Genomic DNA, 72089 nt, shown 5'->3' with positions numbered 1-72089 from the left:
AGACGTGATTTCAACGGATTCAATGTCTCATATAAAACGTTATACATATGGAACTATAGACTGTGTTGTCAACAAGAAGCTCCCAGGACATCATAATGAGAGCAGAGCACATTATGTCTGCATATGTTCACTAAAATACAACTCAGTGTTTACTGCTGGGATACGCATGCGCACAGACTCTTGCATTTTTCTCAGGTAGAGGCTGGAAACACGACAAGGTTTGAGCTAGCTAGCTCTTACTGAGTGATGAGGAAGTGAACGAGCTGACGGAATTAACGAGGCTTCACGCTAACGACGTACTCTGTAAGTACTTTAACTACTTTATTCCAATATTGCAAACCGAAATATCATTACCATACCATTAATATCATGTTGCTCATCATGCGGGCGAGGCTGCTAGCTTGTTAGCATGTAGCGTTAGCATGTTACGAACAGTAAACAGTAGACGTGTGTTAGTTAATGTGCTGTACGAATACGATCATGGTCAAAACATTGTTGTTTGGGTGATGGCAATATATAAACAATATTGTGTAATATCCAGGTCTGCATCGTTCCGTTGAAGACACGTCTATGGTCGCCGGTGTAGAGACGTTCAAAACTGGTCTAAAAGTCTATATGTTTTTCTAATACTTGTTTTATTTACAGATGTCCAGCTTGAAAATATGGCAGATCTCCTGAAACCGGCTCCTGTGTGGCTTTGAAAACGACATTTAAAGAAGGAAAAGGAGCTGATGGTTTTGTTGGGGTCTGACCAAATGGCTTCAACATGTGCTGTGAACAAAGAGAATCAGGCCTTCCCTTTTGCAAGCAAAGGTTTCATCCTGATTGTGGTTTGATGAGAGCAAACCTCCTCTGAAGGAATTTCACACTAGGGTGTGAATTTCCCCCCCCCCTCAAAAAAGTCCCTCGGGACTGTCAGATGATGTCATTTCTGTGTCATTCACCATCAAACTGTGAAATCAACTGATTTCACAGTTTGATGTCATGTTCATGAATATCTGCAGCTTTCAGCACTTTACTGCCTAGAGATGCATGTTCACTTTTTATGCTCTTAAAAGACGTTTCAGGCAGAGAGGAGGCCAAAAGTTGATTTTGCGAAAGTGCATAAGACCATAAAAAAGAGACAATACCAGAAAGTTCTGAAAGCTGCAGATATTCATGAAATTGACATCAGACTGTGAAAGCAACTGTCCTGAGCCACTTTTCTGAAGAAAATCTTTGAAACTATGTTTACTTTCACAAAATCCACTTTTGGCCTCCTCTCTGCCTGAAACGTTGTTTAAGAGCATAAAAAAGTGAAAATGCCAGTAAAGTGCTGAAAGCTGCAGATATTCATGAAATTGACATCAGACTGTGAAAGCAACTGTCCTGAACCACTTGTCTGAAGAAAATCTTTGAAACTATGTTTACTTTCACAAAATCCACTTTTGGCCTCCTATCTGCCTGAAACTTCGTTTAAGAGCATAAAAAAAGTGAAAATGCCAGTAAAGTGCTGAATGCTGCAGATATTCATGAAAATTACATCAGACTGTGAAATAAATTGTCCTGAGCCACTTTTCTGAAGAAAATCTTTGAAACTATGTTTACTTTCACAAAATCCACTTTTGGCCTCCTCTCTGCCTGAAACGTTGTTTAAGAGCATACAAAAAGTGAAAATGCCAGTAAAGTTCTGAAAGCTGCAGATATTCATGAAATTGACATCAGACTGTGAAAGCAACTGTCCTGAGCCACTTTTCTGAAGAAAATCTTTGAAACTATGTTTACTTTCACAAAATCCACTGTAAGAGCCATTTTGTATTCTTAACAGTTTTTGTATTTTATGTTTCTTGCAAAAGTATGTGTGTTATGCTCTTTAGGATGTTTACCACATAACAGAGTTAAGATAATTGGTCATGTTGTAAAATGTGCTTCAAATATGTGTTTTGCCCTTTGAAGTTAAAAGGCTCCTCTATTCTGTCCTGCTATTGGATATTTATTGGTTGACTCCTTTAAGTGAGTTCAGTGTAAGTTAGGCTTTGATGGAGCAGGATGTGGAGCAACAATTTTTCTGACCGCAGATTCTAGATTTCAGATTATAGAACGCAGATTTTAGACTTTTTAGTTGTAGCCAGTGTTTTAGTATTCCAGTTATTACCGAAGGAAATTGTTTTGTTTACTTTTTACATGGAATAAAGCTACTTTTAACTACGAGCTACGAGCCTCATCTTTGGACAGCTAGCAAGAAAAGTATAGCCTGCAAGAGCACGTAAATTGGACATGGTAGTCTACGCGAGTCAGAACCCTTTACATCCTGCAAGAAGTGGCCAAGAAGGACGGTAAAATAAGCTGCCACTACATTAAGTCAGAAAAATTTCTCCGTGAAAAGATTGGATTTTCAGGAATGATGGGAGCATCGTGAATTCATGCACAAGCTCTGAAATGGCCCACAATCAAGTCAGAGGATGGAGAAGCCCTTGCTAATTTTGCTGTGTTTCTCACAGGTTGTTGCAATACAGTCGATAGTGTGGAATTTATGGAGGAGATGGATAGCCCTACTAGCATGCGGGCTATTATCTCGAAGCTTCCTTTCAAATTAAGAGAGAGGTGGAGAGGAGTTGCATGGGAAATACAGGAAAGAAATGGCGGAAGAGCTAGATTCAAAGATCTGGTCAGTTTTGTGGACAAACAGGCAAAGACTTGGATAACACGGGAATGTTCGGAATGCCGGGAACGTTCTAAATGTTCGGAACATTCGGAACGCCGGGAATGTTCGGAACGCCCGGAATGTTCGGAACGCCATGAATGTTCGGAAGGCCGGGAACGTTCGGAAGGCAGGGAACGTTCGGAATGCCGGGAACGTTGGGAACGCCGGGAACAATTTTAATAAAAAAAAGATTTTTTATTTTTTATTTTTTGGAAAAATAATTAAAAGTTAGACTTGATAATAAAAGTATCCCCATGGTCGAAATTATGAGATAGAAAATTGAAATTATGAGATAGAAAGTTGAAATTATGAGATAGAAAGTTGAAATTATGAGATAGCATGTTGTCTGTGTACCGATTCTAAATGTTCGGAACGTTCGGAAAGCTGGGAATGTTCGGAATGCCTGGAACGTTCTAAATGTTCGGAATGTCCGGACCGCTGGGAATGTTCGGAACACCGGGAACGCCCGGAACATTCGGATTGTTCTGAACGGCATGATTGTTCGGAAGGCCGGGAACGTTCGGAAGGTAGGGAATGTTCGGAACACCGGGAACGTTCGGAACGCCGGGAACGTTCGGAATGCCCGGAAACGTTCGGAAGGCAGGGAACGTTCTAAATGTTCGGAATGTTCGGAAAGCCGGGAACGCCCGGAACGTTCGGAACACCCGGAACGTTCGAAATGCCTGGAACGTTCTAAATGTTCGCAACGTTCGGAACGCCGGGAACGGAATGTTCGGAATGTTCTGAACGGCATGAATGTTCGGAAGGCCGGGAACGTTCGGAAGGCAGGGAACGTTCGGAATGCCGGGAATGTTCGGAACACCGGGAACGTTCGGAGCGCTGGGAATGTTCGTAACACCGGGAACGCTGGGAACGCACGGAACGTTCGGAATGCCCGGAACGTTCGGAATGCCCGGAACGTTCTAAATGTTCGGAACGTTCGGAACGCCCGGGAACGTTCGGAACGCCCGGAACGTTCGGAACACCCGGAACGTTCGGAATGCCGGGATCGTTCTAAATGTTCGGAATGTTCGGAACGCCGGGAATGTTCGGAACGGCGAACGGGAACGTTCGGAACGGCGGGAACGTTCGGAACGCCCGGGAACGTTCGTAACGCCCGGAACGTTCGGAATGCCGGGAACGTTCTAAATGTTCGGAACGCCGGGAATGTTTGGAATGCCCGGAATGTTCGGAATGTTCTGAACGCCATGAATGTTCGGAAGGCCGGGAACGTTCGGAAGGCAGGGAAAGTTCGGACTGCCGGGAATGTTCGGAACACCGGGAACATTCGGAACGCCGGGAACGTTCGAAACGCCGGGAACGTTCGGAACGCCCGTAATTTGTATATAAGTACAGTACTTAAGCAAATATACTTAGTTATTCGGACATTCGGAATGCCCGGAATGTTCGGAACGCCCGGAACGTTCGGAATGCCGGGAACGTTCTAAATGTTCGCAACGTTCGGAACGCCGGGAAAGTTCGGAACGCCGGGAACGTGTGGAACGCCGGGAACGTTCAGAACGACGGGAACGTTCGGAATGCCCGGAACATTCGGAACGCCGGGAACGTTCTAAATGTTCGGAATGTTCGGAACGCCGGGTATGTTCGGAATGCCGAACGGGAACGTTCGGAACGCCGAACGGGAACGTTCGGAACGCCGAACGGGAACGTTCGGAACGCCGAACGGGAACGTTCGGAATGCCGGGAACGTTCGGAACGCCCGGAACGTTTGGAATGCCCCGAATGTTCGGAGCGCTGGGAATGTTCGGAACGTCGGGAACGCCCGTAACGTTCGGAATGCCCGGAACGTTCGGAATGCCCGGAACGTTCTAAATGTTCGGAATGTTCGGAAAGCCGGGAATGTTCGGAACGTTCAGAACGCCGGGAATGTTCGGAACGCCCCGAATGTTCGGAGCGCTGGGAATGTTCGGAATGTTCGGAACGCCATGAATGTTCGGAAGGCCGGGAACGTTCGGAAGGCAGGGAACGTTCGGAATGGCGTGAACGTTCGGAACGCCGGGAACGCTCGGAATGCCGGGAATGTTCGGAACACCAGGAATGTTCGGAATGCCGGGAACGTTCTAAATGTTCGGAACGCCGGGAATGTTCGGAACGCCTGGAATGTTCGGAATGTTCGGAACGCCATGAATGTTCGGAAGGCCGGGAACGTTCGGAAGGCAGGGAACGTTCGGAATGCCGTGAACGTTCGGAACTCCGGGAACGTTCGGAATGCCGGGAACGTTCGGAACGCCGGGAACGTTCGGAATGCCGGGAATGTTCGGAACGTTCGGAACGCTCAGAACGCCGGGAACGTTCGGAATGCCCCGAATGTTCGGAGCGCCGGGAATGTTCGGAACACCAGGAACATTCGGAACGCCGGGAACGTTCGGAACGCCGGCAACATTCGGAATGCCCGTAATTTGTATATAAGTACAGTACTTAAGCAAATATACTTAGTTACATTCCACCACTGATCATAACATTTACTCTAACCACTCGCAGCTTATAAAAACCAGACAACATACTGCTTTCATTAAAGAGGTGGAATGTTCGGAATGTTCGGAATGCCGGGAATGTTCGGAACGCCGGGAATGTTCGGAACGCCCGGAACGTTCGGAATGCCCGGAACGTTAGGAACGCCGGGAACGTTCGGAACGCCCGGAACGTTCGGAGCGCTGGGAATGTTCGGAACATCGGGAACGCCGGGAACGGCCGGAATGTTCGGAATGCCCGGAACGTTCTAAATGTTCGGAACGTTCGGAAAGCCGGGAATGTTCGGAATTCCGGGAATGTTCTAAATGTTCGGAACATTCGGAACGCCGGGAATGTTCGGAACGCCCGGAATGTTCGGAAGGCCGGGAACGTTCGGAAGGCAGGGAACGTTCGGAATGCCGGGAACGTTGGGAACGCCGGGAACAATTTTAATAAAAAAAAGATTTTTTATTTTTTATTTTTTGGAAAAATAATTAAAAGTTAGACTTGATAATAAAAGTATCCCCATGGTCGAAATTATGAGATAGAAAGTTGAAATTATGAGATAGCATGTTGTCTGTGTACCGACATTAAAACTATCATAACAGGTGGACAGGAGAGGCAACAGCCCGTAAAGTGGTTTTCCAACAATTGAAAAAGATCGACAAATAATCCCAAAATGTCCATGAAGAGAAAAATTGATGCAGAGGGAAGAAAAGCCCGTAAAGTGGTTTTCCAACAATTGAAAAAGATCGACAAATAATCCCAAAATGTCCATGAAGAGAAAGATTGATGCAGAGGGAAGAAAATGTAATGAAAGATGGGAAAGCGAATACATGTTTGTGCTTCAAGGAGAAACACTGGTCTGTCTTCTGTGTTATGAGGCGTGTCGGTGATGAAGGATACAATTCACGTCGACATTTTGACACCAAACGCGGAGCTAAATTTAGCCTCCAAGAAAAACATCAAACTGTCCAAGAATTAAAAGGCAGACTGCAATCACAGCAGAATATATTTACACAGCTACAGCCCAGTGCATGCTAAAGGTATGTGAGCAGTGCTCCGACCAGATACAGACTTTTACAAATGTCAGTTTGTGAAGAAACACCACCGCAGACCGAGTTCATGAACTAGCAGCAATCTAACAACACAGCTAGCTAAGAGACGAGCAGGTACTCGTCTTCTTCATTATCTGTTGATGAAAGTACAGACAACACGGATACATCATCTATCCATGTTCATCAGACCTGACTCTCAGTGAGCAGCTCTTGGATGTAGCTGCCATGCAGGACGACGACAGGGAGGAACATTAGTGATGCAGAGAGGTGACACAAACAGCTTTGAACAAAGTTAATGTAATAACTTGTGTTTGATATTTGTCTTTGTTATTTTCTTTTATAGTTTGATCTTTGATAGAGTCATGTGGGTTTATTAACCCTCAATTAAAATGATTTATGTTATAATAACAGAAATGTGTTTAAATATCATTTTTCATTTATATAACTGCATGTACAATATGTTTACACTTGAATAAACAATAATCAAATGCAGAGAGTTATTTAACAATATGTTAGGGAGAAGTTAGTTATACAGTCTTACAGTTACAACCGGCCCTTTGAGGGCGACCGTGATGCTGATGTGGCCCAGAGTGGAAATGAGTTTGATACCCCTGTTTTAGATGAAAGGAAATAAACCTTCACCCTGAACTTGATTCATGATTTCCTTACATTACTAGAACCTTCATGTAAAGCAAATGACACACTGAATTCCAATCAGCATGTAAGCATGTCTCACAGAATGGTCATGACAACGAGCCTGAGACATAGAGTGCATGTATAAAACGGACGTAGCCTCCGTGACGTCAGCCAGAGGTTTCTGTGGAGCCGTTGTGAAGCTCAAAGTGGGCGGTTCCAACTGTCACCTTCTAGGCAGTGACGTTGCAGCTTAACTCTAAAAATGGGCAAAGAGGTGGATTGTGAGTAGGCCCTGGTGATGCAGCAGACCAGACAACGAGCGGTTGTGACGGCACCCACCTGTCAATCAAGCGGCCACACCCTTAATTATACCTAACGTGTGTTGTACCAGCCTGTAAACACATTTATTTCTGCTATAAAGTTGAGCATTTATACAAAGAGGTCTTTGGGGATTTACTCGCTGTTGGAGCTTCAAGTGGCCCGAGACCAGTGTGCGAATTACGGGGTGATCCTCAAGTGTCAATCGAGGGACCCTTCACTGACACCTGAGGACAGGAACGGACGGGGCCCCCCCGATTGCTACCGGGTACTTTGCACATGCCTGAGACCGAGGCTGGACCGTAAAAGGAAACGCTAGGGCTAGTGCCGGAAGAGCCGAGTCATTTTATCTGATAGTTATACTCCAAAGTTGAAACTTGTTTTGCTTCATGAGCCGCTGAGCAACTTTCAATGGAATGAACGGGGCACTGCCTGCGATGCTACAGTTCTATTCCTACATTTAGGGCGGGGTTGTTTTTTAAAGGGGCTCCCCTTCAATTCTACACATCAGCATCAGTTCACTTGCCATAATCAGAACCACTCAGCCTGCCGTAAGTGAAAAACAAGCTCATATGATGTTATATGTGTCAGGACTGCGCCGTAGGACCCCAGGACATCCAGCAGATGGTGGCAGAGTGTGCCTTAATTAGGTTTTGTGGACTGATTGGACTTGGCTCACCTTAAGTGGGTTCACCTGTGTAATTGCCTCAAGTGTATTTAAGGCGTGTCTGTACCTTGCCCTTCATTCGAGCCTCATGTTTTCTTGACACGTCTGTTCCTGTGTTTTCCCTCTGTGGGATATCTTATTAAATTCTATCTCTTTTTGGCTCCTGAACTCGGCGTTTTGTATCTACACTCAGTACCTTCAAGTTGGACGTGACAGTAGGCTCGAATCAACAACATGAGTGTAACAGGCGCTGAAGGAGGAGACGTCAGCCTAGCCCAGGTGCTCGGCGCTGTGGAATCCCAGGGAACCTCGATCCAGCAGATCCAAGCCTGGATAACCCAGCAAATGCACCAGCCGAACCCCCCGGCTGCCAAGACGTTCCTACAGAAACCAGAGCGGTATGACGGCACTCCAGAGACCTGTCAGGGATTTTTGACACAGTGTGACCTGTGTTTTGTCATGCAGCCTGATCAGTTCCCCTCAGAGAAAGCTAAGGTCGCTTTTATGATTTCGCTGCTAACCAGTAGAGCTCTAGTATGGGCTACTGCCCTATGGGAGGCAAATTCCCCACTTTGTGCTAATGCAGTAGAGTTCTCCAAGACACTACGCCAGGTTTTTAACCACCCAGTGAGTGGCAGAGAAGCAGCACGCCGCATCAGCTCGCTCCGCCAAGGAGCTAGACCTGTGTCTGAATATGCCATAGAATTCCGCACCTTGGCAGCTGAGTGCAAATGGAACAATGAAGCACTTTTGACCACTTTTTACAATGGCCTGTCTGAGGCGGTCAAAGATGATTTGGCTAGTCGGGAGTGGGGGGTCACTGTAGATGAGCTCATAACCACCTCTATCTGCCTCGATCAGCGCATACGCGAAAGGAGGCGTGAGCGCAGGCTTCCCAATTCGGCACCTCCCCAAGCGCATTCACCACTGGGCGCGTCGGGCCCCACTGCTCAGCCCGCTCAAGCGGAGGCAATGGAGGTAGGCAGGTACCGCATTACACCTGCAGAACGAGAGCGACGCCGCAGAGAGAGATGCTGCCTTTACTGTGGAGGAGCTGGACATTACCGGGACCAATGTCCCCAGCGGCAGGGAAACGAGGATGCTCATTAGGAGGAGGGGACAGCGTAGTGAGCAATTTTGTCCAATCTCCGTACCCCAACCCAGTTAAGCGCCTCTGCCTGAGGGCTCGACTCACCTGGACCCCAGAGAACCCGGAGAACATCCCTATCACGGTGCTGATCGATTCAGGCTCAGAGGAAAACCTGATGGACTCTGCTCTGGCCACACGCCTCGGTCTACCTACCAAGGCCCTTCCCAATCCTGTGAAAATCCAGGCGCTCGACGGACGACCCCTAGGCTCCGGTAAAATTGACTTCATGACACACCCCTTACTACTGCAGATTGGGTCACATACAGAGACTGTTTCTTTGGCTTTAGTCCAATCCCAACATGATAGAGTAGTACTAGGGTTTCCCTGGCTTCAGAAACACAATCCCCAGTTCAACTGGTCCACTGGCGAATTGTTATCATGGAGCCCAGAGTGTATCTCAGCCAAACATGTTACACCTGTGATGAAGTGTTCTGTTGCCTGTTCATCCTCTGAGCTCCCTTCAGTCCCTGCAGAGTATCATGACCTAGCTGAAGTATTTAGTAAGACTAGAGCTACAGCACTTCCTCCTCACAGACCTTTTGACTGTGCCATTGACCTGTTGCCTAACACTATTCCCCCCCGGGGACGACTATACCCTCTCTCCAGCCCCGAGACTCAGGCCATGGAGGACTACATTAGCGAGTCTCTTAAGAACGGGCTTATTACACCTTCAACTTCACCAGTGTCAGCAGGATTCTTTTTTGTACCCAAGAAAGATGGTGGTCTACGACCATGCATAGATTACCGAGCACTGAACAACATCACAGTAAAGAACAAATATCCGTTGCCACTCATGTCTTCCGCTTTTGATCTTCTTGGAGGAGCTACAGTGTTCACTAAACTAGACCTGCGGAATGCTTACCATCTGGTCCGCATCAGAGAGGATGATGAGTGGAAGACTGCTTTTAGCACCCCCAGTGGACATTATGAATACCGGGTAATGCCATTTGGTCTGACCAATGCTCCTGCTGTGTTCCAAGCCTTTGTAAATGAAGTGCTCAGGGAGTTCCTCAACCGCAGTGTGTTCGTTTACCTCGATGATGTGCTAATTTTTTCCAAGTCCCTCACAGAACATCGCCAGCACGTCCGGCAGGTCCTCCAGCGGTTGCTGGACAACCAGCTCTTCGTCAAACTGGAGAAGTGTGAGTTCCACGTTACCCGCACCTCCTTTTTGGGGTATGTCATCTCCCCCGATGGAGTAATCATGGACGAATCCAGGGTGCAGGCTGTACTGGACTGGCCGGTTCCCGCCACTCTCAAACAGGTACAGCGTTTTGTGGGGTTTGCTAACTTTTATCGCCGTTTCATTCGAGGCTTCAGCTCCATAGTAGCACCTATCACAGCAGTGACCCGGGGAGCCCCAACCAGACTCAGATGGACCCCGGAGGCGCAAGCGGCGTTCGAGCATCTCAAGGCTCAGTTCACGTCAGCCCCACTGCTGAGGCACCCTGACCCTGCCCTTCCGTTTGTGTTGGAGGTGGATGCGTCCAGGTCTGGTGTTGGAGCTGTGCTGTCCCAGAAATCAGGTATGGACAACAAGACGCACCCATGTGCCTTTTTCTCTCGCAAGCTTAGTGACGCTGAGAGGAACTATGACGCCGGTGACAGGGAGCTGTTGGCCATCCTAAGGGCACTTGAAGAATGGAGACACTGGCTGGAAGGTGCCTGGAGTCGAAAGCTGGTGTGGGCTGAGATCGCCCACAACCAACTGAGTGGGTCCTCCACCGGTATGTCGCCTTTTGAGGTTCAGTACGGATATGTCCCGCCATTTTTTCCCTCTCAGCAGTCCGAGTCAGCGGTCCCCTCTGCGGATGCTGCTGTGGCCAGATGCCGCCAGGCCTGGAAGAAGGCCCGCGCTGCGCTTACACGCGCCACCGAAACCCATCGGATCCAGGCCAATCGCAGGAGACGGCGCGCCCCGACGTTCCGCCCTGGACAGAGAGTATGGCTCTCCACCAAGAACCTGCCTCTGCGCACGGACTCCAAATTCACTCCCCGGTTCATCGGTCCGTTTCCTGTGGAGAGGAGGATCAACCCGGTGGCTTACAAACTCCGACTTCCTAGGACTCTCCGGGTGAGACCAGTGTTTCATGTCTCTTTGCTGAAACCTCTCTTCTCCTCGCCCTTGTCCAGGCCTGCCCCACTGCCGCCGCCTCCGCGGGTCGTCGCTGGTGGCCCTGTCTACACCGTCCGGAGGCTGCTGGATTCCCGGCGGAGGGGGCGAGGCCTTCAGTACCTGATTGACTGGGAGGGCTACGGCCCAGAGGAACGCTCTTGGGTGCCCTCACGGCACGTCCTGGATCCTGCCCTCATCCGTGCCTTTCACCGTGCACACCCTCTCCAGCCTGGCCCACCTGGAGGTGGCCGTCGGGTGGGGGGTACTGTCAGGACTGCGCCGTAGGACCCCAGGACATCCAGCAGATGGTGGCAGAGTGTGCCTTAATTAGGTTTTGTGGACTGATTGGACTTGGCTCACCTTAAGTGGGTTCACCTGTGTAATTGCCTCAAGTGTATTTAAGGCGTGTCTGTACCTTGCCCTTCGTTCGAGCCTCATGTTTTCTTGACACGTCTGTTCCTGTGTTTTCCCTCTGTGGGATATCTTATTAAATTCTATCTCTTTTTGGCTCCTGAACTCGGCGTTTTGTATCTACACTCAGTACCTTCAAGTTGGACGTGACAATATGTCAGTTAGATATATATTCAGGATTGTTCTTATTGTGAAAACTTACCCACCATGTCGGTGGTTTCAGCTCCAAGCCCACTGGTTCCAACTGTAGACATTCATCTTAAAAAACATTCAGTTTCAATTTTACTCACTGCAGTTTTTCACAGAAATTCTGTTTGTTGTGTATTTTCAGCGGTGGGTTAAGCTCTGAATGTGGGACTGAGTCAAAATAAATCTGAGGAACAACAGCAGAAAAGCAGAAAGACTTGTGAGACAGTTTAGTGAGAGAAGACTGGATGCATGATTGGCTTTTATAAAATTAATTTGTAAATGAAGTCACAGCAGTTGAAGTTTAAAAGAACAAACTGAACAATGGACAGTGTCTGGCAGGCTGTGCAGAGAGAGCGCGTTAATGTGGGAGGTGGATTTGAAAGCAGGGGGGATGATGGTGATGCAAAATGTGGGGTTCTATGTGATCTGTGAAGAGTTCTGTGACGATGCAGTTTTGTAAACAGCACTGGAAATGCCTCCCGAGCCTTTATATGCCCACAGATGGCGCGATTGGCTGCAGGTCCCCAAATGAACCAGCCAATAGCGTGACGGATGTGTAGCGACTACTGCTGCCATCATGCTAACAGCTGCTGATAAACAACAAAGTACAGCTGAAGCTGCTGGGAATGTCATTGATTTGATAGCACACACATGGTTTTGATAGCACACACTCATTCACCGAGCGGTGCTTCACATCGGCTGGGTTCCAATTCACACACTGAGCAGGATTATGTTTTTGATCAGCATTGTGCCACAGAGAAATGGATTTCTGCAGGCAATAAGCAGCAAAACATGATATATTTACAACACAACATGGAGCCTCCAACAAATTCATAGAGGATGAAATGAATAGAGGGCATATAAAGAAAAAACATCAAATAAGTAGTGAAAACAGTGATGAGACAGAATCATATACCCAGACAAAAGAAGTTTGTCTTCTATGTTCAGAAAGCCTTTCATGAATTGATACTGTTCTGAAGTTGCAGTTTGATTCATGGTTGACGGTGCATGCTGCCTCAATGTAATATCTTAATTATATACAAACTGCAAAAGCTGCATAAAAATGGGAAAGCAAATAGTACATTCTGCATAGTCCTGAAAAGAAATCCACAGTAATACTGTGTCTGTGAAGAGTAAAGTAGTGCTTACTATTTCGTCAAATACTTTGTATTCAATCAAAGATACTAGGAACATGAGCTCTTCCTACTGTCTGCTGTAGAAAACAGATTAGCATGTATGCTTGAAATGAGTGTTAAATTAGTATCCGTCCTCACATGTCATTTATTTCAGATCGTGTTGATCTGTTGCATCGCTCCATGACATCAGTCATCAATCAAGTGGACCCTTTGGTTCGTCTCATTTCATACAACCTCAGGTTTTGTTGCTTTACAAATTCCCCAAATAATTCCTTACATTCTTTTAATGTGTTTGTTGGTTTCCCCAACAAAACAAGGTCCACAGGGGATTGGTTCGATTCTGGCAAATGTTCACTGAATATGAGATGGATTCTTTTGAAAATATTTCTAAATATCATAACATTCCACATAATCAGTTTTATAGATACTCTCAAATAATAAGTTATTTAAAAAGTAAACAGATAAAAGACATAGAGAATATTCATCCTCTTTTGTAATATGTCATGAACAATTACAACGGAAAATACAAAGAACTTTAGATGATGGGAAATTATAACTACATCATCAACATATATCAGGTCAGTTACCAGCTTGTCCTCCCCTTTTCAAGGAGACGGACGACTATGTTACTGAATATTTGACTACTTCCTGTAATTAGCATGTACGCTCGGGCTGTGCATACACACATATAATATACGTCTGTGTGTGAGTGTATAATGTATATCTATATGTTGACAACTACATCACAACTTACCTCTGTTGTTCTCCTGGTTCAGCATCCTCCGTTGCTGTTTGTGCTGGTGCTGCTGGTCAGATGCACCGTCCCCACACAGAGAGGACGAATAAAGCTTAAGTTGCTAACGTGCCATCTTCAACAACAACTAGGCCTCTTCTAGAGATTGACCTGGTGGACACCTGAATAAGCCTGTTATTACAAATTGTGTTTAATGATATTATTACACAAATCTGATGTCTTCTTTTTCCTTTTAAAATATTGAAACAAATATCATTGTGATGTTCTCTATGATAATCATTCACTTTGATGACTAGGCACATTTAGGCTTTTACAGACTGTTGGAAGTGAGCAACTCATCTTTCTAACAACAAAAGCTTTATCAGCCAGTAGTATCGTGATCGTTAGAATGCTGTCTGAGAACCTCTGGACAAGTGACTTAATGAAGACAGGGTCGATGTAGTGTGGTCTGCATCTGGTTGAATAACATGTCCACATTTGTCATGATCTTGTGGAACAATGGCAGGAAAAAACAGAAAGTCTCGTCTGCCAGCATCCTCACAAAGCCCCCTGCCTCTCGGACAGTTAGGGGATCAAAGTTCCCAGAGTCCCTGATGGCCTGGAAACACTTCAGGAGGTCGTCCTTGTGCTCGTACACAGTATTTACAGCGTGACTGTGGAAGTTCCACCGTGTTGTAGAGGCTCTGGGAAGTCGATGGGCAACCACTTGGTCAAGCACAGTGGTTCGCTGGGGTGACCTTGAGAAGAAGGCAGAAAATCCACCAAGGTCAGAAAAGAAGGTGCGGATCCTGGGGATGTGTGATGTTGCCTTCTGCATGATGAGGTTCAGCTGATGCGCGTAGCAGTGGACGTAGTGAGCATTTTCGTAGACATCCAATATCTTACGCTGCACTCCGCCGGTGGCTCCCCTCATTGCAGCAGCCCGTCGTACGCTTGGGTGATAAGTTTGGCCTTTTGTCCGTTTGGGAGGATGGTGCTTAGCCTCTCCATCAGCACTGTAGCGATGGTGTCAGAGGTTGCGTTCTGGATGGTAATGTACTCGAAAAACCGCTCTTGGACGTTATTGTTGGCGTCTATGTAGCGTAGCACAAGCACCAGCTGGCAGTGAGTGGAAATGTCCGTCATCTCGTCTGCTTGAATGGCGATAGAATCAGCGCTCTTTACTTCCTCCAGAATGTACTCCTTCACAACCGACAGCATGCAGTCCAACAGCTCGGTTCGTACCGTCTTTGACGTGCCTTTAAACACGCTAGCTGTCTTAAGGCGCTCCTCCAGCACACCGTCGAGGGAGGCAACAAAATCCACCAGTCCCTTGAACACGCCAGGGTTGTCCGAGGAGTCAGTCTCGTCATGCCCACGCAAAGCCAACTCAAAAGCCCCACAAAACTTCACACAATCAATTATTTTGATAGAATGTTCCTGTTTTTATCCACCTCCTCAAAGTGTTTCCTCACCGCAATCCTGTGTCGTCCAGCTGGGTAGCGATGTTCACATTGCCTAATATGGCTAGCTAGAGGGAGTTATCCATGTGTGCCCTGGTGTTCTCATGTTTTCTTACTTTCTCAGACATGTGCTTCATGTCCCTCCCGTAACTGTCCATGCTGGAGGTCAGGCTGATCTGGGATCAGCTCTTTTACCTGCAGCTTCTCCGCCAAAGTTCTCCTCTCAAACGGATCTTGGAGGAGAGATTTTACAGAGTTCGGGTTGGGTCTTGGAAGAGTAGTGCTAGTGCTCGCACTCGCCATTGTCATGTCGTTAAAATGGCGCCTCTCGAGACTAGCCCTGACGAGGACACGCAGCTCGGGGCAATACCAATTTGGCCCCAAACTGAATGTATTTGAGGATGCTGATTAGCTAAATGATGTCACACATTTATATCTTTAATCAGCAATTGGCTAAACTGTTTCACAGACCCGCCTCCTGTGGGCAGATTTTGCACTGCTGAGATGTGAAGACAGGCGGAGAGGACGAGCAGGAAAAGCATATCTTTTGCGCAGATATCATATTTTACAAATATTACTGGGTACATTCCATATTTCAATATTGACAATTTGTATAATTATTAGAATTTTTTTTTTTGTGGCTCAAGGAGGGGTGCTCAAGGGGGGGGGGGCGCCCTAGCGCCCTCTATTGGCCAGCCGCCACTGGTCACAATGCATACACATTTAAAGTTATAAACTCTGATAACCAAGCATGCATGTCACTTTCGTACAGGGCTACGGCCTGATGTGACCGGTACCATCATGCATGCAACTGCTGCTGACTTGTACATTCCCACACAGCTAGAGGAAGGAAGCTGCTGACCACAATGATGATGACGTGATCTGATCAGGTCTCCGCAAAACTAAACCATCAGCAGGTTCAGTTTTGTGTTTCATTCTACCTCATTTACTTTAATAGCAAGATGTATAAATGTGTGAAAACTGGTGCTTTCACATCATAGAAGACCTGCCATCTGCTCCTCCCGCCGTACAAACCCTCATTTAACCCGTGAGAAATAATGCTGTGGCAGGCAGAATGTCTCTGGTTGGAAACACTTTCTACCAAACTGCTTTCTTCCAAAAGAAATAGTCGCCATAGAAATGTGTTTACAGTGTCTTGTCCAACAAGAGATGATCAAAAGAGATGTCAAAAAATATTTGAGCAAAACAAAAATACAATTCCATTCAACTCCACAGTGTTTTGGGTGGCGGCAGACATCTCAAAACGTGGACATATAAAAGCAAAGGTCTACATGTGGGAGATCACTGGAGGGAAGTGAGAACAGTTGTTTTTGGTGCGTTGGAGAACTGAGCCCTGAAAAAATATATGATGTACTGCTTGTAATACCTTTAGTCAACAATCAGATATTCATTACAGTCTGTTAAATAACTATAACAACTACAAATGTGCTCATAATAAGTTGGAGAAGTTAAACAGTAGCTTAGCATGTTTTTGTTTAATGGGATGTCATTACAGAGTTACAAACTGGGGCATGACATTTTAAAGATACAGTCTAGTATATATATATATATTTATATATTACTCTGACATCTTGCCACAAATGCATATTAGATCTGGTGTGTGCATATTTTGGACCAATGTGTGTGTGTAAAAGAAAATAGAGTGAACAAATATGAAATGAATTACTTCCTCTTATTATTCCTTACTGTACCAGTCAGGGAGGTTCTGATGAAAATATGCTAGAGTTGCATTTTGGGAATGTTAGGTTCGGGTGGAATACTGTTCCCACGCAGCATCTGTACACTGCTCAAAACAAATGAAGAGACTAGAATCCCACAAGATGTTCAAGTTGAAAATGTCGTAAGAACGGTGATTGGAAACCGAAATAATTAACCCATTGAGGGCTGGGTTCAAAATCACTGCTGATCCAACTTGCGTGACTTTCATCAGGGCACACCTCAGTGTTTGGCCCCCACGGGCCTGCATGGACTCCCGACAACGTCTGGTTGTGGTGATATCCCTCGGAATGATTTCGTATGTTATGTGATCACGAACCAGGAAGTATGAAGGATGCTAAAGCAAACACAGGGGTGGCAGCAGGGGAGATGTCGGGTCCAACAACCAGCAACCTTTCAGCCAAGTCGCTGTTCATTCCCCGTGTCTGTCACTTCCATAGCTACTTTAACTCAAACGATGATCTATTCCTAAACCTCACCAAGTAGCTGTGTTGCCTAAAACTAACTGAGTAGTTTCCTGTGATAACAGGAGTTTATTTCTAAGACACCGTATGCATGTAACGAGCGCGCATTGACACGTGTTCCTGACTTTTGTAAGAAAACGCACACAAAGTGAGTGACTTCAGATATATGAACTGTTGTATGAGGACACGTTGGCCCACGTCATAGAAGCGCTCTTAGAAATGAACATGAATCGTCATATCACCCCCCCCCCCCCCCCCCCCCCACCCCAGCATCGTACCCCACGTTGACGCTCACTAACTTGGCTTGACCTTTGTTGGGGACATTGCAGCCTACAGAACAATGTCCAAAGAGCCTTCAGCAAGGTGAGTGTGTACAGCGAGGCCCCTCCAGCTGGTTAATGATGCAGCAAATATCCACTCGTTCTGTCTCTCTCCCTGTCTCTCTCTCTCTCTCTCTCTCTCTCTCTCTCTCTCGCTCTCTCTCTCTCTCTCCTACGCTCTGCAATTTTGAGTCCATCCCCTCTGTTTTTATCGAGCCCACCATTCCTCTCTCTGCTCCATCTTTGCGCACTCCTCTGCAGAGCACGGAAAACAGTTGACGCATCGGCACCGGCCAATCACACGCCGTGTCTTCGAGGCGCAGGGCCGGACTGGCCAATAAGAGAACAGCACGGGGCGGGATGTGTCCGGTCCACTCACACCTCCACACAGAAAAATCACTGGCGCTGGAGAGTGATAGAGAGACAGACGCGGACCGAGAGTGGAGGGTGCACACAAACAAGGGGACAGAGACGCGGAGGCTGCTGAACGAGGACACGCTACGGATAACTTCTGACATGGAGGTGTCCGTTTAACCAGCTCCTGACCCGCTCTCTCCAACAGGTCCACCGCAGCCGCGAGCATGTCGACGGCAGAAGGAACTGGCCAGCGCGAGGAGGGGGAGTGCGGAAGGGCGGCAAAGCGGCTGAAAACGGAGGAGAGGGAGACTGAGGCGGAGGAGAGAGAAGAGGGGGAAGAGGAGCTGGAGGAGGGGGAGGATTCGGACTCCGGCTCGCTGCCCGGTAACGTGGAGTCAGCGGGGGACAACCGGGCCCGGTGGAGCGCGAGCCAATACGATGCAGGACGGAAGGTAAGCAGAGCAACACATATGATCAAACATTAGCCCTGCAGCACAGCATCGCAGACGTCTGCGTGTGTGCGTGCGTGCGTGTGTGCGCGCGCGCCCGCGTGTTTGCTGCTGCTGTCATTGTGTCAGTGAGAGAGCATCCACCTGACACTACAGGTGACTTCAGCAGGATAGGAGTTTAAGAACACGTGGGCTAACGCGCGCACTCACACGTCAAAGACTGAGAGGACTCCAAATAATAACCTCAACAAATCAGAGACAGACACTGTTACCTGTTACCACTCCAGTACAATGAGCCTAAAAGGCCTATCCAAGGCATACCCAAAGTAAACTGAAAGCTGTTCTTGAACCATATGGAGTACCTGCATGGTTTTGGTCTCTTTTGAAAGGTAACACTCTGAAGGTGTTTGCACAACAGTCAGAATCGCTGTAAGTGCTACTGACATTGAGTAATAGAGGTTTGAACACACTGAAGTGGAAGGTTTTTATTTCCGCCTGAATATTTCTTTGCAAACAGCAGATGCCTGCAGATGACTATAACTGGACTTATTAGCTGGAAAACACAATGGTACCACAGCATGAAGCCTTACCTAGTCCAAGTTCAGATCTGATAACAATACCACAGAAAATGAATATTTTACACATGTTTTTCTAAGGGTATGTCTAGGCGCTTTCCAAAAAAGGACATTTGGAGACGCTTGGTAACCATGGTCTCATACCTAGGCTGTGTAAAAATGTGTATTCATAATTAAATCTAAAGCTTATTTATGTCTAAATACAGTAATCTATAAGTTATTTCACCATTATTCACTTTCCTAAAATCTCCAAAACTCTCAAAAACCACACTGTGCACTTAACGCACAGACGCAGGGACCTGACTCGTGGATACACAGGTAACATCTGGGTTCTGGCTCTAAATCCACCCCTGAAGCTGTATATCGTTATTTTTGAAATTTCATTGGCTATACGACGCGTCAGTCATCAGAACGATCGGTTGCAATTGGCTCGAGCTTTACACGATTGAAGAGGGGCAGGCACTTTCCTTCAACGCGGACTCTCGTTGGCTATTCTAGGCTGTGGACAGGACATGGAAGCTTCTATTGGGTCAAGTGAGGTGTCAATCGAAAGGTCAGAGTGCAGCCGCCATTTTGAGATACAGAGAGTGTCAGTGTTTACATAGAAACTGAAGTTACGTTCGAAAATATATAGATAATTAGGCATATCTGTCGGCTAATTTGAAATGATGCAACAGAAGTCCGTGGGTATTTATTGACGTAATAATGTGTTATGGACTAAATATTTTACTGGATTGCATCGTCTGGACCTTTGCCAATGTAACAAGACCATTGTTGTTGGAATGTTATCGATGGGTGGATTTTTATGAGGCTTCATGAGTGCGCTGCCTCGATTTTGTAACTGCTTGTTTGTTGGTTGGTGGTCTGACAGAGGCGTTGATTGTACCTGCTGTTGTGATTGTATCTTGAAACGGTTTCCATAAATCGAATCACAAGAATCTTAGCTTTCCAAAGAGATGTCGCATCAGTACCTACCGATACATAGCAGTTGTGTACATGACACAGATGTACTGTTAACAGGTTAATGGAGGTATAATGTACAAATGCTCATCTGAGACATTGTATGAGATTTGAATATCAATTGGTTTATGAAATTCAAGCCCAGAGGAAAGTTGAATGGCCCAGACCACAGACTGTTTAAGAAGTAGATGTCGTCATGGTGACCTCATCATTGGTTTGTGGACTGATGTTTTGAAGCCTTGAGTTTGGCGATTTCGCCGTCGCTGTCAGAAGTTACTACATCTTGAATGACGTAACGATGCCAGACCGTGTTTACTGAGGTAATAAATCAAGAGAGAAGTAGAGTCATTTTCTCATAGACTTCTATACAACCAGAGGAGTCGCCCCTGGTGGACACTAGAGAGAATGCAGCTTTAAGACACTTCTGGCTTCACTCTGCAGAACCGGAGGTAGCCTCCTGGTTTAAACACATGCAGGCTAGCTTCAGGCGGTTCATGGTTGACTCTAAATTGCCTGAAGGTGTGAATGTTTATCTGTCTCTGTCAGCCCTGTGGTTGTCTGTCCAGGGTGTACCCGTCTCTTGCCAAAAGTCGGCTGGGATCGGCTCCAGCCCCCCCGCTACCCTGAATAAGATAAGTGGGTCCAGATAATGCATAGAAGCCCTAATGACAACAAACACACCTCTGTCAGAAATGCAACCGGAGAAGTACAGATACAGCTAGTGTTTATCACCATCTGTCTGCAGGCTGTCATAACGTGTCCTGAACACCAATGGTGAACTGAAGGGACAGTGGACAGGATTTGTGGGTACTGTAAGAAAACCATAAAGTGTTCCTTCAGGGTGTGGTTTATTTTTAGGGACGTGGGGGAGTTTAGATCAGATGTTCAGATCAGTCTGTGGCGTGAGTAAGTGGAACCACATGGTGAAAGAATGGGATATAGTAAAAGCGTACTGAATTACATTGTGTCTGTAGGTGCTATTTTGCCTTACACCCACCATGCTGGTAACTCTCTGGCCAATCAGACAGAGCCCTCGCTGCTGGGCGTCGTCTGATTGGTCAGAATCTGCACACATAGGAGTGCGGTTTATTAGACAGGTGCTGCCTCACTAGACTGCTCTGCATGGTTTAATGAGGAAAGTGTGACAAGATGAAAGAGTGAATGCCAGAGCGGAACTGGTGCCTAAAAATAGCATGTCAGCCGTCTGGCAGCGTCATGGATACTGCAGAGACGACGTGGCACGCGCACAGGTAATGTGATATTAGTCAATAACTGAGCACACTTTGAAATCTGTTTATTTACCAGAAATAGACACTTACATTACTACATAAAATATTGCATATTTTCCCCCTAGCAGCCCCAGCGTGGTGCGCCTACAAAATGCACAGCAATGTTTCTTATTCTTCTTTTTTTCTCACATTGCTTGTAGCTACTTGCTGACATATCAGTACTTGAATCTGGCTGCTCTTCATTTATGTTCTGCTACTGTGCACTCACTCAAAGCATCGGGCCGCGAGGAGCCATGTTGTGATGGTAATTCCAGGATGCTAATAAAGTTCAAGGGCTGTTTTTATATTGCTCTGGCACATGGAGATATTCAAGGATAATTTATTGTCATTATGCAACACAGGGATGCACAACCAAATGCAGATGAAGCCTATTTGTAACCCAACAAACACAAGACAAACTAAACACAAACAGTCGTGCATTTTTTAAATTTTCATCATCAGGAATGTCGACGCAGCAACAGAAACAATTCTCTGGTCAGATAACATGGCCGACGTCTTCACATTAAAAACTCAACATGAGGAGAACATTGTTCATCAACTGTGACTGTGTTTGAGCAGCAAGCATCAGGATGTAAACAGAGTCCTCCTCTGGTCCACCAGAGTCCTGCTCTCTGTCCTCATGTCCAATCAAGTTCAGCTTGATCCTGGACCACCATGGATCCAGGTCTCTGTGAAGATGTGGACTCAGCAGTCACGACCTCCCGCTGCTTTCATCCTTCTTATTTTTCTGTGACCGGGCATCAGGCAGCCAGCAGCATGCTGGGTAGTGGAGTAGGCTTTGGTCCTAGCTGGGTTAGCTTAGCTTCCATCTCGGCTCTCCTCCCATATCAGGTTTTATGTATCTAATAATATAGGGCGTCTGCTGCGTCCGCCCATCAGAGGATCGGCGGTTCGATCCCCGGCTCCTCCAGTCCATGTTCATGTGACCTTGTTCCAGACACAGTGTGTGAATGTAGTTAGTTAGTTCTGATGACATGTAGTGTTGAAGGGCTTTGAGTGGTTGGAAGACTAGAAAGGCGCTGTAGAAGTACAGTCCATTTACTGTTTTATGTATCTAATAATCATCCAGTTTATGCCTTGACTGGGATTTGATATAGATTTTAAAGATTGGCTCAGTTTCTTTACTCATCAGGCTCCTTCATTGTTTGTGCTTACTGTACTTATTTACTATGAAAAGCAGCTGAACGTACATACAGCATCAGGTCCTTTGTAGCTAAGCTCTGTCTGTCTCACAGCTGATCACATCACAGTGTTCTCCAAGCTGTAGTAGTAAAGTGGTTCAACCTTTCTCACGTTGTCTTCGTGGTGCTGCTTGGAAATCTTCCCCGGTTCTCAGTGGCTTGTGTCTCTGAATGTCAGCTTCACTGGACCCCGCCCCTTTCCGTGGACTCAATGAGCCCTCCCTCCCTGCAGCGATGTCAGTGACCCAACCTGACCCGAGTCTGGGCCGTCTCGTTAACCGTGGCTTTGAGGCTTTGACTCTTTTGCTGTTTCATCACAGTCATATCGAGCTTCTTCCTTTTTCTCTCAGATGGCACTAGATTGTTGCGTTTAACTCAAAATGCAGCCTTGATAATTTAGGGTGAATATTCCTGCATGTTTTTCATATCTCAATATATAACACAGACATTTTTCTTGAGATGATATCGTGCAGCCCTACTTTTCAAATTGTACTCAAAAAGTTGCGTTCACTCTGCAACCAATCAGCATACATTGTAGAAAAGTATTTTTACGCGCTTTATCAAGAATCTAAGCAGAAACAGAAGCTCCTTGGCAGAACTAAAGATCAGTTTTCTTCTGGTTGGATCTGGCTGTGGACAGGAAGAAGGACCGATACACCAACGGTGAAGGTCTGAAATTGGCACCAGTGCAGGAAAAGGGTTGCTTTGACAACTGCAGGTCACATGACTTTCCGTCAGACGATGTGTGGCCATCGTTGTGTAGCTGCTCAGCTTCTGGTCGGATGCCAGCAGTAGAAATAGGACGGTGCAGATAGAGGAAGCGCCAAGAACAGGAAGTCACACAAATGCTTTTGTATTTTAAGCTGATTCTATAAATGCAGTGATGATTTGATTTGAATCATCAATCACCACTTGTGTCAGAATGTATATCCTTTTAAGATCCCCCATGAAATTGTGAAGTAACAGAATGATGACAGAGAAGTGAAACTCTGATGAAATGTTCTTGTGAACTTAGAAGATGAATACATTGTTACTTGCTCCACTTAAAGCTGATTGGGGGAAAGATGGGATTTGATTTGTCATGTAGAACCTCTCCTAAACAATGCAGCATCAGGATCAGGCAACACCTCAACACCTTGTCAAAATGTTGTTTTCGTCACAAACTGTATCAACCAAGGGAACCAAAGTGACACCAGAACTTCCTGTTTCTGTTGTATTTGTACTGAGGTCAATGACTAAATATCCAGCCCAGCCTTTCTCAACAATATGTCCTCCAGTTCACTCCATTCATCTCACAGGGATGTGATCCTTTACATTTACATACATCTTACATTTGAACTACATAGTTAAATGTCTACTGACATGTCAGCTGCTTCCATCTCTTACTTTTCAACTTCTGTCATGCCATTCTCTTTACATGGAGCTGTTCAGCATTTTCATTTCAACTGAGACTCATTGATTCATGTTCAGCTAACATTTCCACTGCTGTCGCAGCTGATGTTTGAACCCCTCCAGTGCTTCACTGACGGTTTAATCCTCAAGTGCTTCAATTTCAACCCTCATACATCAAGTAAAGAGTGACGATTTTCAAACATTTCAACTTGTTGACGTTCTTTACTTGTTAACACTAGTTCTAGTTCATGTTTAACTGTTGGGTGCAAAAAAACCAAAGCATCGTGGTCAGTGGTGCAACGGATCATAACAGTCACGTTTCGGATCGTACCACGAATCAGAGTCACAGATCAGGATCAGCACAAAAGAAAAAACAAATAGCAAATATAACGTTTATAGATCAATACTGTTGTGGCAAAATGACGAGAAGAGACGGCGAATATGAAGTTGCAACCCAGCGGGAAGTGTTTTAATAAGCACAAGCCAACATTCAACAAGTTCAACAAATCCAATGTATTACTCTTCACTTTTTACTTTTCACTTCCTAAGAATGTTTTTATGTAACCAAACGTGTTCAACATAACAAGTTATATAAACCGTTTTCTTATGACACCAAATGTGTTCAGTTCAATCCTAAGTTAAAAGATGATTTTCTTCAACAATACATGCCGATCATTGATGATCCATATTAACAGATACAGATCCCTTTTTTGTGTTGTTTGACAATAGCAGCTGGTCGACAAGGATCCAAACTATTTTTTGCCAGAAATAAAAGATTGCATTTTTTATTGATTAAAACAAATCTTGTCATGAGTAGTTTTAATGATGTATCATTAGTGTAAACGGCTCATAATTCATCTCTAATATATATTTTATGTTAATGTAAAAAACATCTCATATACTGGATTTCTTCAAGTTTATCACCCAAACTACATGTTACGATTACATCATGATCACGTTATAATTTACCTTCAGCCAGTACTCATGTTCACTGAGCAGAGCCTGAAGGCATCATAATGTAACTAGTGAACCTCCGTTGGTTAACCGTTAGCGGTGCTGCTAACGTTACTAGCTCTGTAAGAAATTTGAGCAAAGAACTGTGTGTTTAGTTGCTATAATTAAAGTGTTCAATGATTCATATTTAAGAATTCATAATTAGTCATAAACATAAGCGTTTTGGAAATGCATAATTAAGATAAGTATTAAGTGTTTTAGGGTTAGTAGCTAACAGTAGAATTTGAGACATGAAGCTTATGCAAAAGTTGCAAAGTCTTATCTATTATATGGAATGTTTATCATAGAGGGATTAAACAACAACTGACAGTCATTGAATGTGTTCGTAAACTCAGGGCCAGAAAGGCAGACAGATTACACTCCTGGAAGTTAGCCAATAGGAATTGGGATACACGGAAGGGGAGGAGTTTCGAACGGATATGTGGGCGGGAGATAGAAAGTGTTTTTCTGCCTCTTTTTAGCGTGTGGTTGCCTGGGACGGCTGTGTCCTGGGACCAGAGGTAGTTTTTTCCAAAGTGGGTTAATATTGTAATATTTCTAAAGAGTAATTTACTCCATTGTGTAACTGTAATCGTACTTGCATCAGTGGGATTAAATTCCTTTTAATTGTAAACCAGTTTTGGTAGATTTATTGTTGCAGCGTGTCGACTGTACAAAGCAGCTGGACACGTGGTCAGGCCTCCTCGCTGTGGAACAGACTCAATTTCCACAGCTCCCCTCCTGTTGCTTTAAACACTGATTGGTTGTCTACAATGAAACATTATCAGAGACTTGAGGAGCATGAATGATCTCCTGAACACATGTTTTACGGAATATTGGTGGATAACGATGTCAGTTAAACTTTATTTACACTCTGATGGTTAATGTTAAACTGTGGAATTAAACACATGCTTGCGATCCGTGAGATGGGATCCGTATGGGTCGACAATGGTTCGTTACACCACTAATCATGGTCAGTGATGACATTTTGTATGTTAGAATACAGCCTAAACTTTGTTTCCCACTTTTTCAGAAAGATCTATTGAAAACCCCTGATTGTACTGAGTTACTGAAGTCTGAGTAACAGCAGTCGGACAGGACTCTGATAATGGCTATGGCTATTTCCTGGAAGTAGTATCGTGGATGCATCGAGAGAACTGGATACAGTGTCGGCAGGGGTCTGTTCATTCCTATGAAAGTTGCTCAGTGGCAATATTTCTGCCTCGTCATTGGCTTAAACCTTGCTGGGGGGCGATTGTGTTTGGCCAGCAGGTATAGTTGTGCATGTATGGTGGATGCTGTGCCATCTCTGCAACAACACAAACGCATGCAAGCCACAGAGCAGGAAAGCACTTTTCAGTGGAACATCACCAGCCGTGGTTTTGTCACAGCCGTGGTTTTGTCACAGCCGTTGGGATCTGATACGGACACACAACCCACCCTCTTGTGTGTAAAGCCAGAGTAAATGCTCCTCCGGCCGTTCATTCACGTCAGCGTAGGGAGGAGTCGAGGTGGATGGACGGGTGTAACTCAAGACCAGGTCAGACCATTATCTATAATGTTAGTAAAATAGGTATGATATTATTTATGATAAAGCTCAGGAGCCTGAAGATATCCAAACACACTGTTGCTTGATCAAAATGTTCACATCACACTAACTCTGTAATGATCCCTATTACTTAAGTCCTCTCAGATTAAGCCTGTTAAAGGTGTTTGTTCTGCACAACAAAGTCCACGACTTTAACCGTCTTAAATGTGATCACAACCTGCTCCCAAAACATTCAGGCTAACTGTCCTATTATAACAGCGTATGCTATATTGTCTGGTATACTGTATACTTCTGATTAGTGCTTTTGAGATCATTTTTAGAGGGCGATCGGATCTAGGGTTTGCATAATACATTTTTGTTTTGAGCCACTTTGACTACTTAACTTTTGTAAATGAGCTCATACAAAGGTCTTACTTATTTCTCATTAATGTCAGCCTACTTTTCTAGAGACCAGCCATCAACAGTTATGTGTGTGCATGTAGCCGACTGATTTATGCGTTTGCTAAATATTAGTACGATGTTAATGCATTAAAAAATGTCTGTGCTCTGTTCATGCACATTACCATCCCTAGTGGCCACCTATAGACATTCCTGGGTCACTCAGTTAATAAGTACTAAAGAGACCACTGCTCATATTGGGAAGTTGATTTACCTCCACAGAAAAATAATCTTCTGATTTACAGACATCTCTTTCCCGATGTAAGTCTATGGGAACATTTTTGGGCCCCATAGCACCGTTTGGTCACTTTGTCACATTTACTTCAAAAGCCCGGCGCTGTTCCCGGGGGCTCGGGCAGTACGTACCAACGGTACCAACGTTCAGAACCAGCAGAGTAACAAGAGAAGTGAGCAGTTTTTTGGTTCCAGTGGAAGGATGTGCTGTAATGTATACGTGTGGCTATCACTGTCAACCACACTGTGTTAGTTCACTGTGTTTCCTTTCTCACTGTCTCACCATTACAGGATGCACATTCAAACACACACGCGTGTGTATTGCTACCTTTGTGAGGACATTTGGCAGGTCCAGACTTGGTTCAGTTCAGGTGAAAAGAGAGGCGCTTGTGATGAATGTGTCCTGTTGTGATGTGTGAAGGTTAGCGTTAGGGAATGCATTCTGTAAACGGGGTCCCCACAAGTACAGAAAGACAAACGTGTGTGCTTGCGCGACTCCTGAGTGAAGGTGGTATCACCTTGCCGTGTAATCAGCATGGCGTGTGTGTAGTCTAGTTTCCACACACACTCAGGTATGCATGCACATACACAGTTACACACACATTTTCTGATCACCAGAGTGTGATTAAGAAGAAAAGAAGGCTACATAGGGATGTTTATTCCCTCAACCATTTATTCACTGTGGGACAGATACATTTAGGCGTGGCACTCCTCTTACAATTAAGACAAGAGCACAAAAAAAGAAACGACAGAAGATATAGAAGCTACCTAAAGATCTCTTCAATAGCTATGAGTTCATCACACCTACATCAGACCCGTCTAGAGCTGGGACCGGCTACAGAGCTTTGTTCAACTGGTTGAACTGGCTGGTTGGTTTGGATTAAAATCGTTGAAAGTTATCAGTCCAAAAATCTACACATGGTTTGCCTCTTAGCCGTCCAAGGTGGCGGTCACCTGTGATGACTAAAGCCCCTGTCCTATCAGACGACCTAAACACTATCGACCTATCAGAGACCCATTGAACTCACTGGGAAGGTTACAATCAGCCATCATTCCCAGGACAAATGACTCTGCAGTAGTCATGGGTATTTATCAGCTCCAGCTATATATATATATATATATATATATATATATATATATATATATTCACATACATGAGTATGTCCACCCAGGTGTCATATTTCCATCACTGCTGACTATATATATATATATATATATATATATATACATACAATAAATAAACAAAACATACAATTAACATTTTCAGCATCACCAATGCAAACAGAATGCACCTCTCCTCGTCCCACCGGTGTCCTGCGTTCTGTTGGCCACGTCTCTGCAAGATGTGGGCACAACAGTGTCCAATCTCCTGTTGCTGGACCAAGCAGAGTCCAATTTCATCCATTCCACTTTCCTGCGACCAGACATCAACCAGGAGCAGGCTGGGTAGTGGAACAACCTTTGGTCCAAGCTGGGCCAGCCTAGCTCTTATCCCAGCCCTCTTATCGTGGTGGTCACACTACCCTCCGTGGGTCTCGGTACGGCTGCTCTGGCTGGTTGGAAGATGCCGTGGGCAGTGATGGTCTGCACCTAATCCAATCCACGCGCTTTCTTTTCCAATGTTTATGAGTGTATCTCATAGGCCTTACAGACTCCAGTAACGGAGACGAACTGACAACGAACTGTCATGGGAACTACTGGCCATCATCAATCTTAATGAACCCAGAGATCTGTCAGGTTACCTTCCAATCCGTGTTGATGTGTCCTTGGGTAAGACACTTAAAGACACCAAAAAGATTGCTCCCAAAGGCTGTGCCATGTTTGTCTATGGGTGGGTGAATGACATGTAATGTAAAGAGGTTGAAAGGCACGATACAAATGCAAGTCCATCCATCCATCCATGATCCGTAACCACTTATCCTACTCAGGGTCGTATGTGTTGTGTTGGACTGTGCGCTGCTTTTAAATGGTGCAGTTCCCCCCCCCCCCTCCCCCCAGGGCCAATTTGGAAAACAGAAATAAAGCATGAAAACCCTTATTCGGGTTCAAAATCTCGATTTCAAAAGTGTCCGAGCCAAGATTTTGTTGCCACAAAATAATGTATCAAATATATATTTCAATAATCCCATTCAAAATGTATGCAATTCTGTAGAAGCCGTGATATGTTGCAGGGTCTAACACAGACAGCATATAAGAAGTGGGCGTAGGCATCGTGACGCCACACATTGGTTTGTAGACTGAGGTTTTGAAGCCTAGAGTTCGCCGACTTTGCCGTCGGCATTTTGGATTACAGCCATCGCCATGTTAATACCCGTTGTGAGGACCTATTGATCAGTGACCATAAATGTATTTTCTTTGATCTTTCTGTCAATGCTGACCCCTTGTGTCTGAAACAAACATTCCACTCCCGCATTATTACTCAGAGTACAGCTGATCAGTTCTCTATGCACTTCTGCTGTGATATTAACACAAATCTCAATGATGTTGAACTCTTGATACAGTCATTTAATGAACATTGCACCACTTTGCTGGATAAAGTGGCACCTCTTAAGGAAAGGACCAGGGCAGCCTATAACACTTCTCCGTGGATGACAGACGCTGTGTGCAGCCTGAGACAGAAGTGTCGCAGGACAGAGCGGCTCTGGAAAGCTACTGGGCTAGAAGTGCATCGCTCATATCTCAAAGACCTCAGAGTTTCTTTTAATACTGGAGTAAAGGAAGCTAGAACTGCTTATTTTGCCAACCTAATCTCTTCCTCAAAGAGAAATCTCAAGATTCTGTTTGACACAATTAAGAGAATTGTTTCACCGTCTGTCTCTACATTACCATGCTGTTCTGTTGACGATTGCAACAAATTCCTTATCTATTTTATTGATAAGGTAACATGTATTAGGTCTGGCATTCAGCCTGGGATCTGTTCATCTACATGTAGCTCCTCGCAATCTCCTGCTGTTCTGGACTCTTTCCAGCCTATCAGCCTTCAAGACCTGATGGACTAACAAAACAAAGCCATCATCTTGCCCTCTGGATATAATACCATCCTCTATTTAAGAAAGTTCTGCTAACTATTGGCCCTGCAGTAACATCTATTGTCAATTCCTCATTGTCTACAGGAATTGTCCCTTCCTATTTAAAACATGCCACTATCCAGCCCATAATAAAGAAACCTAACTTAGATCCAGCTTTGCCCATGAACTACAGGCCCATATCAAAACTGCCTTTCTTGTCCAAAATTTTAGAGAAAGTGGTGGCCAAACAACTTACTGCTGCACTGGAGAGGCACAACATGTATGACAAGTTCCACTCTGGGTTTCGTAAGCAACACTCTACTGAAACCGCTCTCCTGAGGGTTTCAAATGACATTCTCATGTGTGCTGATGCAAGTGGTGCTCTGTGTTAGTTCTTCTGGACCGCAGTTCTGTATTTGACACTGTAGTGTAGACCATAACATCCTGATTAAGAGGCTACGTGATTGGGTGGGCATATCTGGCATAGTGTTAGACTGGTTTACATCTTACCTCAATGACAGAAGTTTCAATGTCTCTGGGTGATTTTGTGTCTGTTACCTCTCCACTGTCTTGTGGTGTACCGCAGGGCTCGGTTCTGGGGCCTCTGTTATTTTCCCTTTATCTGTTACCTTTGGGGCTGATTATAAAAAGCTATAATGTGTCCTATCACTTATATGCAGATGATATCCAACTCCGTCTGTCATTAAAACCCAGCAAGGCATTCACATTAACTAGGCTCCTGGACTGTGTCAATGCCATCAGAGACTGGACGGCAGACAACTGCTTACAACTCAACGACTCTAAGACGGAGGTCCTAGTTATTGCTCCAGAGGAGTTTGTCCCCATGATCAGGCAGATTATTAGTCCACTCTCCTCTGCTGCCCATTGCAACCTGCGCAATCTTGGGATTTTCTTTGATCGATCCATGTCGTTTGACCCTCATGTTAAGCAGCTGTCCAGGTCATGTTTCTTTCATCTAAGAAATATCAGTAAACTGAGATCTGTAGTATCAACACCTGAATTAGAGATGATCATACACACATTTATCTCTTCACGCATTGACTACTGCAACTCACTTTTCACATCACTCAGTGTATCTGCTCTTAACCGTCTACAGGTCATCCAAAACGCTGCCGCCAGATTACTCACCAGGACAAATCGACGGTCTCACATCACCCCCGTACTCCGATCTCTCCACTGGCTCCCTGTAGCATCTAGGATACACTTCAAAATTCTCACCATCACTTACAGAGCACTTCACGGTCAGGCTCCGACTTATGTAGCTGATCTACTTCGCCCCCATTCACCCGCCCGCACTCTCAGGTCAAACGCTCTAGGTCTTCTGTCAGTCCCACGCACACGATTTAAGACCCGTGGTGACCGAGCCTTTGAGGCAGTGGCCCTGAGGCTCTGGAATGCTCTGCCTGCAACTCTGCGCCTCGCAGATACTGTGGATACTTTTAAACGCCAGCTCAAAACCCACCTGTTTAGGCTGGCGTTTGTGTAAAAGTAAACCCATGTCCTAGACCTGCTCTTAAAATATGTTTTACATTGTTATTTTATTTTTTATTGTTTTATTTTAAATTTTTTACTTTTCTCTGTGTATATCATTTATTGACCCTAGGGTCACATTGTGTTTTTTATGCTTTTAAATGTCTGCTCTGTTAAGCACTGTTGGGAACTAAAGGAGCGTGTTTGGGTTATCATACAATTTTATATGCCTAAACTAAAGAATGAATAAAGTGGATGAGGGTGTATGTCTGTGTGTGTATGTGTATGTGTGTGTGTGGGTCTGTGGGTGAACAGGAAGGAGTCTTACAGCTACGCTAAAGACTACAAAGATGGCGGCGTCGAGTGACGCTGGCCAAAGGGGAGGGGCCTTAAGAACTACAGCTAAAAACTACAAAGATGGCGGAGTCGAGTGACGCGGACCAAAATGGCAGTTAGGCTGCTGTATGTAATTCACGTGTGCCGATGCAGCACGTGTGGTGTGCGCTCGTTTGAACGAGGTTCCCCAGGGGTAGAACTAGGAGCTGTGTGTGTGTGTGTTTCGTGAAAGGAGGAAAGAGAAAAAAGGAGCGAGAACTCGAAGTGAATCACGCTTCGGCGTGCGATGTGGTAGGGAGCCTGCTTGCTGGTTCTATCATGCATAAATATACCGCTGTCGTCTTTGAACTGCCGGTAACTTATGCCGTGATAAACCACGCACCTCAGCTCACTCACCGAGTCGAGTTAATGAAAAGAGAACTTCCACACGGAGTGGAAGACAATGAATGAAAATAATCCCAAAGAAACAGTCATAGTTGATACACAAATACAGCGGCGCTTCTCTGCGCCGTAATGATTGCGTAATACCTCAATATCACGCGACAGTAATTTAAACACACAAAAACACGGGAATATCAACATATAAATGAATGGCCTGAATTAAACTTAAGTTAATTTAAGCTAAGCTATGCCCAGACGCCATGAACCTTACTTGTCGATGCTTCGTTGCAACGTTGAAGTGTGCGTGAGCAAAGTGGTCCGTCTTCCTCGTCGGGAAGGGGGACAGGGGGGGGAGCTGCTTGCAGCGCGGCTTTGCAGCGGGCGCTGTGTGTCGCACGGCGTTTGCTGGTGCGGCTTCGGTCCGTTGGCGTGGCTCTGGAGCAAACGCAGGTCCGATCTGTACTCGCTGCAGGGAGGACAGTTTAACTTCGGCTGAGACGACGTGGTCCGTAGGTCTCCCGGTAATCATCGGTCAGGAGAGGAGCGAGGCTTCGTCGGCTCCTCTGTGCCGGTTTGTGCACAAAATAAAAAGAAGCAGAAAGCACTGAACGAATGCTGATGCAGATTCGTTATCGCGGGCTGTTTCGTCCAGCGAAATGGTTCGTGACCTGTCAGGGTTTGATGAGGGTTCGAGGGGCTCCCTCGTGGGGGGAAAGCTGGTTCTTCTGTGGCCTGGACGGGGGTGTCCGAGCGACGAGAGCGTGGTGTGCTCCCTGTTCGACGGAGGTCGACGGGAAAAAGCAAGGAGGTGTGATCTGCAGGCACTTTTGTGGGACAGTGGTTGAACCACAGGGGTCCTGGGGTCTCTTGGCCTTCGGCCAATGAGATTGCAGCGGTGCATTCAGGTGACTTCAGGAACCATAGTTTTTTGGGGGGAGGGGGAATTCACACCCTAGTGTGACATTCCTTTGCTCTCCTCAAACTACAACTCAGGATGAGACCTTTGCTTGAAACAGTGAAGGCCAGATTCTCTTTGTCCACAGCACATGTTTAAGCCATAGGCCAGAGCCCAACATCCCCCCTTTGTTCTGAAGAGCGAGATGTTGGCTTCGGTCTTTAGAGCAAACCAAGGGCTGGCATGTGCATCCATGTGGTGGGGAAACCTGAAAAGGTGAGACAGTCCAAGTGTTCCTGAGACCAAAAGCAGTGGTTAAAACAGGCAGTGTTCATTGTTCATAGAGTTCAAGGTTCATAGTGGTCAAGTTCATGGTGTTCAAGTTCAGAGTTCATTGGCATCTGGGCAGATGACTAAGGTGGCATCTGGGCAGATGACTTTAACTACTTCTACCTACATCTACTATCATACACAATTCAAATCATAGGTGAGCAAAACATTATTCCCAAATAATTCAATCGCTATTATGATGTTGTGATATTCTAGCATTGTGGCACAGTGTCAAAGAAAGTAACAACCCAAATAAACAAAAACACAAAAGAGAGAGAAGGAAAGAATAGAAAGACAAGAAGCAGGTGAGGGGCAAACAGTGGTTACTGGTTCAACTCCTAGACAGGACTGGAGTCCGTCGGCGGAGCAGTCGTAGGTTGGCTACGTGGTGTTATGAATAGGAGGGAATCCAGTTAGTCTGTCGCTTCTGGATCTATTGGTACATGATATGTGCGTCTATCTCTCTCTAATCGGTAGATTTAGAGCGAGTCCTGTGTCTAAGTTTTAGAATCTATCGATATTGGAGTTGCGTTGCCAAGGCTATGGGCCAGAGGTACCTGTGAGGGTTGCATAACAGTAGTGGTAGCAGATTTACAGATTTCTTAGCACGGCTAGTGTGACTAGCTAGGCTGGTCTCTCGCTGCTCCAGCTGTTGACAGCTGAGCCTTCTCGGATGAGGTCCTGGGTTAAATCTGACTGCTACGGCAGAGGTTATGTCTTCTTTGGTTACTTCTGGTAGAGTCTATAAAGCATGCAAAGGGTTCTCTATAAGAGTGGAGCATCAGTTTACAGTCACAATGGTTTGTCAGGTCATGCAACTGTTCTGGTTCAAGTTGGATGTGTTAGCGGTTAGTGCATGTCTACAGGGTGAGTTGGAGCATGCAGTTAAACGTTAGTAGTCAATAGTAAGCTGCCATTCTGCCGGTTGGTTTCGGCACTGGCGAGATTAGAGTGTACTTCCTGTGAAGTACATCTCTCTAAGTTTCTGTTGTCAGAGATCCCACCCCCCTTCGCGCTGTTCAAGTGGCGAGGGCGGATATCCCCACGTTACCGTCAGCACTCAGGGAAACGTCGCGAACAGTTTCACTCTGGAGTGTGTCATGGCGGGCTGGTGATATCTCCCTCCCCCCACCCTCCTAATTAGAGATGGAGACAGGTCCGGCGCACAGGTCAAGTTCAGTTACCTACGGCACTGGCGACTTGACAGGCCCGGGCGATGACTCGGCTGAAAGAAGGCGGTGGCTTCGTTGAACAAGCTGGAGGTGGCTCATGCTGAGAGAGCAGGAGAAGAAGGCTTAGTTGACGAAAGATTTTACGAGCTAGGGTGCTCGAAGGGCCTCTAAGGTTGTGGCACCCTAGAGGTGTATGCGAAAAGGTGGGGGAACACATGAGGCTCGTTTCTGACCCGGAGTCGGGTAGAGCAAGAGTGTTATGACCCCCCAGTAAGACTGAAGAATATGTATAGATATATACATAACGGGCATTGCCTTTGCGAACAAGGTCGCCCAAGAAGGTTGAAGAACGAGGTGCGACATGGGAGTGGTCGTTTCCGGAAGTGTGCTGAGTTCTCTTCCCCCCCCCCCTACCACGTCGACTTGGCAGCAGGGGGAAAGGTCACTTGGCTGAGTCAGGTGGGCTGCGAGTCAGCGTTACCTGATGTGTTGCCCTTGAGGGCGTCTTTCACCCCCCTGGTTCCGTTGGTCTTTCGACCGCCAGGGTCGTTTGTTCCTCGGGGGTGACCAGGGCTCGCTAGGCCAAGTCCTCTCGTTGTCTTCCGACGCTAGGTCGGAGTCGCTCGACTGTTGGATGCCTAAGACTATGGCGGTGTCTTCGTACCGATTTGTCGGCCGTCCGCGTGTCTCCCATGCAAGTTGCGCGTATTTCCTAATCTCTGGCATGGTGAGGTTACTCGTTCTGCAGTGCATAGTAACATCGTATCTCACGTTGTCGTGGAGATTGTGCAGGAATAGCGACTTGAAGGCATGGTCTTCTTCTAGACCTGGGGCGTTACGTCCTTGGAAGTACGCAGATCTCAAGCGCCTGAAGTAGTCTCTCGGAGACTGTAGCCTTTCCTGGGAAATGGCAAAGGCGCCGAGGGTGGCAGAAGCTGGGTCGGTGTACAGGGAGTACTCCTCCCTAAGGGCGTGACAAAGGGATGAATAGCAGTCGCGGATGCTCGGCTGGAGCGTTTCCACGAAAGCATGGACGCTTCGCGCAGTGGTTTTCCACACTAGCTTTAGCTTTTCGCGCGATGAGGGTCGCGATAGGTCGAGGAGGCAGCGATCGATCCCCCTTAGGTAGTCATCGATGCTCGAGTCGTGATTATCGGGATTGAAGCGCTCTACGTCTTTTGCCAGAGACTCAATCTGTCGAGTACGAAGGCCTCCAAGGTTGATGGGGCCTGAGCCGTCCGAGTCGTCTGAGTCTCCATACTCGCGATGGTGGTAACGACGATCATCCTCCCTCCCTGAGGGGGAGGAGGTCAGTTCTTGTCGCGCGCGTGAACTGCGTGGAGGATTGCGGTCGCCTGAGGTGGTTTTGAAGCCACCTGGGCCGTCTAGGACCTGGTGTTGGTCCTCTCTCCTCCTGGTTGGGGATGTCGCGTTCAAGAAATGCAAGGTGGTTCGGGTCTCGGGGAATGAGGGAGCCGAGACCAAGAAATGACTGGGCTGAAAGGCTCGGTAGGGGGTAGCAGTACCTACCGGGGTTGCTGGAACACCTTGAAGCGCTTTCAGTTTGTCATCACTCTCTGATGCTTTAGAGAGTTCTAGGTTGACCTCTCTGAGGTCACTGCGCAGGCTACTATTTTCTGACTGTAGGGCTCTACAGTCACGTGACAACTCCTGAACCTCTGTTCGGAGTGTCCAGATCTCGCGTTGCTGCTCGTCGCTCTGTGCCCGGGTTCGGGCAGCTTGCAGCTGCATTTTCTGATGGTTGATGAGCAGTATTTCGCCGATTACGTCCTGAATCAGGCGCTCTCTGTTACCTGCTGGGTTATTTACATAAGCCACCAGCTGCTCTAATTGCTCGTCGCATAGGACAGCAGTGTATTTTGCAAAGTACTCTCTTTCCTTTGCTGTGAGTCCGAGGACATCAGCCACCGCATCTCGTAAGGCGGTGTCTTCTGGAGCTACAGCTCCAGGAATGGGGAATTTCTCGTTGTTCATTCTCTCTAATGAGCGCGACTCCCAGTGGTTGTTAATTCCCTAGTGTTAGAACGGAAACTGTTAGTGTTTACGGTTCTCAGTGAAATGTCTAGTTCTGTAACTTAGGATTTCTACTGTTAGGTGTTAATTACTGTTAGTGTTACGGTTCATGCAGGCGCACAGTGAAATGTCTAGCTCTGTGACTTACGTTTCTACTGTTGCTGCTCTGAGGTATCACTACTGCTTTGCAGCCAGAGGTGCGAAAATGCTAATGTAGTTTAGCACTTTGGGCCTGTGACAGCTGTGTGTAACTTCTTTGAGGGATTTAAGAAAGCAAGCAAGGTATTACAAATAAACGATCAAAACTACTACACAGCTGGCTGTTAGTTTTAAGAAATGAAACAAATTATTAAACCTGGAAAGGAAACGAAATAAAATTTCGAGAAGGGAATTAAAGATTAAGATTAAAAATCAAAATTTAAAATCAAAAATTTAATTACAATAAGACAATATTCCCAACAAGGGAGAAAAACATCCTGGATTTAGTCTACACTTCACTTAAAGGAGCATACAAGGCCACCCCTCTCCCCCACATTGGACTCTCTGACCACCTCACTGTTATGCTAACGCCAGCATACAGGCCCAGAGTGAGAGTGAAAAAACCGGTTCGAAAAGAGATCACAGTGTGGCCCGAAGGATCAAGATCTGCTCTCAAGGACTGTCTCGCTACAACAGACTGGGACATGTTCAAACATGCAGCCACGTACAATAACAATATAGACAATGAGGAGCTCACAGACACTATTCTTTCCTACATCCGGAAATGCACAGATGATGTAACGGCTAAAAAGACCATCACCACTAGGGCTAACAAGAAGCCTTGGCTGACAGGGGCCGTCCATCAGCTGCTGCGGGCCAGAGACAAAGCCTTCAATGCCGGAGATAGAAATGGCCTGAAAACAGCGAGAGCCAACCTGTCCCGGGGCATTAGAAAAGCAAAACAGGACTACTCTGAAAAAAGCATCAACCACTTCAAGGACAGCAGAGACACACGCAGCCTGTGGCAGGGCATCCAGACCATAACGGACTACAAGCCTGCTTCACAGACCTGTGATGACAACATCTCTCTGCTGAACGACCTCAACAGCTTCTTCGCACGGTTTGAATCAACAAACACCACTAGCCCACAGAAAACCTCACCCTCCCCCCACGACCAGGCCCTGTGCCTGTCTGCTGCAAGTGTGAAAAGAGCACTCTCCACCATCAATCCCCGAAAAGCAACAGGCCCAGACAACATCCAAGGCCGCACACTAAGGGACTGCGCAGAGGAGCTAACAGATATCTTCACTGTTATCTTCAACACTTCTCTGAGTCAAGCTGCTGTCCCATCACACCTCAAAACCTCCATCATCATACCTGTACCCAAGAAACCGGCTCCATCCTGCTTCAATGACTATCGCCCCGTGGCACTGACCCCCATCATTATGAAGTGTTTTGAACGGCTAGTCATGGCCCACATCAAGTCCATCCTCCCCCCCACCATGGATCCCTCTCAGTTTGCATACAGAGCAAAACGTTCCACAGAGGACGCAATCTGCTCTGCTCTCCACCCAGCCCTCACCCACCTAGAAAAAGCAGACTCGTATGTAAGAATACTTTTCATAGACTTCAGCTCAGCATTTAATACCATAATCCCACAACAACTCATCTGCAAACTGGACCAGCTGGGGTTCAACACCCCACTGTGCAATTGGGTCCTGGACTTCCTCAGTGAGAGGCAACAAGCAGTACGTGTCGGCAACAACACCTCACGCAGCATCACCCTAAGCACTGGGGCCCCACAAGGCTGTGTGCTCAGCCCCCTGCTCTTCACCCTGCTGACTCACGACTGCGAACCTACATACAGCACCAATCACATGGTGAAGTTCGCAGACGACACCACTCTGGTTGGTCTCATCACCAAGAACAATGAGACCAACTATAGGAAGGAGGTCAACCTTCTGACCACGTGGTGCAGCGACAACAATCTCCTGCTGAATGTCACCAAAACTAAGGAGATTGTTGTTGACTTCAGGAGACGCCACACTGTACACCTGCCACTGACCATCGATGGTGCTGCTGTGGAGCAAGTAGAAAGCACCAAATTCCTGGGGGTGCACATCACTGACGACCTCTCCTGGGCCACCAACTGCGCATCACTGGCAAAGACAGCCCAGCGGCGCCTCTACTTCCTTCGCAAGCTGAAGAGAGTAAAAGCCCCCACATCAGTGCTGACATCATTTTACAGGGGCACCATTGAAAGCATCCTATCCAGCTGCATCACTGTGTGGGGTGGTAGCTGCACCCAACACAGCAGGAAAGCACTCCAACGCATTGTAAAGACAGCCGGACAGATCATCGGTGCCCCACTCTCCTCGTTACAGGAAATATACACCACCCGCCTCACCCGGAAAGCCATTCAAATTGCAAGCGACACCAGTCACCCTGCACATAGTCTGTTCAGCCTCCTACCCTCTGGAAGAAGGTACAGGAGCCTCCGCTGCCGCACCACCAGACTAAAGAACAGTTTTACCCACCAAGCTGTCAGGACACTGAACTCTCTCCCCTCACTCCCCCCAATCATATCCTCCAGCCTGAGGGAAGCTGAAGCTGAAAGTACAGAAGTACTGTAAATATGTACTCATATTTATATTTATATTATATTTATTGCCCACTTTTCACACACACACATACACACACAGTATTATATTAATTGCCCATTTTCCCATCATTATTATATCAATTGCCCACCTGCCCCTACATTATTAATTATTTATTACATTAATTGCCCACTTTTCCCGTTTTTATGTGTATTGAATGTTTTATTGTAGTATAGTATATGTTTTAACTAGGATATCTGTCTTCACTTAGCCTAGGAAGTGTTTTATGTTTTATGTGTTGTGCTGCACTTTATGTTCCACCGTGGGAGAGTGGGAAACGTTATTTCGATTCCTTATATGTCCTGACATGCAAGAATTGACAATAAAAGCTACTTTGAACTTTGAACAAGATTTTGAAGATCAAAGCCTACCTATTTTGGGAAATAAGTTTCACGAATTTGGATCATTCAAAAGAAGAAGAAAAATAATTTTTCGAAAGAAATATTTTTTTGGAAAATTAATTATTCAAAAATAATTATGGATTAATGTGCATATATACTGTAACAAAACTGGAATAACGTGGCCTCACACGGGGCACCATTATGTTGGGAACTAAAGGAGCGTGTTTGGGTTATCAGCATTTAAGAAACTGAATTCTTGACATCAATAGAATTATTGATGTATGTAACAATTATTAATGATTATTAATATAAACGGGGCACCACCCTGCGAACAGGGACCAATAACCAAACGATAAAACTAAGTCTCATAATTAGTAGTCACTCATAATGTCAATAGTCTGCGTATGACTATACATTCAGTGACAGTGAAGGTTTTAAGTTCGAGCACAGGCTACTACATACAGTCTTATCAAATACATATGCACAAGTAATCACAGACGACTGCTCCTGAAAGTATAACAGAGTTTATTGAATCAAAATAATAAATGATCAAATCAATTAATATTGCAACCAACAAACGTTATCATACAATTTTATATGCCTAAACTAAAGAATGAATAAAGTGGATGAGGGTGTATGTCTGTGTGTGTATGTGTATGTGTGTGTGTGGGTCTGTGGGTGAACAGGAAGGAGTCTTACAGCTACGCTAAAGACTACAAAGATGGCGGCGTCGAGTGACGCTGGCCAAAGGGGAGGGGCCTTAAGAACTACAGCTAAAAACTACAAAGATGGCGGAGTCGAGTGACGCGGACCAAAATGGCAGTTAGGCTGCTGTATGTAATTCACGTGTGCCGATGCAGCACGTGTGGTGTGCGCTCGTTTGAACGAGGTTCCCCAGGGGTAGAACTAGGAGCTGTGTGTGTGTGTGTTTCGTGAAAGGAGGAAAGAGAAAAAAGGAGCGAGAACTCGAAGTGAATCACGCTTCGGCGTGCGATGTGGTAGGGAGCCTGCTTGCTGGTTCTATCATGCATAAATATACCGCTGTCGTCTTTGAACTGCCGGTAACTTATGCCGTGATAAACCACGCACCTCAGCTCACTCACCGAGTCGAGTTAATGAAAAGAGAACTTCCACACGGAGTGGAAGACAATGAATGAAAATAATCCCAAAGAAACAGTCATAGTTGATACACAAATACAGCGGCGCTTCTCTGCGCCGTAATGATTGCGTAATACCTCAATATCACGCGACAGTAATTTAAACACACAAAAACACGGGAATATCAACATATAAATGAATGGCCTGAATTAAACTTAAGTTAATTTAAGCTAAGCTATGCCCAGACGCCATGAACCTTACTTGTCGATGCTTCGTTGCAACGTTGAAGTGTGCGTGAGCAAAGTGGTCCGTCTTCCTCGTCGGGAAGGGGGACAGGGGGGGGAGCTGCTTGCAGCGCGGCTTTGCAGCGGGCGCTGTGTGTCGCACGGCGTTTGCTGGTGCGGCTTCGGTCCGTTGGCGTGGCTCTGGAGCAAACGCAGGTCCGATCTGTACTCGCTGCAGGGAGGACAGTTTAACTTCGGCTGAGACGACGTGGTCCGTAGGTCTCCCGGTAATCATCGGTCAGGAGAGGAGCGAGGCTTCGTCGGCTCCTCTGTGCCGGTTTGTGCACAAAATAAAAAGAAGCAGAAAGCACTGAACGAATGCTGATGCAGATTCGTTATCGCGGGCTGTTTCGTCCAGCGAAATGGTTCGTGACCTGTCAGGGTTTGATGAGGGTTCGAGGGGCTCCCTCGTGGGGGGAAAGCTGGTTCTTCTGTGGCCTGGACGGGGGTGTCCGAGCGACGAGAGCGTGGTGTGCTCCCTGTTCGACGGAGGTCGACGGGAAAAAGCAAGGAGGTGTGATCTGCAGGCACTTTTGTGGGACAGTGGTTGAACCACAGGGGTCCTGGGGTCTCTTGGCCTTCGGCCAATGAGATTGCAGCGGTGCATTCAGGTGACTTCAGGAACCATAGTTTTTTGGGGGGAGGGGGAATTCACACCCTAGTGTGACATTCCTTTGCTCTCCTCAAACTACAACTCAGGATGAGACCTTTGCTTGAAACAGTGAAGGCCAGATTCTCTTTGTCCACAGCACATGTTTAAGCCATAGGCCAGAGCCCAACAGCACTTTGTCATATTATTGTCTGTGAAAAGCGCTATATCAATAAAAATGCATTCATTCATTCATTCATGTTGTTGATTTTTCGATAGAAACCAGTGAACGGACGTTTCCATATTTGAAATACGAAGGAGCGACGTAGAGACGCCGTATAAGTCTCTGTCAATCACTGTGTAGCCCCGCCCTAAAGCATCCCCTGCTTTATGGTCTGTGTGACTCTAAATGGACCATAATGTACTAAATGAACATCATGCTGTATTGAAGAAGACTTGAAACTAGAGATTGAGACCATAAACTCACGTTTACAATGTTTACTGAGGTAATAAATCAAGAGAGAAGTAGAGTCATTTTCTCATAGACTTCTATACAACCAGACTTCTTTTTGCAACCGGAGGACAGTAATTGAACTTTGAAGTAAATTATTTGGATGACACCCCCAGAAAAATGTGTTCTAGCACTGAATTCACTATTGTGGAGAAGCTTCAGAAGTGTCAAACCAAGAATCACTTGAATCCTGTCTGATTTGCAGACATTCCGTGATGACCAAAGGCTTTGCAGTTATTAATACTTCTAAATGTTATTTGAACATTATCTTAAGCATAACAGCATAAGTAGATTTGTGCATTATACATCGCTATAGAGCACAAACAAGAAACGAATGAAGCGGTGTTTCCAAAATATAATTTCACTTTAAGTTGAATGTAAGAAATTAAAATTGCACATTGTTGTGTTAAAAACAAACTCACTTTTTCCACAAAAGGTAAGAATAGATAAGGAGTGGCGTCACTAAGTTCTTAAGTGGTCATGAGGCAATGACTCTGGCAATACAATCAGTGCGAGGATGGTGTGTTTGGTATTCCATTCATTCCTCTGTTCACACACTAAGATCAATGATGCACAATGATGCACGTCACCTTTGGGTCCTGGAATTTTCAGCATAGCAATGAGGATCTCAAAATATGGTGACAGAACCACACTCCCTAACTTCTAACTCTTACTGTAGGCTATTTGTGTGGTGTCAAAAGTGTTGTGTTGCTCCTCACCGTGCACAAACATATCCATATACAGGTGCATCTCAATGAATTAGAATATCATCCAAAAGTTCATTTATTTCAGTAATTCAATTCAAAAAGTGAAACTCATATATGATATAGATTCATTACACACAAGGTGATATATTTCAAGCGTTTATTTCTTCTACTGTTGATGGTTATGGCTTACAGCTAATGAAAACCCCAAATCTCAGAAAATTTGAATATTACATAAGACCGATTTTTAATACAGAAATGTTTGCCGACTGAAAAGTATGTCCATGTACAGTATGCCCTCAACACTTGGTCGGGGCTCCTTTTGCATGAAATACTGCATCAATGCGGCATGGCATGGAGGTGATGAGACTGTGACCCTGTTGAGGTGTTATGGAAGCCCAGGTTGCTTTGATAGGGCCTTCAGCTTGTCTGCATTGTTGGGTATGATGTCTCATCTTCCTCTTGACAATACCCCATAGACTCTCTCTCTTGAATAGGACTAGTTACCATACACAACAGAGTCCAAGAACAAGACAAGAGACGAGGGGGGGAAATCCAGCAGGAACTAGACAAGGCAGACAGACTGGGAACCCGGGAACAGGACAAGACAACCGGGCGGGTAGAACACAATGTCCTGGCAGGGAGTGACTGGGAGGCAGGGGTTTAAATAGTGGCTAGAACAGGTGAGGAGAGTTATGCTGATGAGGGAGTGCTTGATTAGTGATCAGGGGCAGGTGAAGGGAGTTAGACTGGTGCTGAGGGAGTGGCTGAGTTAGACTGGTGCTGAGGGAGTGGCTGAGTTAGACTGGTGCTGAGGGAGTGGCTGAGTTAGACTGGTGCTGAGGGAGTGGCTGAGTTAGACTGGTGCTGAGGGAGTGGCTGAGTTAGACTGGTCCTGAGGGAGTGGCTGAGTTAGACTGGTGCTGAGGGAGTGGCTGAGTTAGACTGGTGCTGAGGGAGTGGCTGAGTTAGACTGGTGCTGAGGGAGTGGCTGACAGGTAGAGTGAGGAGCTACAGAAGGCAAAGCCTGATCGTGACATGTTGTATGCATGATGGTAATCCAAAGGGGTATAAAGAAAACATGAACAAATATTCCAAAATCAGAAACCAAATACCTACCAAACAAGCTAAAAGTCCAGCAGTCCAACATTATGGTCCAGCCATACACATTTCCCAGTTGGTCCGAAACTTGAAGTGGTTTCACGCTTGGAAAAATAAAACTGGTGTGTGTGCAAAGCATCCTGCTTCTATACTGTCATGTTGTTGACATACAAAATGAAGGTGAGACGTTTATAATACACCCAGGGCCCACACTCACTCTCCCTGAAGGACAGCCATGTCCTGGTGTTATTCATAGATGAATATGGCACAGCTACTGTAGGAACACTTGGTTGAGATGGAAGGAATCAGGATGCAGAGAGAAAGGTTTGCATCAACAGTAGACATGTACCAATAACAGTCATTGAAGGAAAATAAGAGGATATATTGTATAAGAAACATTGATTTTTGTCATATTCACTACATCAGATTTATTCAAATCTGCATCAGCCAGTTTATCAAAGCACTTAATTTCAGATGCAGATAATAGACAGAACACACTGATAAACAGTGTGAATGCTAGGTGTTGACTATAAATAATGCTAATGTGTCTGAAACAGAGAAGCCAGCAGCCTGCTCAACAGACTAAAGTTAGTCTCGTGCCACTTTCCTCTCCAAACACTCAGATGAGCCGTCTATAAATAGACTAAAAGGAATGTCAATGTGAATGAGAAGGACGCAAAAGAGGAAGATGGGGGAAGGGATTGCTGACAGAGGGAGAACGAGAGAATCAGTAGAGGGGAAAGATCAAAGTTGGAAAGAGACAGAAAACATGAGAAAGATAAGATAAAAATATGAAACAAGAGAAGTGTGAGGATTAGACTTGAATTCCCTTTAATGCGTTCTCTCTCTCTCTCTCTCTCTCTCAGTCCTGTCTTCATTTCCTCGATAATACTCCATATTCATGACTGACAGTCCAAACGAGCCTTGTTGTGTTGCAGCATGGCCTTGTGCTCTTTAGTGACCACTGGTTTCCTGCTTGCCTCCAATGTCTTATATTCACTGAAGCGGAAACACTGGGAGATATGGAGCTTCTTCAAACTTCCTCTCATTTATTTTCTAACAGAAAGAAGTCTATTGTTCTGCTGAGTATTCTCAGCTCACTGTTAAAGTACGTTGCATCACTTTCAAACTGGTGTGGGAGGCTTTTCCCTGGTAGATCCCTGCCTGATGGTCCACTGAAGCTGTGGTGGAGCTTTTCACTGCTTACACTCGGTGGTCACTCTACGAGGTTCACCTTTCCACAGACCACGGACACTTATAGGCCTTGGTCCCTTCTAGGAGTCTTGTGACGTTTTACGAAGAAAACCCTGAATTGTGTCTCTGTTTTTTCTCAAAACCAAAGCCAAACATTTGGTCACCATTGACTGCTGCAATGCAATTAGACATTTACTATCAAAGGGCTGCTCGTAATGGGTATTTATTTAATGAACCGATAATCTAACAACTCATTTATTGATTATTCTACAGTTGTTGTTTTTTAAATACCCGGTTTAATTTAACAATATACCCAAAATAGAATTATAGATGAATATTTCAATATATTTTTTCACATATCTTCCCTTAAGAACAAGATAATGGATCCTATTTTTGATCAGAACATACTGGATTTGAAACACAAAAGGATTGCTGTGACAAACAGATTCATTTCATCACTATATGTCATAACATCCTTTTCACTGAACTAGAGAATCAGTACTTTTACTTAATTAACTTGCAAAACTAAATATTAAAGCATTTCACAGACTAACAACTGTTAATGTCATCTAAAGCCTTTTTCTCACTAGTAGATGGTCGTTAAAGTAAACAGAGAATATAAAACAGCTGAATGACAACATGATGATGATGATGCATGGGGTAACATGTTACCATGACAGCAGCGGTGCAAGAATTACTTTTTACATGGAGGCAATGAAGAAACATTTAGGAATTCAATTTGAAAAGACAACAACTAACAGCAACCGGTTCTGTGTGTTGACGATACTAATACAGCGAGCCCCACATGTTTGGGTCTCTATCTAAAATACTTCTACACTTTAGAGCAGGGGTGTCAAACTGGGGCGACCGTGGCTCACTGGGTTAAGAGGGTCGTCTGGGAAGGTCAACGGTTCGATCCCCGACTGGGACGTGTCGAAGTGTACCTGAGCAATACACTGAACCCCCGGCTCCGATCAATGGCAGCCCACTGCTCCCTATATACAGGGATGGGTCAAATTTCGTGGATGTGTAAAAATGTATATGACAATAAAAATGGTTTCTTCTTCTTTCTTTCTTCTCATTTCCACTCTGGGCCACATCAGCATCACGGTCGCCCTCAAAGGGCCGGTTGTAACTGTAAGACTGTATAACTAACTTCTCCCCAACATGTTGTTAAATAACTCTCTGCATTTGATTATTGTTTATTCAAGTGTAAACATATTGTACATGCAGTTATATAAATGAAAAATGATATTTAAACACATTTCTGTTATTATAACATAAATCATTTTAATTGAGGGTTCAGAAACCCACATGACTCTATCAAAGATCAAACTATCAAAGAAAATAACAAAGACAAATATCAAACACAAGTTATTACATTAACTATGTTCAAAGCTGTTTGTTCACCTCTCTGCATCACTAATGTTCCTCCCTGTCGTCGTCCTGTGCATGGCAGCTACATCCAAGAGCTGCTCACTGAGAGTCAGGTCTGATGAACATGATAGATGATGTATCCGTGTTGTCTGTGCTTTCATCAGCAGTTCATTAGAAACACAAGTACCTGCTCGTCTCTTAGCTAGCTGTGTTGTTAGATTGCTGCTAGTTCATGAACTCGGTCTGCGATGGTGTTTCTTCACAAACTGACATTTGTAAAAGTCTGTATCTGGTCGGAGCTCTGCTCACATACCTTCAGCATGCACTGGGCTGTAGCTGTGTAAATATATTCTGCTGTGATTGCAGTCTGCCTTTTAATTCTTGGACAATTTGATGTTTTTCTTGGAGGCTAAATTTAGCTCCGTGTTTGGTGTCAAAATGCCGACGTGAATAGTATCCTTCATCACCGACACGCCTCATAACACAGAAGACAGACCCGTTGTTCTCCTTGAAGCACAAACATGTATTCGCTTTCCCATCTTTCATTACATTTTCTTGCCTCTGCATCAATTTTTCTCTTCGTGGACATTTTGGGATTATTTGTCGATCTTTTTCAATTGTTGTAAAACCTCTTTACGGGCTGTTGCCTCTCCTGTCCACCTGTTGTGATAGTTTTAATGTCGGTACACAGACAACATGCTATCTCATCATTTCAACTTTCTATCTCATAATTTTGACAATTGGGATACTTTTATTTTCAAGTCTAACTTTTAATTATTTTTCCAAAATACAATAAAAAATATTTAGCTTTTTTTGTTTTTGCTGGTGGTTTCGCAGGCCACATAAAATGACGTGGCGGGCCAGATTCGGGACCCCTGGTTTAGAGGATAGTACGAGAGGTTTTCGAGCTGCAGCTTGTTCTCTGGAGGAATACATGCAATAACCGACACACATATTATAAAACATTAAACATAACATATAAAACAACAAGCTGAGGCGTCATGGTGTCCAAGGCCAAAGCAACAAACCCACACTAAAATGAAAAGACCATTGTTCAACTAAAATGACAATACTAAACTCCCTAACCATAAAACAGGAAAGAAGTAGTCACAAATGCTACTTCAAGATGTTTTCACAGACTTTCAGATCATTGATGCAATGGAGATGTACTGGGAAAGTGCACGTGTCTACAACAATACATGCGTCATTGTGGCGGCTAACTGTCCCGTCAGATGGGTCAGCTCAGGACTAGGTTGCCTGTCTTGTGCACGCTGCAGTGGGCATTAATTATGGATTCAACCTGTTTGTGCAACAGTCATCATTGCAGCTGGGCAGCTCGTTATGACAGCACCCTGCATGCAAGGCACTAATCATGTCAGTTAACGATCATTGACCGGTTAACGGGGTCGACTATTGGACTTGAAACCCGGAGCAGTTGTTGGCCAGGCCGCCAAGAGGAAGTGATTAGCAGATGTCAGCCAGACCCCGATAAGGAGGAGTCAGCAGGAACAGTTTGATGGTCTATTAACAAAAAAGAAAAACTTACAGCAGTGAGTCTAAAAACAGGTGGGAAATGAATCCCAAAACAAAAAGAATGCTGAATCATGAGAAACAGGAGCAAGGCACGAACACAGGAAACGACTCACAAGGAGAGGGAAGCACCAAGAGGGGAAAAACAACAAGTGTGGCATTTGTGAGATTTGAATGCTTTGTCCTCTCTGTGTGTCCCCGGCCACCAGAGCACCAGCCTGCTACTGCTTAAACGAATGAGGGATAATTAGCAACAGGTTACAGCTGTGCCAATTAACCACTCCCACAGATCTCCCCCTGCAGCTGAGCACAGACCACGCCCACCACCACAGAGACAGCATCTACTGGAGTCAAATGTTTCCTTCTCTCTGCCATGAAGTGAGTCCAATGCTGTACTGAGCCGGAGACGAAGACAGAGACACAGAGAGAGGACGTTTGAGACGCTGTTATTTTCCTCCGAGATGTCCCTCCATAACTTGTGAAGTACTGATAGCAGAACCGTTAACTCCGGACCTTATCGATCCTCCAGGTGTTCAGATTAAGTTAGAACTGGTTTCCATTAAAACAGGGTTTTGGGGGTCATCCCTAAGGAACAGTAGGATGATCTTTTTAATAATGTTAACATGTGCAACTCTATGCATTTGAAAGGCAACACAGTGCCTTGCTGTATGACATTGCATTTCATTGTGGCTGAAGTTGAGGCAGGTTGAACTTTTCTGCTGCATGACCGAGCATCTTTTTGGCCAGAGACCTCTGTGTTGGGTCCTCTGGTAGGCAAGTGAAGCAAGCTGCAGACGAGCTGGATGTGTGTGTAAGTGTGGTTGACTGTGTGTGTTGCAGGATAACGGCGAGGACTCTCATCGTATCTCTCCCAGCCCTGTGGTCCATGTCAGGGGTCTGTGTGAGGCCGTGGTGGAAGCAGACCTGATCGATGCCTTGGAGAAGTTTGGGTCCATATGGTGAGACAGCAACTTCTATCTGTGTGTTTGTGCATCTGTCACATTTTTCAATGCTGATGAGTTTGCATGCCTGATTAACCATCAGGACTGAGATCTGAAACAAGAAGGACCACAGTGCACAGTGTGTTTAAGAGAGGGATGGAAGGAGAAGGTGGGAGGTGACAAAAATATCGAGAAAGACGCCGTAGCGCATTGACTACTTTGTCTTTATACAAGACCTGTGAAGAAAAAAGTTATTATCAAATTCATTCTAAAGAAACAAAGGTTTAATATACTGTGAACACTTTGATTTGGCTGCAAAATATTATCTCACATGTAGATTTTGAAGACCTGTTTCTAAAGCATCTACAAGCGAACCGGCCTCCTTTGAATAATCCCCAGACATTTATGCTTTTATCAGCGAACTATTTGTGACAGTCATGTGATCGTGTGAGGTTCCAAAAATTCAGAGGTGCAAGACCAAGCGCTGCAACCTCTGGTGGAGCCTCCGCGCCCCACGGGATCACAAGCCGGCTTCACTACAGCGAGGTCGAACGAGGCTTTTCAGTGCTTCGGCTGTCATTACTTTTGTTTTGAATGAAAAGAAGGCAGAGAAGACCTTCACATCCTCACTGGTGTTAGGAAGGCTTCTACCCTCGGTTCCAAGTTGACAGCAGCACAAAGAAAGGTTCCTCTACCTCATCAGATCTATGAGGATGTGAGTGGAGGGTCGATGCTCCCAAAGGGTGGAGGACATGAGGAGCTGGTCTGTCCAGTGCCGGGTGGAAGAGATCTGAACAGCATGGGTGTGTCCTGTCTTAATGTTCTCAGCTATGTGATGATGATGCCGTTCAAGCGTCAGGCCCTGGTGGAGTTCTCCGCGGTAGAGAGTGCCGACCGCTGTGTGTCCTGTGGAGCCAAGGAGCCCGTATACATCGCAGGTTTGAATCCCAGCGTTCTTCACTGTGAAGACTCACTGATGTCATTGATTAGTGCTTGTGTGCAGCAGGCTGTGTGCGTTCATCTTTACATCCATCTGTTCATCAGGCCAACAGGCGTACTTTAATTACTCCACCTCCAAGAGAATCACCAGGCCGACCAACGCTGACAACCCCAACAGTGGCAACAAGGTCCTCCTGCTGTCCATACAGAATCCCCTCTACCCTATAACCACGGTACACACACACACACATATCTGTATCTGTGTGGCCTTTTCATACTGTATGTGGATTTGTTCTAGAACTCATTGTGAATACAATTCTAATGTGCTGCATGTATGGACCAGGAAGTGGAGCAGGTCACCCACTTCCAAGGACTTTACAGGACAATGTCGACAACATCTACAAGAAAGCAAGACGGGGCCTCCCTCATCTCAGGAAACGTGTGGGTTTGAACACAGCACAGCCTGTGCATGGTCTACGAACCACCAACCGTGTTGGTGGAATGAAAACCTCCCAGCAAGACAAAAGCACAAGCTGACACAGGTCATCAACAGGCCAGCAAGATCATTGGAGACAAACAAGGACAAGTCCTGGACCTGTTCTCAATCCAGACCTACAGTGACCCCACCCATCCTCTCAGCACAGCATTCCAGCTGCTGCAGACTAAACGTCCCAATGGACAGGAAGAACAATATTCCATTAGCTGTGACCCTTCTCAATAAGAGCCTGTTTTAATAGGTCCCTTGGAAATATTTTGCTCCCTTCCCTCCACCCGCACACTCAGTTACTTACACACACACACACACACACACACACACACACACACACACACACCATGAGGGGTTGAAAGGGACACGGAGCACAAGATGCAAATACGTAGGTGTGATGATTTACTGAAAGTCCCTCATGTGTGAGTAAAGCGCTGCCACTTGAGAACAGTCTACAGCGCAAACAACCAGGTCACAATAGCCTGGGTGGAGTCCTCTGACCCTCTGTGGGTTCTACTCCAATCAGGAGCAGACGTTCGTCCACAGAAGACATAGAAACACAGAGCCCGACTCCTTATCCTCTTTACACACAATGCGTTGAAACATTTACAGAAGTAATTATCATTTACATTATGTTTCTGTTGCACATTTCGTACACAGGCAGTCAGTGTGCTTTACATCAATAAAGACAAAAAGCAACATATAACAGCTGAACATCTACTGTTAATTAAACAGACAAGCAACATTAAAGAAAATACAAAGTACATCAAATACAATAGAAACATAGAACATAATCACAGGCACACATCAGCATTTCATCTGAGCGCTTCTGGCAGTTTGTTCCATGTGCAGCATAACCGCTACACTGGTGTATAGCTACGGTGGAACTAATTGAAACTGCTTATTAAATATAGAAGTTTATAAATACTTGTTTTGTCTCGCCTTGCCGAGTGGCCTGTCCATGGCCCTGAAAGGGATTTAACTGGGATGTTAAAGTAGCATTTAACATTTGCTTTGTCTGTAGGATTACATGTCCATATGAGGCCGGGACAAGAGAGTGACAATATTGAGCTACTTGATGAAAATCATTTTTATAAAAACACCTTGAAGTCTAAAAAAACACAACAAGCTGTCTGTTTGTTTGTCATTCTCTGCCCGTCAGACAAACTAGATTTAATAAGCGTCCCTTAAAAGCATCACGTGTCTCGTTCCTCTGAGGTTTGTCTTCGTCTTTCATTCCTCACCATGAGGACGTCTGTCTCTTTCTGCGTCTCTCACTCCAGAAGACTGCCAAGGACTTTCTGCTCAGTGTGCGATGTGCCTGTCAAAGCACAGTCAATGTGGTCTGTAGCACAAGCATCTCTCTGTGAGGGAAACGGGGCTTTTCAACCTCTCTGCAGGCAGCGACGGATGAACGAGTGTTGAGATGTCTGTTTGCATCATCTGACAGAGTGATCATTGATTTACTGAGTGTCAAACAAACAGCTGCAACCAAAGATACTCTTTCTAGAATATGAGTTTCTGAGTTTAAAAAACAAGAGAATTTACCAGAAGCCTAAAAACGACCAGAAGCTGCTCCAGCAGGAAGTTCTATTTCTCTCTTAGCAACTACAGCATCTTGATGGTATGTATGAAACGCTGAGGTCTGCGCTTTGTGCAGGTCAACACACACTGCAGCTCTAGAAGTGTACAGATTGTGTTGACTGTCACATTTCTCTCTTTCTTTCCTCCTCTTGGGTCCAGGATGTCCTGTACACAGTGTGTAACCCCATCGGCAGCGTGCTGAGGATCGTCATCTTCAAACGAAATGGAATCCAGGCCATGGTGGAGTATCCTGACTGCGTGTGTGTGTCTGTGTGTACCTGTATGTCAGAATGTACCGAGCCTTCTCCTTAGCCCCACTCCTTCAGGTTTGAGTCAGTTCAGTGTGCTCAGAAGGCCAAAGCTGCTTTGAACGGAGCTGACATCTACGCTGGTTGTTGTACGCTGAAGATTGAATATGCACGGGTAAGAGACAGGGAACGCATCAGCAGTCACAAGTCATCCTGTGAGGTTGATATCAGCTTCAGTAAGTCACAAAAACCACCTTGGAGGCTCCTAGGAACGCCCAGTAAAGAGCGTTACAATAATCAAGACACGTAAACAACAGCATGAATAGTTTCAGGTCTTTTTCCAGTTTCTCCAACCTGTTCTCCATACTCTGATAGCAACATGCCACGGCCCACTTTAGAGTTAGTACCAGACGCACCAGGCCCACATGAGGAATGGTTTCACCGTGATAGTGTTCTTCTTAGTGGTAAAATCCCACATTTAGTGATTTGAGAATTTGTGCTTCAAAACCAAATCTCTCTCTCTCTCTCTCTCTCTCTCGCTCTCTCTCTCTCTCGCTCTCTCGCTCTCTCTCTCTGCTGATTACCTTTCATTTCTGTCTGAGTTGTTATGGAAATCAGACCACCAGTACTTTAATGACAAAATAAATAGTAATTACTGTATGTACAATATCACTATAATACAACAGACGGAGGATATATTGAACAATGGAGGAATAAACACACACACCTACATATTTGTAGCATTCAACAGCTTCTCATCTCTGACTCTGGATGGTTTGGAGCACTGGTTGCATTCTCTAAAGAATGAGTTCATGCAGAGAGAGAATTGTGTCATCTGCATGAAATAGTATCTTGCAGAGATGATGTTATTAATGTATATCGTGAATGCAGCTCCTGTATCTCTGTGAGACATTGAACTGGATCCTGATTCATTCTTCCACCTTTCTACCAACAGCCAACCCGTCTGAACGTGATTAAGAACGACAACGAGAGCTGGGACTACACCAAACCATACCTGGTCAGACGAGGTAAGACTTCCTCTTCTTTCTCTCTATCTCCTACTGACACTGAAGGCAGACTGTGACAACGGGACCGTTTGGGGTGACCCTTGTCTTTTACAACATGGGAGATCCTGTGATGTGGAAGGTAGGATCAGGTTCTCTGTAGTGCTACGTCTCCCTCCACTGCAGCCGTCCTTGATCCGCGTTACACCAACAGATGAAAATGGTCAGTCACTTGTGAAACCGTCCAGATCCTCAGTCATAATGGACTCAGAGTGTAGTCATAGACCGTAGACCTCCATCACACCAAGACTCCTCCGACTCCTGTCTCTCCATCTCCAATCTCAACACTCTCACACCAGCCAATCACCGGCTTCTCACAAGCCCGCACCTCCGCTCACCATGAGGAGAGAGAGAGAGAACAGAGAGAGGGACGGACGGACGTCAGGCTGACCATGCACTGCAGCTTTCTTCCAATCTTCACTTCTGCAACAAAAGACAGAGGTGGCGCTCACTCCTGCTGACCGCCATGCAGCTGCTGCTTCAACATGCCCAGGAGGCCTCAGCCCCAGCTCTCTCTGCAGGACTCCAGTAGCACCTCCTTCCTCCTGTCTGCTCCACACTTGTTCTTCTTTCTGGAGAAGTAGTCTCGCATGGCCTGACGTCTGGTGCACACAGTGCCTTAAAGCCCTTCACAGCCTCCAGATTAGACTCTCAGTGGTTCTTTTGTGACCGTCATGCAGGTCTTCCACCACACAGGTGAACATGTGCAGCATGCTCTAAACTGCCTTTGTTTGTTTTCACTGCAAGATGTGACAAATGTGATCCTTCTGGCTCAAAGCTCAACATTGTGGACCAGACGTGTTGCTATGCGAGTCTACAGTACAGACAGCTCACTTCATCTGGATTAGTGATATCACAGGATCACGTTCTCATGAGACCTTTAGTGACAATGACAACGTCTCAATACTGTGAATAACTGTATAACAAGAGCCATCGTCAACATGTGATTTTGAATTGATACTCAACATGCTATTTCACTTTTTTTTTAATTGCCCACATTTAAAAGGACGTCCTCTTTTGTGCAAACGCTGCACGTAGAGATATATTAGATAGAATGAACAGAGTAGTTTACACTGCGTGTGTGTGTGTGTGTGTGTACTGAAGGTACGGCCCCCCGTCTGCTGGACTGTAAAGTACTTCCCCGTCTCTGGCAGAGTGAAGGTTCTGAGGTTTTGCAATATTAAGTTGCACTCTTTACATTATGGAATAATTACTGTTGACTTATTTGCAAATCTCTTCAGCAAGTATGGTGATTGGTCGAGAATCGTCACCAGCACGACACAGAACATTCTGCACAAACCAGCTAAATCCAACCAAGCCACTACCTTCAACAGCAGTTGCAAGTTTTTTTTATTTACTTGACCCAGATTTGTTTTAAAATGGCAACCCTGCACTTCACAACGTGCAGACGTTCCTTTGTTTGGTTTCCTGTTAAAGCATTCGGCCAGTGTCTCATGAAGATGAAACCAAAAGGGAGCCGAGTGAGATCAGGTAGAATCATGCAGTGGAACTGAGGCACTTTGTGAGTGTCTTTTGATGCTCTGGTGAATAAAGTGGTGCAGTCCTGCTTTTTCCAACTGAGACATTTAAGCAAGATCAGGTCGTTCCTTTCATCAGCAGATTTAGAAAAGGTCATCCATGCTTTTATTAATTGCAACGCACTTCATTCTGGTGTCAGTAGGCAAAACACATCACCAATCATTTCTGCTCTTCACTGGTTACCTGTGTCTAAATGGACCATAATGTACTAAATGAACATCATGCTGTATTGAAGAAGACTTGAAACTAGAGATTGAGACATAAACTCATGTTTACAATGTTTACTGAGGTAATAAATCAAGAGAGAAGTAGAGTCATTTTCTCATAGACTTCTATACAACCAGAGGAGTCGCCCCCTGCTGGCCTCACTTGTCAGAACTGGAGTTTGTCCCCTGATGAGAACAAAACGATAATGAATGGGAGGGAAGAGTGTCTAATGGCCAAAAAGGTGGAGCTTTATAGCAGGACAGCAGGTGCGACAAACTCCTCCAGGTACCTGTTGCATTAAAGAAAAAAACACAGCTACAAATAAACAAGCCAGGGGACCGTCACAGGTAGCAGTGTCTGCTCACCAGTGTCAAGTAGAGACGGTCAATTAGATGCTTGCCGAGTCAGAAGATTTCAATGATGAATTAAGGTACCCATGCTGTGCATTGCAAAATGCAGCTGCTGACTACAGGTACATGTATAAAGAACAGAAAATAAAGGAGTCACTGCAGACTCTCGGGAATGCGTGTCGGTAAGATCAGGTCCTGGATCAGTGCGGGATGGTAACACTTGTATTCAATGCTTTGTCAGATCCTTCTGTAGTAAATATAGCTGGTGGGCTTTTTTTGCATATTTAAGATTCTGAACATCTCCAACACTAAATGTCTGACGGTCCCCATATTCATGGTCTAGATTTTGAATTCTATAACGTTCAGAAGCAGCTCAACTATCCTTCGTACCACTCTGTGTCCAGTTTGCTTCTTCCCTGAGGACAGTGGGCATTATGGTCAGTTTGCTTTCCCCACAGTTACAATGGTTTTACAGAAGTATCAAAGCGTCCATAGAAACCTCAGCATACGCATTCTAGAGCTGTGTCCATGTCGTTCCATACACTCAGTATGTTCCCAACACTAAATATGACATAATGTGGTTAATCAGCTTCTGTTTTGCATCGGTGCGGTTTACCCGGTTACTCATGTATCCTTATGAAACGTTGTGATGTATAACTGAGGAGTTGAACGTCTAATGATGGTGTCTGCTCTTGGTGGGCTGACACATTACTGTAGCTGTTTGTGTCTCTTTGAATGTACTGAGCTCATTGTAGATGGCATCCTGCTGTCTAGATTTTCTCCTGGCCTTCTCACTTTCTCTGCTCTAGCATCTCTCCTCCAAATTGCTGTGAGTTGAAGTGGGTGTGTATGTGCTTGTACCTGGCGGTTCGATCCCCGGCTCCACTAGTCCATGCCGATGTGTCCTTGGGCAAGAAGACACCCCAAATTGCTCCCGTAGCTGTGCCTGCAGTGTGTGAATGTTAGTTGATGAGCAGGTGGCACCTTGCATGGTAGCCCCTGCCATCAGTGTATGTATGGGTGAATGATGACATGTAGTGTTGAAGAGCTTTGATTGGTCAGAAGATTAGAAAAGAGATACTTTATAGAAATAAACAAGTTAAATAAATACAGACTATGAACTATAATAAATATAAATTAAACTCACAATAATGTATGAATTATTGCACAGAAGATTCAGGGGTGGGGGGGGCATACTTCTCCCTTTTCCTATCAGACAAAGAGTCTGTCTTTTCAATGTGCCTCTAATGTGCTGTGTGGCTTGTATGTAGTCTACTGTATATACTACAGAATGTGATGCTTTCACTGTGTTGTTGATGAGACACAATAATTCAATGTGTTTGACAGCCACAGTTATAATGGTGATGTTTTTATCATTATGATGATAATGTAATGCAGGTGATGTTCATTCGTGCTGAGGGAGAAAAAAGAGAACTTGATGCTTCACAGGTACTGTCTCTTTAATATCTCTGATCACATGACCTCTGTATCGCTAAACCTGCCTCTCTCTGAATAAATCCACCTTGAAGTTGTTTATTTCTTATCTAGTCACCTCCATCATTACATTCATTACCATGAAGTCGATTGAATTTATTATATTTCTGGGGTGTGGAATAATTACTCATGAGTGTGGTTTATAGAAATGAATGTAATTTAAAATCATGGAGCGTGCAAGCTGGATTCACAGCTCTTATAATGGATTTTAAAGTGACAAGTAATCAGATTATGAAAGCATCCATAAGAACGTCTCGAATCTCTCCTGTAGCATCATCATCCGCTGTTACCATCCCTTCACTGGTATACTTGGATGATGTTTTAAATGGTTCAGATTTGGTGCGCTCCAAGGCTTCTGTTTTTGGGATGCAGTGTGGCAGAGATTTGGGCAAGTTGTTGTGTCACAGATCTCAGCTATTAGCAAGGTGAAAACATAATTTACAAAAGCCACAGGGCTCTGCCAGGATTCTGTTTAGTACACACAATGCAATAGCATAGCCCTTTCTGTGACCTCCACATACAGGGTCGGTTTGCAGCTGAATGTGAAGCGTCAGGACCTCCAAGTCCCCCGCACTGGTGCTTGTAGCTTGTTTGCTCTTCTCTTGGGCCATTGGTAACTGAAAGGGACGTTCACTTGGGCTGACAGAGCACCTGGTACCCATGTTCCTGAGATTACCTGGTACCCATGTTCCTGAGATTACCTGGTACCCGTGTTCCTGAGATTACCTGGTACCCATGTTCCTGAGATTACCTGGTACCCGTGTTCCTGAGATTACCTGGTACCCGTGTTCCTGAGATTACCTGGTACCCGTGTTCCTGAGATTACCTGGTACCCGTGTTCCTGAGATTACCTGAGATTATTAGTGGGAGCATATCATCCGGGCGGATACTGAGTGTTGTCTGCGAGTGTTGCGCTTTCAACGCTGTACGTCTGGCCTTGCTTCAACGGTACGGCTGTCAGACTGACTTTTGACAAGCTCGTTCATACAAAGTATGAAGGACATATCCCCTGACTTGTGCTCATAGTTAAAAAACATTGTCAAACAATAAATGATAGCCCAAATAGATAATATAAAAGCAAAGGAGCAACACTAATCTACCATACAAGAGGTTAGAGTGGTGATATGTTGTCAAGATGCGATGTGAACGCAGGCCCTAATATTGTTTCGCTATTGCTTCTACTGTTTCTGTTGCTGGTTTTACAATATCAGGTGCCTTTTAGTACCTTTTTTAAGCGCCTCACGAATAGAGTATTATTATTATTATTATTATTATTATTATTGCTATTATTCTGCTGGACAAGGGGGTCCTCAGTTGCTGCGCAATGAGCAAAAGGTCTTCACAAGTGAGAGTAAGATGCTACATAATATCAACAGATGGATTGGTGTGGCTTCAGCTGTAATGTGGCCATTGTACTGGACTATTGAGTGGAGCCTGAAGGTGAAGCTCTCACTTAGCAGTCAATCTAGGTTCCAAGCCTCATGGTCGTAAGGTTTGAGTCGTGACCAAATGAAGGACATTGTGGACATGAGCAGAAGAGATCAGTGTCCTTGGCCTATCCCATCTGGCCTGGGAATGTCTTGGGATCCCCAGGAGGAGCTGGAGTACATGGCTGGACAAGAAAGACGAATGGACTTGTTGCAGAGGCCCTCGGAAATGTCAAAAAATGGATTGCCAGGATGGCTAGAAATGACAAAGCCATAAAAATAAGACCAAAGTGGTGTGAAGCTGGAACTCCCCACTACAGTTCTGGATAGAGATGCGTGCTGCACAAGAGCAAGGTGCTGCTGATTCACGTTGTACCTCGGGCCACGATGCGCCAACTGTGCTGTGCGCTCAAAACCCGGAAATGTTTCACAATAATCGGATCACTGTTAACAAGATGGTTTCGAGGAATGCTCTATTAGTATTCATTTTTCATGCCTGACTAATAACTGACAGCTCCCACGACCACTTAGTGCTACAATATCAGCTCACCCTCCAGATTCCACCTCAAACATGATCTTGTGGCGTTGTGCTGCTGTGTGTAACCTTTTGGCGATGTTTATTTAAGGATATGCCGAAATATATTGTTTTACAACTTCTGTCTTGTTTTGTGTGCCATTTCTAATAATAACACGGAAAATTGTAATAACCAAGCTAATTGCTGAGATCTGGGAACATATCAACATCGGTAAAGATTAGTCAATGGGTCAAGAAACTGTATATAGGCTTCCCTCCTGTGTAAAAGTGAAGCCAAAATATGCCATATATGGCCGCTGCCATCTTAAACCAAGCCCAGCCACAGCTTGATTCCTGATGATAATGATAATATCTCTATAAATACATGAAGGATCAAACTGATGCATGTTCTGTCAAAGTGCTGACACTGATATGAACGCACACGACAGTCCACAGTGCTGGCTAACCTTACTGTCAGTGGAAACGATGCTAAGCTAGTTAGTTTATGTCTGTTTGAAACAGACAATCAGTTATTTAAGATCTACTCAAAATGACCGAAACCATCTTTGGGGAGAATGTATTTGATGTGTACTTGATAGTTTGGCCCATGTGAAGGGGGTGGGGTTTATCACGTATACTGCAGCCAGCCACCAGGGGGCGATCGAGATGTGTTGGCTTCACTTTTGGGGGAGCCTCATGCCAATCATTTTATATTCAACCTATGAGTCAGACTATCAGACAGGTTAGTCAAACAGAAAAGAGTTATCCAGCTGCTAGAGTTCCTTTTAGCTCTCCAGCTGCTGGCCCTCTGTGGTGTCACAAAGGAGACACTGAAGTGGCCTTGTTCTGGATAAATAGCTCTTCCACTTTTACTGTGGAGTCTTCTGAATTATTAAATGCAATATCTACATCTATGAGCCCATTGTTTTGAAGAAAATGAATGTAGGCGCTGCACACGATCTAATAACGTGTGTGTGTGTGTTTCAGACCGTGGAAAGGGAAGGCAGAGACAGGCCATTTTAGGAGAACACCCATCGTCCTACAGTGATAACGGCTACGGTAAGACACCTAGAATGAAACCGGTAACTGAATCTGCTGCCGAACACAAGGCTGCTACTTCCTCGACAGATCCTCATACCGCTGAGGTGAAACGTGACACTTCCTCACCTACACACACATTCACTTAGCATCGGTGGAGTCTGCCCGGCGTGTAATGGTCAGAGGTGCAGCAGTGGGTGCACCTGCATTGGGAAACAGATCCCTGCCACGCTCATTGATGCAAAGAGATCGTTTGCATGTTTTTGAAGTGGGTTTGTATGAGGTCATTATTCATAGTCAGTGTGATGTCTACAGTAGATAACGGTCAGAACACAGAAAGCTTGTACTGACTTTAAACCGCCACCACCAAAAATATCAATATCACTTTAAGAGTACGCTATCTTTGCTATATTTACCTAGCTGTTAGCATCTCAGCTCCTACCGTCTCTGCCTCCTCAGGTTCACCCTGCCCCCTGCTGCCTCTGCCTGGCAACAGCAGGTACAAGCTGACCTCAGCAGATGTTCCAGACATGGTGTCCTATCCACTGCCCCAGTCCTCCTCCTCATACTCTGCCCAGACCGCCAGCTCTGTTGCCATGGTTAGCGGCCTCCATTCATCCAAGATGAACTGCACCCGCATCTTCAACCTCTTCTGCCTCTACGGCAACATTGAGAAGGTAGGTGTGTTTGAAGTTCTTAAAGGGGGTCTTTGATGGCTCGCTGTTTCATAATGTCTATTATAGAAACAAAGAAACTGTTGTAACGATGGTGTCACACCAACCACGGCTGTTTGGGTGATTAGGTTTTTGTCCACGTCACTAACATTGTGATCTCGTTAATATCCGGAATGAAAGAGTGATTATAGCGAGCCAAACCTGTTTCAGTCTCCACCGGCTATTGTTCTAAGATACACTCGAAGAGTTGTGAACCTATCCTTTCTATTGTGTGTGTGTGTGTGTACTTTCAGGTGAAGTTTATGAAGAGTGTTCCTGGCACAGCGTTGGTTGAGATGGGAGATGAGTATGCTGTGGACAGAGCCATCACACACCTCAACAGCATCAAGGTGTTCGGCAAGAGACTCAATGTCTGGTGAGAAGTAGATCAACCCACACACACTTTATTATTGTCATTACTTATAGGTTTCTTATCATGTCTGTCAAATGTAAATGTCCTAAATGATACATCCAAAATGTTTCACATCTATCTCAGTCCGTGTTAGAAATAGTCTAATATATGCATAGAAGGACCTGCAGCTCTATAGGTTCACTCATCTCCTCATTAGTCTTTTCAACTCGTTGTTTTGCCTTTTGAAATGTGGAAAACAATACTAGTAGATAGTAGATGCCAAGTCACAAGTTCCCAGAGTCGGAGGTGACGTTTTCAGATATTTATCTAACAATCCAAAAAGCCAAAGATTATTCTTATAAAACAGAAACATTTGAGATGATAAAAACAAATACTTTAGTGTTTGTGGATCAAGTGACAAAATCCGGTTCAGAAAAGTGAAGCTAATGCTGATGTTTCCTAAACCTGCATTCTCTCTAGTGTCCACCAGGGGGCGACTCCTCTGGTTGTATAGAAGTCTATGAGAAAATGACTCTACTTCTCTCTTGATTTATTCCCTCAGTAAACATTGTAAACGTGAGTTTATGGTCTCAATCTCTAGTTTCAAGTCTTCTTCAATACAGCATGATGTTCACTTAGTACATTATGGTCCATTTAGAGTCACACAGACCATAAAGCAGGGGATGCTTTAGGGCGGGGCTACTGTGATTGACAGGTCTCTACCACTGTGTTGTCCTGTCTGGTAGTTGTCCGTCCTTTAACCCTTTCACAGCATGTTTTCACTTCATCAAAGTTAATTGCAACATTTGTATGCATAAAAATGTCTTATTCAGCGTTCAGTCGTAATTAACTCCGCCCTTTAGTGTCACTTCTGGTTGCAAACAAACAAGATGGCGACGGCCAGAAAACAAGATGGCAACAGCCAAATACCAAACTCAAGGCTTTAACCAGTCCACAAACCAACAGGTGAAGTCACAGTGTAATAATACATTTAATGAAACAATGGGACAATCAAAATGTTCTTGATCCCTTTGATGTCAACCAAACAAATAATTTGAGAAACTATGTATAAACTATCAAGCTGATATCAGAGGACGTAGTCTCCGTGACCCAGAGGTTTCTGGGAGCCGTTGTGAAGCTCATAGTGGGCTTCTCTGGCCGTCACCATCTTGGCAGTGACGCCACAGCCCTCAAAATGATGGTGATTATGCTTTTGGCCATAATGGTGCAGCCCTGGTTGGGATGCTTGAGCAGTAGATGAGGTCCCTGCCCGTGGCCTGTGGGTGGAGCTTTAAGGCCAACAGTCTCAACATTTGATTCTTTTCAACTGCTTTGGATGTGAAACGATGTCACGACTGCATTCAGACCTGACATGTTGTCAGTGTGTTGATGGTATTCAGGCTGTGTTCTGTAGAACACGTAGCCGTGCATGAGTGGATCAGGTGACCGTGGTGTTGTGTGCAGTGTGTCGAAGCAGCACGCAGTGATCCCCAGCCAGGTGTTCGAGTTAGAGGACGGCAGCAGCAGCTACAAGGACTTTGCCATGACGAGGAACAACCGCTTCAGCAGCGCCGGACAGGCCTCCAAAAACATCATCCAGCCTCCGTCTGCAGTGCTGCACTACTACAACGTCCCTCCGTGCATATCACAGGAGCATTTACTGAAGGTACGGCCCCCCGTCTGCTGGACTGTAAAGTACTTCCCCGTCTCTGGCAGAGTTGTCTCAATCTCCAGTTTCAAGTCTTCTTCAATACAGCATGATGTTCATGTGATTCATATATGTACATATATGTACATATAAGTACATATATGTACTTATATGTACATATATGTACATATATGAATCACATATATGTACATATAAGTACATAAAGCAAAGCAGTCCATTTCCATAGATACATGCTGATATATAAAGAATGGATGCATTGTTACTTCCATATTCAATTTGACTTGCGTATTAGCAGTTTATTGTAAATTGTGTTAGAAATGCACATGCCTCCATAAATGTTATGTTGTTGCATACAAACCTAGTATTTCTGCTAACACTCATAGTTTATATATATATGTGGAGAGCAGTGCAGTCCAAGTCTGGATGGACCAACATGAAAGACTGGAGGGAGGAGCTGGGTGTGAACCACAGCAGAGGTGGAGCAAGGAGAGAGAAAAGACGAACGAATGAATGGACACATACAAGACACGGACATTTATCACATTTACACATTTTATAGTTCATGCAGGTTCATGGTTAATGAAATGAGCATGGTAATATTTATAAGTCTAAATGTCTTTCATGTGATGGAGCCTTCTCACATATTAGCTGCTGTGTGTGTTTTGGCAGCTGTGTACGGAGCATGACGTGCCTGGCTTCGTCAAATTCAAGATGTTTGATGCCAAACGTAAGTAGAACTTCAATGTGAGATGTTTTATCAGGTTCTTGTCAGAGCTCATAGAGGACTTTTGTAGCCTGTGAAAATGATTCATTTGACTGCTCCTACCCCACTGTGTCACCATGATAGATATAACAATATATTGTTATATTTATATTACTGTTGATGACCAAAACTGCAAGAAATCTGAAGTCATCATCATCATCATCGGCCCAAAACACCAAACACACCAACTGCTTCTCCATCGATGGCTCCGCTGTCTCCCCTTCCTCCAACATCTGCAACCTTGGAGTCATTTTTGTATCAATCCTTTCATTTGAATCCCACATCAACCACTTTGTCAAAACAGCCTGTTTTCATCTCAAAAACATTGCCGGCATCCGCTCATCCCTCTCCTTTTCTGTTGCGTTTCCTCATCCACTCGTTCATCACCTCGAGGCTCGACTACTGCAGTAGCCTTCTTTTTGTTCTTCACTCCAAACTCCTCAAAAGGCTTCATTACGTTCAAAAGTCAGCTGCCCAGATGCTGACACACACTAGCTCCAGAGAACACACCACCTCTGTCCTCCAGGACCTCCGCTGACTCCCTACAGAACATCGCATCCATTTCACACATCACCGACAAAACTCTGCATAACATGGACCCCTCCAACCTCTCCACCTCCAACCTCTCCACACTGCTCTAATGGCCCCCTCCAACCTCTCCACCTCCAACCTCTCCACACTGCTCTAATGGCCCCCTCCAACCTCTCCGCACTGCTCTAATGGCCCCCTCCAACCTCTCCACCTCCAACCTCTCCGCACTGCTCTAATGGCCCCCTCCAACCTCTCCGCACTGCTCTAATGGCCCCCTCCAACCTCTCCACACTGCTCTAATGGCCCCCTCCAACCTCTCCACCTCCAACCTCTCCACACTGCTCTAATGGCCCCCTCCAACCTCTCCGCACTGCTCTAATGGCCCCCTCCAACCTCTCCGCACTGCTCTAATGGCCCCCTCCAACCTCTCCACCTCCAACCTCTCCGCACTGCTCTAATGGCCCCCTCCAACCTCTCCGCACTGCTCTAATGGCCCCCTCCAACCTCTCCACACTGCTCTAATGGCCCCCTCCAACCTCTCCGCACTGCTCTAATGGCCCCCTCCAACCTCTCCGCACTGCTCTAATGGCCCCCTCCAACCTCTCCCCCTCCAACCTCTCCACACTGCTCTAATGGCCCCCTCCAACCTCTCCGCACTGCTCTAATGGCCCCCTCCAACCTCTCCGCACTGCTCTAATGGCCCCCTCCAACCTCTCCGCACTGCTCTAATGGCCCCCTCCAACTTCTCCACACTGCTCTAATGGCCCCCTCCAACCTCTCCGCACTGCTCTAATGGCCCCCTCCAACCTCTCTGCACTGCTCTAATGGCCCCATCCAACCTATCCGCACTGCTCTAATGGCCCCCTCCAACCTCTCTGCACTGCTCTAATGGCCCCCTCCAACCTCTCTGCACTGCTCTAATGGCCCCCTCCAACCTCTCCGCACTGCTTTAATGGCCCCCTCCAACCTCTCTGCACTGCTCTAATGGCCCCATCCAACCTATCCGCACTGCTCTAATGGCCCCCTCCAACCTCTCCGCACTGCTTTAATGGCCCCCTCCAACCTATCCGCACTGCTCTAATGGCCCCCTCCAACCTCTCCGCACTGCTCTAATGGCCCCCTCCAACCTCTCCGCACTGCTTTAATGGCCCCCTTCAACCTCTCTGCACTGCTCTAATGGCCCCCTCCAACTTCTCCGCACTGCTCTAATGGCCCCCTCCAACCTCTCCGCACTGCTCTAATGGCCCCCTCCAACCTCTCTGCACTGCTCTAATGGCCCCCTCCAACCTCTCTGCACTGCTCTAATGGCCCCCTCCAACCTCTCTGCACTGCTCTAATGGCCCCCTCCAACCTCTCTGCACTGCTTTAATGGCCCCCTCCAACCTCTCTGCACTGCTTTAATGGCCCCCTCCAACCTCTCTGCACTGCTCTAATGGCCCCCTCCAACCTCTCTGCACTGCTCTAATGGCCCCCTCCAACCTCTCTGCACTGCTCTAATGGCCCCCTCCAACCTCTCTGCACTGCTCTAATGGCCCCCTCCAACCTCTCTGCACTGCTCTAATGGCCCCCTCCAACCTCTCTGCACTGCTTTAATGGCCCCCTCCAACCTCTCTGCACTGCTCTAATGGCCCCCTCCAACCTCTCTGCACTGCTCTAATGGCCCCCTCCAACCTCTCTGCACTGCTCTAATGGCCCCCTCCAACCTCTCTGCACTGCTCTAATGGCCCCCTCCAACCTCTCTGCACTGCTCTAATGGCCCCCTCCAACCTCTCTGCACTGCTCTAATGGCCCCCTCCAACCTCTCCGCACTGCTTTAATGGCCCCCTCCAACCTCTCTGCACTGCTTTAATGGCCCCCTCCAACCTCTCTGCACTGCTTTAATGGCCCCCTCCAACCTCTCTGCACTGCTCTAATGGCCCCCTCCAACCTCTCTGCACTGCTCTAATGGCCCCCTCCAACCTCTCTGCACTGCTTTAATGGCCCCCTCCAACCTCTCTGCACTGCTCTAATGGCCCCCTCCAACCTCTCTGCACTGCTCTAATGGCCCCCTCCAACCTCTCTGCACTGCTCTAATGGCCCCCTCCAACCTCTCTGCACTGCTCTAATGGCCCCCTGCTACACGTGCCCTCAGATCGCCAACTGCTCACCTCCTCACGCCCACAGCGAGCACTGAACCTGGGGTGACGAGGCCTTTTCTGCTTCTCACCTCCGGATCTCAGATTCACTCCCTTACTGCTAAACATACCTTTTCAGGTCTGTTTTTATAGTCTAACCATTTGACTTGTCTGTCTATTTCTATGATGTATGTTTTTAAATATCTATCTCTTTTGTCCTCTTTGTAAAGTGTCTTTGGCTTTTTTCTAAAAGCGCTTATTAGATCAAATGTATTGTTATTATTAATTATTAAACAGAATGTGAAACTCATCAACAGAAGACACTACATGAACAATAAGTCAGGACAGAGCTAGGTTATCAGTCTGTGCACAGCACAGCGATAACACCACAGAAACCCAGTCTTCATTAAAAACCTGAACACACCACATGCACAGAAGCAGTGTAAACACTGTACTGTCTCGCCTTTAGAAGTAGTAGAAGAAGAGTGTATGTAGGCCACATTTGTAGTATTCTGATCTTTTAAATGTAAGTTGTCTTCCTGAGTTGTCCTCCCAACGTTTAGCTGGTTCAAAAACACTGGTTCATTGTATTTGCCAATATATAGTATTCGAGTAATCGAGTGATAGCTATGAGATATGAGCTGCAGGCTGTCCTCGTCCTGCTTGTTTGATGTGTAGTGCTGTCCATGGTGCTGACGGAGACGGCACCGTCGCCAACAAAGCGCCATCATCGCAGCTGTTTTACTGACTTTGTAACTGACTCAGGCCTCGGAATGTTTGTGTAGGAGTAGTGAGGTTTAACAGTAGGGTCATCATTCAAACATACAGCGAATATAAATATTATTTCATGCTAGTCTTACAATATCAACCTACATAATGTTGATCATCACAGCTGTGCACAGAAACCTCTGACTTCCCCGGCCCAATAGTGCTCATGGAGGCCCTGATGCAAATGTATCATTTATAATATATACATTTAAACATTGTTTCTCAGCTCCTGTCCCAGGAGGCCCCTGGTACTCGGGACCCGGAACTTAAGCCGGGGCATTAGTACTGTTGATTCGGCTCTTTTAATCTGACATGTTGCTTCTCCCTCCCTCAGCCTCCTCTAAGACCATCTCCGGCTTGTTGGAGTTTGACAGTAAGACGGAGGCAGTGGAGGTTCTTACTGTTCTCAACCACTACCAGATCAGGATACCCAGTAAGTCTTCCTGTCCTTCAAGCATTCGTATACTTTAATGTCCACTCTGTCGAGACCTCATACAGCTGATTATATCATAATCTCGGTATATCCATGACTCTGATTCTCCTACTTCCTGGTCACTTTGGACCTCGGTACAAGGATGTACTGGCTTCTCTCCGTAGAGTGTAGGTCAGTGCCCCCAAACAAAGATGAGGGAATCTCACTCAAACGTTTATCCCAGCTCCCTCACAGTCCACATGGCAGACAAAATAACAAAAACGAGCCTACATTTAGTGGATCGTAACATATTTGGTTTAGAATTCATCTGCAGATGCTCCGGTTCAAAATGAGACCAAACTTTTTTTTGTGGATGTCTGTTTTTGAACCACGATAATGGCGTAAAATGTTATTGGTATCGTGGCCCTTCAACCATTTGAAAATCAATGAATGTACTCTTTAAAAAGCAAACGGCTGATGGGTCCAGTAGTGTGCCAGACGAGCTGTGGACGGACAGACGGATACACAGGCACACGCGACCAAATGCATGATCTCCCCACAGACACAACATACTGAAGTAGAACTAGTTTAAGAAGTGTAATCAGATACGCTTGACTTAGAAATCAATCCTGACGGTGAATGAATATCTGATGACAGATTCTTCTCAACCTATTCATCTATACTTGTCCTAGTTGTACACATTTAGTACACTGCACTCTGCCCTCAGTTCTTATAACTGTAGGGCGCGGCTAATGTTTCTTAGACAGACTCTAATTGTGTGTGTGTGTGTGTGTGTGTGTGTGTGTGTGTGTGTGTGTGTGTGTGTGTGTGTGTGTGTGTGTGTGTGTGTGTGTGTGTGTGTGTGTGTGTGTGTGTGTGTGTGGTTGGTTTCAGACGGGTCCAACCCATACACCCTGAAACTGTGTTTCTCCACCTCGTCCCATCTATAAGAAGTTGCAGAGCACAGGAAGAGCCCGATGATGGCCGACCTCTGACCTGGGAGAGGGAGACGGACATGAGAGACAGACTCACAGACAAGTGGAGGAGAGATGTAAGCAAGAAGACGAGAATGAGAGAGACAGGTGTGGCCTTTCAAAGGAGAGGAGGATGGAAACGGACGTGTTCAGGAGAGCAAAGACACTGTCACTGTCTCCAAAACGGAACATCAGGCGCACACCCATCATCCCACCGTCCAATCACAACTCAGCAAGCTGACAGACGGAAACACTCTGTTAATGACAGACAGACGGGCAGACAGGGACCCCCTCTGTTGACTCTACTGTACAAACCTTCATTGTCCACTTCTGTGACCGTCAGACATTCTAAAATCCTCATTTGTGCACATGGTGAATACGATACTATTGTAATGTTTAGGAAATGGATGAATACAGTGTGTTGTTTTGAATTGTCATTGAACTTATGAAGTAAATGTGCGTACGGTTTTAACACAAGTTCTCATGCAGGGCTCATTAGTGCCACATGACCTTTGCCCTGGCGGCAGCGAGGACAGAGGAGACCCTCCGCCGTTTGGCCCAGAGTGAGATATCCGAACTACTGAGGAGTTGTCATATTCATGGTCCTCAGAGGAAGACTCTGATGGCTTCAGTGACCCTCTGACCTGACTTCTCCGCTGCAGCCAGCATGAGGTCTAACTCTTCAGCTTCTATAACTAAGATCTATAGCATGGTACCTGGAAAACAGATGGCAGGGTTTCCAAGAAATTCCCCCGAATATTCACGTTTCCAAGAGGATGAATTCAAACATTTTTAGAACAGTTTTCCCTTTAAGCGCTCTACCTTCAGCTGTCCCACTGTTACCAGTTCTTTTAACCCAAACGTATAATGTCAAACTCTAATGGGCAGGTTGTCATGACAAGTACTGAGCACATTCATTCTTCTCAGAGGATATCTTCTTTACATTGTGACACTCCATCATCTCCCATTCGCACCACCTCCGGCCAAAATATCAACTTTGCATATGAAATATCTGTCAGATTGCGATCGATATTCCCAAAGAGATGAACCCTTTTGATTGGAATGCTTCTATGACCCTTTCACGAGCACCACCCTCTGGCCAGATGTTAGTTTCAGCCTCAGAACAGTAAAGCCTTTCAGTTTTTCAACTTGGGGGGGTGTAATGAATCCAGTTTGACGGCAGAGGCACAGCCTGTTGTTGGCATGACAGTAGAACAAGTCGACATAATGAGCAGCACATGTCGTCCATGCTCCATGTCAACTACTGAGACCATGAACATTCATCCCAGCTAACCCTGATACTATTTCAGAAAAGTAAAGTTTCAGCCTCTAGACAAAACAAATCATATTAATCTGAGTATTTTATTGTTACATCTCCCATTATTAAATTTCCTTCATTACATAATTGAATGCTGTCGCACACAAACGGTTGAATAGTGTAGTGTATCTGTTCGGGTCCTCTACTGTGACCGTCACTTATTCACAGGTTCTCTATTTAACATTCAGATCATTATCTCATCATCGACTATCATCCATGTACAGGTATAGAGGAGCAATGTCTACCTGAAGCCTCTCCCTCTGTGTGTGCTGTTATCAGAGCTCCTACTCTCTTCGTTCACGTAGCCGCCCGGCCGCAGCTACGTCAACCGTTTTTCTGACATGGTATCGGTACTATATTACAGGGACTGCTTGAAATAGATGTTGCCCATATACATGTATGCATTAGTTAAGCAGAATAACACGTTCACAGCACACCTGCATCAGTGGTGATGTTTGGTACTGCTGCAGTCAGACCAGCAGAGTCTGATGATCTAGTGGAGCGGAGAAGAATCACACCAGTGTGGCGGTGTCCTCCACGCTGCCTGTGTTGAACACGCTAGATGTTGGGTTTCACTCATTGAAGCAGAAAGGTGTTTGAGGTCGTAGGGCCTCAGTCTGTGGTCCTTGTGCAGCATCATGACCCCACCCTGACATCATTCCAGACGTCATGTTGGTCATTTCACAATATTCACATTAGATAGGCGGTGTTGTAGAATTTGTGATGACTTTTGTGGTTGGATTCAGCATGAGGTCACCACTGAAGACACACCGTTTTCTACCATGTGGCAGTTTTCAAGTTCAAGGACCCATTTCATGGAATCTTTAATAGTTTTGGCCATAATTCCTGCCAGGGCACATGCTAACAGTTTACTCATCATGAGGCCGACACTCTTAGGAATACAGCTGCCAACCAGAACCATGTATGGTTCTTTGACCTGCCCCCATAAGAGGGACCTTCATGGTTATGGGTTATACCTAGGATCCCAACATAAAGGGCTGTTCCAAGAACCATCTGGTTTCATCCCGAACTATGGAGAACTCTATTATATTCCGAGGGTCAGGACCGGTTTGAACGTTACATCCACACTCCTACGTGCATCTTTTGCTACGTTTACGCCTGGCGTCTGCAGACGCTGCTGATGCCATTTTAGTTTGAAACTCCAGGGTTGCATCTTCTTCTTCTTGACCCATAATCGAGGAGAACTTTGATTTGTAAGTGCTCATCTTTATGTAAATTTGATGTGAGTTTGATGAGATTGTAAATTTTATATGTGAATAAATAAACTTTGTCCGTTTGAGTGGAGAGCAGGGGACGGCGGATTTGAGTAGAGGAAGATTATCAAGCAGCCTTTTATTAAAGAGTGCAATAAAACTGTATTTTCTGTAACTAAGAAACTGATACATGCTGATATACGCACGCTGAATCATGAGTCATGTAATATTCAGTGTCAGGTGTGTTAGTATGGACATAAATCATTTCTCCAATGGTGCTGAACGCCCATGTGGACGCAGATCGTTTCCTTTTAAAACCCGTTTTGAAAGGAGAACGTATTAGTGTGGATGTAGCCTCAGTTCAGCATAACCTTTTAAATGCACCTGAAATAGCTATTACACATATACACTGCTTTTTAAAAATCGAGTGCACAACTACTGCAAGATCTGTATGTCAAAGTAGAACCAGGAAGTAGCTCTCCAGTTTGGGTGTCAATCTAACGCTCTCCTTTCTTCAGAATGAGCTGATCTTACCTTAAGATCAGTGTCACCTCTGGAGAAAATGCTGATGTTCATTTCAAATATAAATGTGTATTGTCTATTTGCATTGCGCATGGAAAACTACTGAAATTACATAATATTAAAGTGTCTTATTTTTTATAATCTAGTGCTCATACAAGATTCTTTTGGTGTATTTTGCCTAACATATGTGAATAAATCGGCTACCATCAGAGCGGATGGTTGGACACACTGGTGGTTTAGTGAAGCCGTCTTTGTTCCAGCCTGTCTCATGTCGGACATGTGGATTTTATTGCTCCAATGAAATCACACTTGTGAATTAAGACAATGTTTTGTACATAATATGTAAATAAGGAAAAGGTGTGAAACGTTTGACAGATGAATCCCACTTAGTCTGCAGTTAAATTATTGCTCATTTCGATGTTGTTTGTACGTCTCTTGCGGCACTTGAATCTTTCTACGGTTTTATTTATTCCTTTTAAAGTTTTTTAAGCCTTTAAGGGGGTTTGATACATGAGGGCTGTCTCTGAACCTGAGGTGAGTTTTTCATCACAGGACAGTATGAGACAAATCCACATGTTTCTCAGGATTTTGAGGCTGTAAAGGTTTAATGTTTCGTAGTCTAGTCACTAACAACATACATAGAACTATTAGTGTTCCATTCATTTAAGAATCCTTGTGGTTGTAAATTATATGTACATGTCCAAATGTAATAAATTCAGGTTTGCAGTTGTAAGGTCAGCTGCAAGCAGCTCCACTCAGCTGTCTCTCACTTGTCTTTGTTTTAACTACATGAGGTTGCTGAGATTTTCCAACACTCACCAACAGATTAATACTGTAATGTCAAAATGTTACTTTTCATTATTAAGGCCGTTTAGAAATGACCAGCACCAGTGGCGGCTGGCCCATAGAGGGCGCTAGGGCG

The 72089-nt window shown here is 45.4% G+C and overlaps 1 protein-coding gene across 1 annotated transcript; it reads left to right on the top strand.

Moving 5' to 3' along the window:
- The first annotated feature begins 17979 nt into the window (after positions 1-17979).
- Positions 17980-68550, top strand: LOC306785954 (heterogeneous nuclear ribonucleoprotein L-like). The gene is made up of 14 exons (XM_079280552.1): positions 17980-18362; positions 48826-48944; positions 49755-49864; positions 49971-50098; positions 52096-52181; positions 52263-52359; positions 53140-53212; positions 59767-59838; positions 60277-60494; positions 60785-60906; positions 62347-62548; positions 63221-63278; positions 67062-67160; positions 68034-68550. Exons 1-14 carry the CDS (start codon positions 18135-18137, stop codon positions 68087-68089), a joined length of 1668 nt encoding a protein of 555 aa, XP_079136678.1. The 5' UTR covers positions 17980-18134; the 3' UTR covers positions 68090-68550.
- Positions 68551-72089: the final 3539 nt, after the last annotated feature.

This window comes from Melanostigma gelatinosum (assembly GCF_949748355.1).
Source record: "Melanostigma gelatinosum genome assembly, chromosome: 12".
Taxonomy (NCBI): Eukaryota; Metazoa; Chordata; class Actinopteri; order Perciformes; family Zoarcidae; genus Melanostigma; species Melanostigma gelatinosum.
Note: the sequence above shows the minus strand (reverse complement) of the source record. Positions and strands in the feature narration are given on the sequence as shown.

Excerpts from the sequence above, each read along its gene's own strand:
- LOC306785954 (XM_079280552.1), top strand. The coding sequence starts at position 18,135 with ATGTCGACGGCAGAAGGAACTGGCCAGCGCGAGGAGGGGGAGTGCGGA. Across the intron at positions 59,839-60,276 it reads CTACAGTGATAACGGCTACG|GTTCACCCTGCCCCCTGCTG; the intron begins GTAAGACACCTA and ends CTGCCTCCTCAG. Across the intron at positions 60,495-60,784 it reads TCTACGGCAACATTGAGAAG|GTGAAGTTTATGAAGAGTGT; the intron begins GTAGGTGTGTTT and ends GTGTACTTTCAG.